This window comes from Acipenser ruthenus, chromosome 1, assembly GCF_902713425.1.
Source record: "Acipenser ruthenus chromosome 1, fAciRut3.2 maternal haplotype, whole genome shotgun sequence".
NCBI classification, from domain to species: domain Eukaryota; kingdom Metazoa; phylum Chordata; class Actinopteri; order Acipenseriformes; family Acipenseridae; genus Acipenser; species Acipenser ruthenus.
The window spans coordinates 45,813,898-45,885,986 of NC_081189.1; the positions used below are offsets into that span (position 1 = coordinate 45,813,898).

At 42.1% G+C, this 72,089-nt stretch overlaps 1 protein-coding gene across 2 annotated transcripts; it reads right to left on the reverse strand.

Annotated features, from left to right (window-relative positions):
• Positions 1 to 368: 368 nt before the first annotated feature.
• On the reverse strand, positions 369 to 47,348 carry LOC117421069 (MAM domain-containing protein 2-like). Of its 2 annotated transcripts, XM_034034967.3 has the most exons (14): positions 47,120 to 47,348; positions 46,701 to 46,814; positions 33,698 to 33,948; positions 32,806 to 32,890; positions 31,918 to 32,055; positions 30,722 to 30,978; positions 30,059 to 30,152; positions 29,596 to 29,742; positions 29,025 to 29,290; positions 20,573 to 20,669; positions 19,384 to 19,536; positions 17,368 to 17,627; positions 16,341 to 16,425; positions 369 to 7,012 (listed from the first exon to the last, which is right to left on the reverse strand). In XM_034034967.3, exons 1-14 carry the CDS (start codon positions 47,148 to 47,150, stop codon positions 6,954 to 6,956), a joined length of 2,037 nt encoding a protein of 678 aa, XP_033890858.1. In that variant the 5' UTR covers positions 47,151 to 47,348; the 3' UTR covers positions 369 to 6,953. The 2 variants fall into 2 exon arrangements, with proteins under 2 accessions (XP_033890858.1, XP_058881719.1); XM_059025736.1 differs by lacking the exons at positions 369 to 7,012; positions 16,341 to 16,425 and having other exon boundaries at positions 17,468 to 17,627; positions 19,388 to 19,536.
• Positions 47,349 to 72,089: the final 24,741 nt, after the last annotated feature.

The window sequence follows — 72,089 nt, forward strand, 5'->3', positions numbered from 1 at the left end:
TAAGTTTTATAACTTTTATAACATTAACTTAGCGGGTTTCACAGACCCTGATTGGCAGTATTCCAGGATTAGTGGTAATGCAACTGTAAAACTAGCTGTACGCATCCACAAAATAATACTGCATACCACTAAGACCAGATCATTCAGGGTGAAAATGATGCATACAAATTGGTCCCTGTCTTCTTTCTTGATGCTCCTTCATCACCAGGTATGTTAGGAAAGAAAATGTTAGAAGGGAGAGAAAAACTAAGAGGGAAGGAACAATTATAAACTCAGGAGCAATAACTGTTTATACTTGGCCGCTTTGCCGCAAAGTAACCCAAAATGAAACAAGGGTATAGTATTTACAAATCCACAAAAAAAGTGTAAACAATAAAAAGGTTTTATTTTCCCCTAGAAATACATACATAAAAAAAAAAAACATTGCATACATTTCCAATTAAAAACTGTTTAAACTGCTGATTTACTACATTTAGTTTGTCGTACATTTTTTTTTTTTTTAACAAGATCCTAAACTGTTTCAACATGCTAAAGTGTTCGCTCAGGTAATGAATATGAAACATTTTGTAATAATCTACACAGAAGGCATTGGATATTACATTCAAGTGCATCTACTGTCAATTTTGTATTTGTAATTTTTGGGACAACAGATAATTGAGATTCTTTTATTGAGAACTTTCATCTAAAATTAATTGTGTTTGTGCTATTCTTAGCTGGTACTGCCAAGACTATGACCCAGTTTTTACAGATTTGGTTAATGGTGCATCATCTATATTCTTGATGCATAAATGTCTTAATTCTAGAAAATGCCATTATTGGTCTTCTTTAAATGGATACAGAACATACGCTCCATTTTGTCAAAGCTTGAGGATTCTTACATCTATGTATGTTGTTTCTTATTTTGCCACATTATTGGTGAATTTGCCTTTCACACAAATTGATAACAAGCTTTGTTAAAGGGGAGGGGTCATTGTGGTGCCAGTTTTATAATAAACTCACATTCCACTAAAGACATGACACACAAAGCAATTTGGAGGCAGCTTTTATTCTAGCAGCTCTTAAAGCAACACAATACATTGTATACAATTGCCCCTTGCTTAAAGTTCAAGCAACAAAATCAACACAGCTTTGATTTTACAAAAAAAAAAAAAAAAAGCCTTGAAAATGTCCTATAAAGCTAGTTGCATCAAGAGATTTGCCTTTTTGTATTATGGTCTTTTTACTTATTACCTGTTTATCTTTGACATATAGCTTGAAAATGTAACTATGCAGAACTGTAACTTAGAAATACCCAACAAACATGTTTATTTTAAGAAGAAACTACAATTATAAAAGAGACCACACAAGTGAATAGTGTGTGAATAAAAATTATCTGTTCTCTACCAGACACTTATAAATATCAAATATTTCAAATATTGAGCAAACTTTTCAAATAATTTTCAATTGTATACAAATAACATATACTGAGACAAGTAATGTATCTTTGATAAATAACCTGGTTTAACAGAGCAATTTCAAAGACTAATTGAATGGTTTAACTCCTCACTTTATAGCTCTTGTCTCTTCACCTGTGTAATTGGTTTACTTTGAAGTTGTATGAACTAATAGTCTCCTCATTTGAAAACCTTCTCAAACATCTCAATTACGAGTCAATCAAGGGGATTGGTATATATATGCTGCCTGTGTTCAGTTCAGTGTCACTCTCATAGTATTTGCTTATGTTACCAACATAATGCTAATGCTGCTTTGCATTTCATTATACCAAACCATGTAAATATTGTTAACAGTAAGTTGGCACCTCAGTGAACTCTACCTCAAACCTCCCTCGTAGAATTTCTACGTGTGATGTACTAAACAAGCTCTTTCATGAACTATCGTAATTTCACTGCAAGTTTACAAACAGCATAAATTACTGCTTATCATGCAGGAGAGATTGGAGTTTGCATCTCATTATAAATAGATTTGCAACGTTGAAAGTCACGATTTAGAACTTCCAGAAGTAAAGTAAACATTACAATGTAATAGTGAAGCGCAAACATACCCTGGCCACAGTGAAAACAAACCAAAACGGAATCTAAAAGAAAGGGTCCCCAAAAACGCAAAGCATGCATAAAACTAAGCCTGTTTCTATATATGGAAGTTTAACACGGTACATATGCACGGTAATTCTGCAACCTAACCATGCTTCCCTACATGCCCTTACGAAAATAGCCTATAGGTTTCTATAGACCTATCGGCCAAATGTCCCAATTCTCTATGGGCACCTGTAGGTTTCTATAGCCAATTCTCTATAAAAAACCTATAGGTTCAATACAATAGCCTATAGGTCTTCTATAGAATTCTATAGGTAACCTATAGGTTATTTTCATAAGAGTGCTTTCTGTGCTTTAATATCGCAGAAAACTTTTGTTTGAGTATATGTACGTTTTAGTTGTGTAAAGGAAATAAGTACAGTACATACAGCAGGCTTCAGAGGTGTTCATTTGTCTATGCACTACGTGAGTAACTTTAATTTCTAACCCGTACTATACAGTATTATTGTTCAGCCAACACCACCTGCCCCTCATCGTGCTGTAGGAGATACTGTGCTCAGACTGTAGGCAATTTTAGAAAATACTGAATATTTATGCAGTGGCGGAGCAACAGCAGGTGCAACTGCACACGGGCCCACGCACTCAGAGTAAGCGTAAAACTTCGATATTATAATGAGATTTGTATATTTGCATATGAAAGTACTGTAGTTAACCCGGGACCTCTCGCACTAAAGCATCGCGCCAATACCGCTGTACAATACGGCTCCTTTGCTGCAAGTAACGTATATCGGGATTATGTCCCTGTGTGTGATTACGTCACCTAACAGCCCTGCTGCTGCCTTCCCCCGTGCATGCTACACTCTCCCCTGCCAGCCTCAAATCCGCCATGGACTTGCTCACCAGGCTACAGTCCGACGAGTGCGTGCTGGGGTACCTGCGTGCACTTCTGACACCAATGTAGCGATCTCGGTTAACACAGGCAGGCGCATCACACAGGGCGAGGCAATCCACACACAGGCAGAGGGCGGACGTGAACCCGGGACCTCTAGCACTAAAGTATAGCACCGATACCGCGGTACAAATGAGCCGGCTCCTTTGCAAGGAGCGCTTATCGGGCTCATGTCTTTGTGTGTGATTACGTCACCTACCAGCCCTGCTGCTGCCTAAGTTACGGGAGTGAAAATGACTTTAATACATTGCGGGTAAGTCTACGAAGTCACAAAAAACTACTAAAAGTCAAGATACTGTAGCGATCTGTGTATTTATGTTTGTGTACAGTATTCCCTCTTGTTTCCACTGTCTGTGTGCTGTTAATACCGCTGTATTGTGTTCCTCTCCCCCCCCCGTCTGCATTAGCTGTAGTTGCGGGTTTGCTCTGTCCCTGTGGCTGTGCAAGCTATCCTGCACGCATGGTGCGCCCTGGTCCCTGTCATTGGCTGTAGGTTGTGTGTGCCCATTGGTCCTAATGCGCGGCTGGGGACCAATGGCATAGCTGTTCGCTCTGGCACCCGATTAGCATAAAGGGGCGGAGCTAATTTATAAAAGGGCGCGTTGCACGCTCATTGTGGTCGTTCCAGGGCAAGCAGTAAAGCGGCTAGAGTAGTGTACTCTACAAGGTGCCTAGAGATGGCGCCCTGAATAAAGCTTTGAACCTGAAAGCAGCATTTTGTCTCCTTCTCTTTTGCCTACTGCGTGAAACGCTACACTGGTGTCAGCAGGATGAAGAACAGAAGTAATCCAGCATTGAGCAGGAGCAGATAGAAGACGGAGATGGACCAGTGGCTGTGGTACGACCCCGAGACGTCACGGAACTGGTGGGATGGCGGACTGGAGGATCTCCTCGGTGGCCTGGAGAATCAAGGCTGGTGCCTTGCCTACGGGGAGTTCGGGCACAAAGTGGCGTGCTGCCCTTTCCAGGAGGAAGGGAACCTACTGCCTGCCAGAGGTTAACGAGGGAGCCTGGACCATCTCCAGTGTTTGAGATGGAATACCTGCCACTGCCGCCTGAGAGAGCGCTGCCGCCGTCTGCCCTTTTAAGAGAGCTGCCGCTTGAAGCGCCAGTCCTTTTAAGGACTCCTGCAAGGGGTGCGACCAAGGAGCAGGAGCCGAGAGAACCGCTGTCGAAGAGCCCAGATCTGCCACCGCCTGAGGGACAGCCCCTGTTGCCTGAGATGGAGCCCCTGATACTGGGGTGCCGAGAGTCACTCAGGCCAGAGGAGGAAAGCAGACTGCCTTCCGCACAGCACATAGGGGGAAAACCGGACATGCGGGGAGGAGCTGTGTTTCAGGGGTGGAGGTTGCCGATCACGGTCGTATGCTGCATTGTGCCCTGAGAACTTTGCTCCGGCACCCTATTAGCATAAAGGGGCGGAGCTAAGTTATAAAAGGGGGGGGAGTTGCATGCTCATTGTGGTCGTTCCAGGGCAAGCAGTGAAGCGGCTAGAGCAGTGTACTCTATAGGGTGCGTAGAGATGGCGTCTGAATAAAGCTTTGAACCTGAAAGCAGCGTGTTATCTCCTTCTCTTCTGCCTACTGAGTGAAACGCTACAATACGAAAGAAAAATCAATGATACATAGAGCCCATTGTGAAGTGCTACAAAATCTAACTATACTAAGAAGTCCTGAGTCAGTATCCCACTGACAAATAAAATAATGAAAAGGAAGCTGTGGATTTGCTTTAATATTATACCTAGGGCTTCTGTTTTTCTGGGTTTTATTAATTGTATTTTTAGGTGCTTATTTTTTAGCTATTTTCGAGTTTTATGTAAATCGTTTTTTTCGGGGCTTTCGCATTTTATATACTGTATGAAATTAGTGTTTTCGGTTGCTTTCCAAAATGCTTGAGTGTTTCTTTTTCTGTCAAAATATGTATAGTTAGTAGCAACTCGACAGTACTTGCATGCTTAAGTTGTACCTTCTTTCCTTTGCTGTCTTCCACAACGGAATCGCTATGGTCACGGACACATTCTTCTGGGGTTTTTTTGTGTGTAGGCATTTTTGTACATTTCACCACAACTTTGTTTTAAATCCTCCGTATCTTAACTGTAATACATCTTTAAATCCAGCTAACAAGCCTTCATCCTGATTGTAATCTTGTTTTAAATCTCGCAAGCGGAGTCTCCAATAGAAATGTAGGAATGTGCTGTCACTCTGTAGTTGGGGCGGGTTTAAAGTCTTCAGAACGAATCAATGATAGATGCAAGTCAGGAAGGCGGGACATTGCCCAGCAGCACTGGGAAAGGTATTTATCATTATTTTTGTAGTAGGTTTTATTTTTTTAATGGGAAAAGGGTAAAGTCAACATGGATTGATTTAACCATTTCCACAGTTTTTCTGGTGTTTTCCGGTGTTTGTTGGCTATCCACTGAGTTTCATTTTTTTTGTATCGGGATCAGATACAAAATCAGAAGCCCTAATTATACCTAATTATAATTATACTAGTGGAACATTTAATGGAGATCATTACCATAAAAATAAGTGATAAATGTTGAATGTACATTATGAATGTATTCTTTTCTATATTTTGCTTCCCTGGCATTTTCCAAAAAATACTTTGTTCGGAATTCAGTATGACTAAAAGTAATCTTGTATGATTTTTAATATATACAACTTACAAGAATAGGTGTTTTTTTCACATTTGTTTGCCAACCCTGATTTAAAAAAAATAAAAATAAAGCAGGTAGTGAAACGGTATGTGAAAATGTAAAAGAAGGTCAAATAAAATACATTTAGGGACTGCCTTTTCCCTACACCCCCTACTCTGTCATCTTAATGTGTTCTTCTCACTATTGGACAAAGAGAACACAAAGCTCAGGTTACAACAACACCTGTGCCACTAATAAGCTACTTTCCCTAGTTACCACAGTGATGTTTCTGATATTGATTATCTATAAGGTTTGAAGAACATGAGCAATCACAATAAAAGTTTAAATTGCCATTTGTCAGTGCATGTGTTCATCCTATTAGAGTTCCACATTTGTTTTTCTTCCCTTTTGTATGGGATATGTGTGCATAGGTGCATAGGGTGACCACCTTTTCAAAATGCAAAAACGGGACACCTGCCAATTTTTAGGGGGGGAGGGGGGTGGTATTGTATATTTACATATTTTTTACTGTATATTTAATAACATTATTTCAAAATTAAATATCAAATTTGCATGTTTCTTAACAACATTTTCACCTCAGTATCCAATTCTAAAATATTTTCTACATAATGTATAAAAAAAACTCCTGTTGAATGATTTGCACTTTTCCTTATCCACGTGTATGACCGTTACTACCCATTCCTCTCTGAATTTGCACAGGTGCTTACTTTTTTTCTTTGAAGTAGGCCTTATAGGGTACTCCTTCCTTTACCAACATATCACTATCAGTGTCACTTCAACTTTTAGTCTGCCATTTCGCATAAACAAAGAAAACACTGAAATTTAAAATATTCTGCAAATTGTATTTTGTTTGCTGTCGCCAATGCAGATCAGTGTCAGACTGTTAGGGAACGTGATGCGAGTGTAAAAAGTCACATGATTGGCTATCAAATGTGTCAATCATTCTGGGGCTGTGTAAGGCATTGCAAAATGATGCGGCAGAGGCGGGGCTTTGCTCTAAACAGATATGCTATGGTTTGACTGTGGCGCAAAACTGTACGATTGCACTGTGTCCAATTAGGGACGGGTGGTCACCCTATATGTGCGTTGCCAGTAAAGAGTTACAAACTAGTACACGACACATCCATATTTCCTACTGCTAACATATTGCATTATTTGGAGCCAAGCTAATACTGTATTTAAGTTCTATATGCATGTTCTTTGGAAACATAGTAGAAAGAAGTTTTCAGCATTAGTCAACGAAAGTATGTGTTCAGATTAATACAGACGGCAACAAATCATTCCTTTTTTGTTTCAACAAATCACTCCATTGTTTTCAGTAATCAATATAGTTTTCAGAGAATCCAGAGTAAGGAATTGATGTTTCTCCCAATTCTGTGAAAAAAAAAAACACAATAAAATGACTGATACTTATGCTGTAGGTGTCCCTATACAGTACATACAAAAATACACAATATGCAGCAACAAAACATAGAAGTGGAATTGTTAAGGCTTTCAGATTCTCTTGATTATATTTAGCATGTTACAGGACCTGCTCACAATTATGGGCACATCTTAGATTTAGTCATTTCTCTGGTTTTTGCTGTTCATAATTCGTCAACAGTAGGTCTTAGTGTTTCTGATCATTTTTGTATTCTTTTTGAAGCGTACTAGTAAAACTTGCAGAATAAATTCAACCGCAACAAGGTTTTCTGAAACAGGGAGACTATCATCAGTAACCGCTAGCCACTCTCTGTCTACTGATGAGTTTTATACCTCATTTCCAAGGACAGCCAACTGGAGTCGACTTGATTGTGCTCAAATTGGTCTGACTTCTCCCAGAACTTGAGTTGATGGAGAACTCGAGTTCTGTCACAATTCAGGCCAATTCGAGCAACTAGGAGGCATTTCTATGGCTTTCCTAGTTACTCAAGTTATTACGGGAGTTGGGCAGGCAATACTACCGATTTCCCCCAGAAATACTTGCGAGTTAAATGTCAAGATGTGAATTCGCTGCAGCCTGTATTAAATTGTCAATGATTTAAAAGATAAATCCATCTCGATATTCTTTCACATTTGTTTCATGCAGTACATATACTGTACATACATAGCTGTATATCACTACATAATCATCTATATATAAAGAAAAGGCATTTGATAAAGAAAAGCCTTATACTTGTATTAATGTTTTCAAATCTTCCATCAATCAGATGGTTCCATACAGCAGGGTTTCCCAGTCCTGGTCCTGGTTTTCTGCTGGTTTTCATTCCAACTGAGTTCTCAATTACTTAATTGAACTATTAATTAGCTTAATTAGACCTTTGTAATTGTTTTCAGGGTTTGATTAAGTAATTGAGAAATTGGAATAAAAAACCAGCAAACACAGGAGTCCCCCAGGACCAGGATTGGGAAATGCTGGCATACAGTACTTGTAGCGACCCCGCCCTCTGGCAGACTAGTATGCAGAACAGGTTAAAGAAGACAAAGGAAATAATGTATCAGATGTCAAAGTGCATATGAGAATGGCAGTGATGAAGCTAATTTGCTTGAACATTAAAAGTATTTAAAAAATCAAAGGATTTAAAAAATCTGGAATTGATCTGATGCGATCAAAAACCCAGAGACACAGTAAACTGTGCCTGCTACTGTAGTAGGACTGTTCTTTTTTATGTTAAGCATTTGTGTGTGTGTGTGTGTGTGTTTTTTTAATTAACAGCCAACAAATGTTATGCCAGACTTGTTATAAAGTCTGTAACAAAACGTTGTAGATACTACTATTACTGAAGACACCCATAGTGCAGGGCGCTGTGTAAAGGGAACGGTGTGCCCCGGACTGGATGGTCTGACAATTCATTCCAGGCAAAGGTGGAAGTTAGCCATCTAGAAAGGGGGTGGAGCCACAGTACACTGAGGCAGATTGGAGGAAAAGCGATTGCACTCGCTAACCAAGGGAGCGTGGCTAAAGGTACAAAAGGGGATCTGGCCGAGCGAACTTTTTATGGTTATGAGAGAACCGCTGAAGGAGTGTAATAAAAGAACCGTGTTTAGTGTTTATTTGTTTTGTCATTTCTAATTGTACTCATTTGTTCTTGTCGTATAAAGGCCAGCACCAACCCGGACAGCGCTGCACTACTGTTCACTAATAAATTGTATTTCACCACTTGCACATTAGCACTCACTATGGACTTATGATCGTGTTTGTGTTGTGTGTGTTTATACTGTGTTTATTATTTCGGGACTATAACCTATGGTTTGAACTGTGCAATACACATTGCTGTGTATTGCCTGGGATTATTATTTGCGGTTGCAAATAATTAAATAATTCAAACAAATAAAGAATTGTTTGGACCGTGAACTTTGTTTGCCATCTGTTTACGATTTGCACCTCTACACCTGCGCACTGCAAACTACTTTGCCACGTCCATAAACAAAACGTTAAAATGAGTTCTATACTGTATAAAACTGAGTTGATTTTACCAGTGCTTGCTAGTCTATTAACCAGTTTGAATTTATTTCAAAGCAAATTGAAGCATTTTCGCTTTGGCTTTATATTGTTAAATTTTTCACATGTGGCAATACCGTCCTATAATTACATGATACTGTGATCATTCCACTGTGTTATGTTGTGAAACACAGCAGAGTTTTAAAACTGAGAGATAGCAAATGCTTATCGTAAAAGTTTACAGGTACCTTAGAATTAAGGGCCATATAAGAACAATAAATACTGTAACTAATTATAAGGCCTTATTGCTGTTGTCCAAGTTGCTGCAGTTACATTGTAGATGCTATAACGAGTTACTGTAAATTAGATACTGTTTCAGCAGACAGACTTAATTTAGTAAACATTTATTTAAATGTTTTTGGAATTAAATATAAATGCAAAACTGCATTGCATTTTTCTTTCTGAACGTGCCAAGTCAAAAACGGCAATTAAAAAACTGTCAAAATCCCCCCAAGGTAGCAAATCCGCCAAATTTAATACCAGCCAGAATGTCCCGTTATACGGTATGTTCCCGTCCCCCTAGTACAACATTTTTGATTGACATTTAGTGATGTAATTTCCTCCCAGCCTGAATTCAGAATTTAGAAATCAAGCCAGCTTGAGGAGTGAAATCGGGGAGCCAACTCGAGTAATTTAAAAACATGGAAACGGAGGTGTGGGGGGCAACTTGAGTACGTTCCCGACTTCTGTGGTTCATGGAAACTTGGTATTAGTTGACAGATGTAACCACTTTTTAACTTTTTTTTTTTTACTTTTGATATTGTGGCCCCAGTTAAAACTCGAACGGTCTCTTCTAAGCAAACTGCACCATGGGTTAACAGGACCCAACAGATTTTTGGACAGTGGCAATATCCTTGAAAAGTTTCAGTCTGGGTTTAGATCTGCTCATAGAACAGAAACTGCCCTTATCAGAGAATATTTACTGATGAGTGCAGGCTCTCTCTATATCCATTTTTGTTATTTTAGACCTTAGTGCTGCATTTGATACTGTGGGTCATGCCATTTTAATTGAATCATCTTAAAATTTGGGTTGGCCTGACTGGAACTGTTTTAAACTGGTTTAAGTCATATCTAACTAACAGACAGGATTTTGTTTCTTTAGTGGCGTCTGTATCAGGATTATCTATTATTACTTGTGGTGTCCTCCGGGGCTCTATTCTTGGTCCAATTTTATTTTCCTTATATATGCTACCACTGGGTGAGATCATTTGAGATGAAACTAGTGCAAATTGTCACTGGTATGCTGCCAATAAACAATGTTATATTTATGTGAAATCTATTAACACCACTGCTATTTCAGCCTTACTAGAGTGTGTAATATCAAAAGTTTGAACATTTCTTGCAATTGAACTCAGGTAAGTTTTGCAACTAGATCTTGCAAATTTCTTAAAAATAGATGTGGGCACCCTGACCTCTAATATAAAATCTGATGTGAGAAATGTGGGGGTTATATTTGATTCTGATTTGAGTTTTGAGGCTCATATTCAAAAAATTATGAAAGTGTCTTTTTATCATCTACGAAACATTGCTAAAATTAGGTATTTTCTTTCTTAGTCTGATTCTGGGAAGTTAATTCATGCTTTTGTTTTGTCTAGACTTAACTACTGCAATGCTTTATTTGCTTGCTTTCGCGTCATGTCTTAACACGTTTGCAACTTGTTCAGAATGCAGATGCTAGGGTTCTCACTAGAAACGGGCTCATATAACTCCTGTGTTGGCCTCATTGCACTGGCTTTCAGTGCATTTTAGAATTGATTTTAAAATCTTACTATTAACATATAAAGCATTAAATGGCTTGGAACTGGATTACTGACCTAAGAGAGATTCTATCCCCAAATAAACCTCTACATACTTTAAGGTCAGCTTACGCTGGCATTTTTTGCTTCCCAAAGGTAAAATTGAAAAGGAGAGGAGAGTGCATTTAGCTATAATACAACTACTGTATCAATGTCCTGTAGAACAGAACCACTGCAATAAATTGCCCTTTTCTATTAGAGATGCTGCTTCTGTCAATATTTTTAAATCAAGTTTAAATACTTTTATAGTTTAGCCTTTTTGACCTTACTTAGAAATATAATTGTCCTTATCGGTAACACTTACATACACCTACAAGGTACTGCTTATTAATGTTTTGTAACTATTATAGATGCTTAATAACTGTTATAGAGTGTTAATAAAACATTGTAGATTGTTTATAACCATACGATAGCCATAGAGAGAATTACAGTTTTGAACAGTTACTAGCCACCTGTTCTACATTGGGTAATTCCGTCTATGGCTATTGCATGGTTATAATCCATTTATAATGCTTTATTAACACTCTAATATTTATCATTCTTATTCATTTCCTGTTTTCGTCAACTGTTTTATTTGGATTTTTTGATTATTATTATTTATTATTATTAATATTATTTTGTCATTTTTAGTTTTTGATACTGCATACTTTCTGTTTTAACCGACATGTAAAGTACCTTGAGATACTGTGGTATGAAATAAAATAAATTGAAATTTGAAATCTTGTTTTTTTAAGTGTAATACATTGAGCTCCTTATTGTCATCACTTAATGCAATACAATCCAGCAAAAAGAGGTGTTCTAGACAGCTGAGAGTGCAATTTAGTGCCAGATGATTTTACCCATGTTTTTTATCCACAATTTAGAATATCCAGTTGTGTTCCCGCACCACTGCACCTCCCTACCACAGCTCAGCAGAACTCAGCAGAAGGTCAGTGTGTGTGTTCTCCAATCCCACCACCAAGTTATTCACCTCTTTACGCTCAAGAGCGTGACATCAGATAAAGGATAAAGGCCAGGCCTGCAGGTGTCTGCTTGAGCTCAGTGGGTCCAGAAGGTGATGCTGAGCCTTGGTGAATTGACTCAGTCCCTGCCAATTTTGCCTCTCTTGAACCCAAATAATGCAAATACCATAGCTTCTTTCTACCTAAATTTATTGTGCTCTGAATAGTAATAGGACACTACCAAACAAAGAGCAATGTCTCCCACAACACATTGGCTGCAAAGATGTAAAAACTTGTCTTCCAAACAGTCAGGGTTCTCAATTTCTCTCTGAGTGAGACGGCAGCTGGCATTGATATTGGAAGCATGACTCATAAACAGCTGCATACTGAACTATGTGACCTATTGAACGCGGTGACCATGGCTAGGTGGCGCCTGAACTGGATTAGGCTGAAAGGACAGTTGAATTATGTACAGATAATTCACACGTGCAACAGCAATCGTTTTGACGCAAGGAAGACATAAACTAGTGATGTCCCAGTGGAAAAGGACATTAAAACATCAAAGGACTGAGTTTAAAGAGGCAATATACACAAATCATCTCATGAAAGTGGCTATTTAGCAGAGTGAAAAGATTATAAATATTCAAGCAAAACTAAACATTTGGCGCTCCACATTGAATGCTAAACAAGTTGCTGTCACTCTGCTAAGCGAAGCTGCAACTCCGGGACTCTGCCTAAAAACAGACCCAAGAAGAGGAAGCAAGCTGCAAGCGAGTCAACGACCACAAGCAACGAGACTGAGGCCCAGCTAGAGGACTGCCATAAAACTTAGAGACTCATCAGACAAACCAGTCTGGGTCTGTTGTACACCTAAAACCACAGTATCTAAAATAAACTGTGCCCTGCTACCTGCGTAGCTAAAGATTCAGCAAAGAGGACAGAGTAGACGGGTGCTGTTGTGGATCCTATACCGAGGACTGAAGAATTTGTTGCAGCTGTTTGGTGATCTCTGCCGAGAACTGAAAGCTTTGTTGCTGAGTTTGATCCAATGTGGGATTGAAGACTGTTGCTGAGAGGAGAGCCTTTTGAACTGGACACTTCAACAGAAAGAGTTTCCAAACCAGCGGACGAAAGGTCTAAGCTTCAAGGAACCATTGAGTATTATTCCAGTTGCATTTTCCTTTTCATGTAACTAAATTATTTAATTGTAACACATTCATATAGAATTGAACTGTTAATTATTTAGTTTGCATACTTTGTGTGTGAAATAACGTTAAGTGAAACTTGATGAAGTAACTATAAGTAATCTGCCTCATTGTTGTATGAAGAATTTCTTTAAAAGTAAACGTGTTATATCCTTAATCTATATACCATTTAATAAGATTAATATGGTATATTCTAAGATTGTCTGCATCACCTATTTTGAGGCTGTGCTTGTATGTGGCCGTGTGTGTGTGAACAAGCAACTAGCTTTGTCACATCTTGCTTGAGCTGCTGCTTGTGTGTGAGGAGACAGGCGATGTCATATTTCAATTGCCTGCTAGCCAGCATGAGTGCAGTGAGATTTTTGAATTGTGTTTTGTGCTCGGAGACTAAGATTTACTTTCTGACTTTTCTGATTTCTGTTTATTATTTGTGTACTTAATAAAATACTACTGTTGATTAAACATTCCTTGTGTCTGTGCGTGTATGTGTGTTCATAGTAAATCCTTGATCTTTGTAACACGTCAATTAAATATTATTAATTAGAGAACTAATAGACCCAAATAAACATTAAATTATCAGTTACTGAATTGTTCCTACAGGTTAAATCAAAATTCTAAAATGAGTTAGAAGTCTTGCAACAATGGTCATTACTTTTTTTTTTTTTTAAGGTACATGTAAAAGCATGTTAAAGTTTATGAGAATTGTGCTAACAGACCAGCTATTGTTTGTGATTTCTGACCCCAACTGAAAACTATATAGCCTGAGGAATTTGAACAGGTCAGAAGAATTTTATTGTGACAGCACAATGCAAAGAAGGAAGTTGACGAAAAAAGGTTGCAGACAAAAATATTGACACTCTATACTTAATATAAGAATATTCAAGAAAGCACATTAAATACAAGCATTTAGTGAACATTAGCCACTAAATTAGTATGACAAAAACCAAAATACACAATTTCTAGTAGTTTAACAAACAATCTTTATATATAAAAAAATAAATTAAGTAATTTCAAACATTTGTTCGTGACAAAAGTATTGGCACCTTTACATTAAAAGTCTGTAAACATGTCATAAAACTAATTTTAAAATATATGAACTGATTGAAAAACCATTACACAGTAATTAATCTGCATTATAAAGTCACTAGCTAGAAAAGTGGTAACTATTTCCAATATGTATTGAAGAAAAGTGTTTTGGTTACACAGCAAATGATGGTCAAGACAAAGGAGTTGGATTCATGTTTGAGAAAAGCACTTGTAGCAAATTACGACAAAGGAAATGGCTACAGAACAGTATCAAAGAAATATGAAATACCAAAATCCACAAACGGAGCAATAATCAAGAAGTACCACAGAAAAAACTGACATGCTTAAAAGAAGTGGACGTTCAAAGCAATTTTGGTACAGCAGGTAGGAGAATCGTCAGGGCAGTTAAAAACAAATCCAAGATTAACAGCCAAGGACTTAAAAAAAAGATTTCGTAGCATTGTGCGTAATGGTACATGAAAGAACTGTACAAAGGCACATGAACACAGAAGAGCTGTGTGCACGTAGTCCTCGCTGCAAACGAGCAACAGTGTGGAGTAGTGGTTAGGGCTCTGGACTCTTGACCAGAGGGTCGTGGGTTCAATCCCCTGTGGGGGACACTGCTGCTGTACCCTTGAGCAAGGTACTTTACCTAGATTGCTCCAGTAAAAACCCAACTGTATAAATGGGTAATTGTATGTAAAAATAATGTGTAAAAAAAATAATGTAATTGTATGTAAAGATAATGTGATATCTTGCAACAATTGTAAGTCGCCCTGGATAAGAGAGTCTGCTAATAAATGAATAATAATAAAACCACTTTTAAAGTAAATTCAGAAAACTTAAATATGCCAAGAAATATGAACAGGAATCTGAAGCATTTATGTGGTCTAATGGGTCATAACTTTCCCCTCAAAAAGAGACCATAGTATGTTTGGAGAAAAAAGGGCAAAGTCTTCAATGAAGAAAATGTACCTATAGTTAAATATGGAGGTGGTTTAATCATGATATGGAGGTTTTAACAGTTTAGGGACTGGAGACCTTCATGTGATTGAAGATTGAATGAATGCAACCATGTATTAAAACATTCTACAAAGTACAATGATACCATCTCCTAATAGGCTGATTGGCAACTTCTAATACGACATTGACCCAAAGCATACAGCTACGTCTCTTGAGTTCTTGAAGAAAGTGAAGAAAGTTCTGAAGTGACCTTCGTAATCACCAGATCTCAATCCAATAGAAATGCTTTGGACTGATCTGAAAAAACCTGTAGCCAAGCACTGTGTATCCAATCTGGCTGAGCTGAAGGAAATATGCAAGACAGAATGGGCCCAGATGGTTAAGAATTATCATAAATGTCTGAAAGTTGCAATAAAAGCAAAAGGAGGATTGTGGCGGAGTGTCCCGCCCCTATGTATAATTATTTGTATTTTTGTTTGCGGCGCGGGTGAAAGCGCCGCGTCTTTTATTACTTGTATTTAAAACCCCGTGAGGATGCATGACTGATCAGCTACTGATTAACTAGCTGACAGTCATGCATCCTTACCAAACGCGTGCAGACTCTGGCCGAGGGGTAATAAGATAATTAACAACTAGTTAACCCCTCGGCCAGAGTATAAGAACCGGCAGCTGCCCGTGCTGTGGGGTGGAGTGTAGAGAGGAGAGTACGGGGAGCGGAGAGAAAGAACGACATTTAAAAACAATTGCTAAAACGTGCTGGATTATCCAGCACGACACTTACTTGTTTGTTTGTTTATTCGTTTCGCCCTCGTGCACTTTGGTTTCTGTTTTGTTGTTTTTGTTTAAATCTTTTGTTTTGTTTGTTTGTTAATAAATCCACGCTGAATGCAGTTGCATTCAGCTTCACCCGCCCATCCACTGTTTTGGTTTCAGTTACTTCCTGGTCCGTGACGTCACCACACCTCACCACTGCGAGCCAGACTGTCACAAGGATGTATTAAATACTAAAGGGAAGGGCAATACTTTTGTCATGAACAAATACTTAAATGAAATGTTTGTTTGTTTTTTTGATTATTTGTTAAATTACTAGAAATTGTGCAATAAAGCTGTGGTTAAAGCTTACTAAATGCTGGTCCTTAATCTGTTACCTTGAATTGTGGTATGGTTATCAATCAGCTGCTAGGAACTAGCATTGAAGGGCCAAATACCCTCCTCTCGTTTGGGTGCCAATACTTTTGTCTGCAACATTAGTAGAATCTCTTCATAAAATAAGTGGTCAAAAATGATTACCTTTACATGGTCCTTTTTGAAATAAAATGTCATCTATCGCAATATCACTTCTTACTGAGTTTCCACGGACACCTTCAAAGACAATCTGCAGCACAAGTGACAAAAAGGATAACCATGTGATGCTCTATCATTTATTTTTCTTTCTTTAAAAAACATCAAAGACATGAAACTCACTAACCCATGACCACTAACCCATCAACTTTAGATAATGTGCATCTTAAGTATTTAAAGATCCCTGGCAGAATAATTTGAACACTGTACTTTGAAAACATATATTTTATTATGGCTGCTGCAACAATACAGGAATAGAAAAGGACCATATGCACTGCTTAGTATTAGTTGCTGCTCTGCCACTGTCCTTCTGAGCCCACCACTGTATATCTTTTGTCAGATGTCTAAGAACATCCATCAACTCGCGGTCTACTGTGATGGGATTGTCTGTTAAGATTATTCTACACATGTAGTATTCCAGCTTGGCAGTGAGACGCTTTTGTCTGCAGGAGATACTGACCGCATTTATCCTTCTGTTGATGAACACAATCCCAGTCTGCCATCACGCAAAAGAGCTGATGCATTAAAGTCACAGAATAGCTAAACCAACTTGTATAGTCTCCATCAAACAAATATATAAATAGTATTTGAGAGATCATCTTAACAGGCAGAAAGTTCAAGTATCTTCAGGTACAAAAGAACAGTGATAAAGATTCATGTTCAACCCAATATTAACCACTGCATAAGTTGCTATTTTCTAGGTCTGTACTGCCTACAGCTGGCTAAATAAATATGTGTTCAAACAAAAGAATAAATCCCACATGTAGCATATTTAAGTTATTTTAAAACAATACAAGCTGAAAAAAACAAATACATAAAAAACACCCTTTCACATTTATTTTTCCTACTCACCATTTTGTTTTAACAACCTTATGATCCCTGCGTATGCAACACTCCTTTCCTTTAGATAAAGATTTTTTAAAAACAATTATAACAACATATCTCAACGTGCTGAAACCTATTCTAGGGTACTGACCTGATGGTTCTTATCACACTCGTACTCCACCAAGCCTTTAAGCCAAGAGATACTCTGCTCTCCTCTCCGCCTCCAGAGCAGCACCTCATCTCTCTGTCCTTCTTTCTTTAAATAGATGCTCAGCAGGCCGGTCCCAGAACCATACATGTTATAGTAAAACACCAGGCACTGCTGATGCAAGAAGCCTCGTAGCTCATTCGACAGTAAGCGAGCACTATGTCCAGAGATCATAGGGGAAGCCTCAATGTACATGTAGTACCCTAAAATTGGTCAAACAAAAATCTGCATTAGGTGACAGGTTAACAGGTGAGAGTGACTTGAAGACGGGATTCCCGGGGTATAGGAAAAAAATTGTGTTAAATTTTGCGGGACGGGATGGTACAGGAGTGAAGCTCACGGGAACAGGCGGGACAGGGAAATAAAAAAAGAAACCTCTCAGGACGGACAAGAACGGGATTTAAGCTTTCGGGAATGGGAAGGAACGGGACTACTCTGCCACCAACAGACAGGAATAGTGTTTTTTTTGCTGTTTAAAGTCGTAAAAGAGCCTATGACATGGAACTTGACTGTTACCATAAACATACAAAATAATATTAACAGGTCTCACTTGAACATATTATCACATTAATTTTACCAAATTATGTTTAATCGCGCTACAATTAATTAAATAATACCCAGAAATACACAGAGGGTGATCTCCATTTCCTGGTGTGGGGCCAGGAGACTGTGACTTAAGACTCCTTGCATCTGCCAGTATGGATGACAGTGACAGTGAAAGTGAGAGTAGCCTAATTTTATCAGTTTCAGACACATCTTATGAATGTGAATTATGTAGTGATGGATCTGATGTAGAGAGAGAAAACAGGGATTGTCTCCCGTATCAATTCGAGCTGTATGCCTCCGAATCAGAAGGTTCAAACTCAGAGAGAGCGCAGAGAATCAGCGTCTCTTGGCGACACGGAATGGTTAATAAAAACCCTTACATTTAACATAGATTGATACTTAAAATATTTCATATTACCCATACTTGTATAGTTATGTCAGTCCTTTAGTTAACAATATTGATACATGAATTATTGATACTAGCAGAATAATCAAACGCTGTGGATTGCTACTGGCATGTATTTAAGATCTCTCTCTCTATATACATATGTGCAGTATTATTAAGGATGTGCACATTGTTGGTTTTTATGATTATTACCCCTAATCATAATGCAGAGATGTCAAAGGCTACGATTTGGCCGTAGCAGGTACTATTTTTTGGAGGTACTGCTTCGGCGCTACGTTGAAGGGATATGTATAATACTACGATTTTAATAAATAAATACATGATGGATACTCCCTGAATGTTTATGAAATATTATTTCAATACCATGTTTTTTTGTTATTTATTTTGTTTAATGAATTAATTATTCGTAATACTGTATTTCACTGATAGTTTATTGTGGCATTGACATACTAAAATCTCTGAGCTTAGTAACTGGTTGCTTAGTAACTGATTTAGAAACTGAAATTGCCACACAAAACTCTAAACAGTTGTTTTATATTACCAAATTTATATATCACATCATTATATTGCACATTGTGCTTATAAAGATTACTCTTTCATGGGATGGGATGGGACAGATATATTTTTGACAGGACAGGATGGCACTTAAGGACTTAATTTTCATTCCCGTGTCACTCTCTAGTTAACAGCTCACAGGTTCTCTAACAAATGGCACTGCAATAGTAATACAACGGTTTTGTACCCAAGGACATTGGTACAGTAGTTTTATATTTTGACATATCAATGGTATTACAGTGGTTCAACATATACACATACCATGAGACTATAACAGTACCAGTTTGCAACCATATTAGACCACTGCACAAAATATGTTCCAAATCCATTGTGTTGTGATTTCTGGTAATGCTGTGGTTTGGTAATGGTTCTGGTTGGGTTTATTCAGGTATTATAATGGTATTATAATGGTATGCCAACAATAGTAAGGTCATCTGTAAAGATTGACTCACCTACCCCGGTTGTATGATCCCCTTTGGGTCCAGTATACGATGTTGGGGTTTGACCTCTTTTTCGTATCCAGTTACTATCGTCTTTCTCATCCTGTGTGTAGCCACAGTTATCCACTTCAAAGCTGCATTCACCGGGAGGGCAGGGAAACCCATCTGCAAATGGATAGGATAACCTGTGATACAAATGTGTGTCATTTTCTGCTTCAATGCATCTCAAATTGAAAGGATATTTGATTCTCGAACACTTAGTACAAAGTAATGTTACTAAATATATATTTTACATTTGATGAAAGTGTATGTCGTCTATTCATTACATCTACAGAGACAAGGTTTGTAATTAACTGTTCTCTGAATGCATGAAGAAAAGTACATTATACATTAGAAAACTCTTTGGTATGTGTTTTTGCAGACATTGTTGTCACATGAAGTTCTGCTACCATATGACTTGGGCTGGTTTGAATAGATGTGGTATAAATGAATATGGGAGTTGCTGCCAGTGGAGTCTAAGTAATAGATTCTCAAAAACCTCAAAGATGAATAACCACCCACCTAGCAGACAAGTACAGTATGCTTCATCCTGGAAAGAAATTGCTTACGGAAAATACTATTCAATGTGGTAATATAAACTTGGACAACTCTTCACACAACTCTACTAAGCCCCCTTTTCCACTGGGAAGTGAAAAACATACTGGAAGAAATACAGAGCAAATATTTGTACTATTATGACATTCACTGGACAGCTGGATGATGTGCTTCATCAATTGTGTTACATTCAAATACCGGTCAAGAGGAAAACAGAACATAATTACCAATGTAGCAGCAATCTAGTATAATGTATTCTCCTCACTTTGAATGACTATGTTGTAGGTGCAATGGTGTTCGTTAAAAACAGCAATGTCCATCTGTGTGTCCGTCTATGTCAGTAAGACATGTCACTTTACCCACTATCCAAACAACACATTTGTATTACAAAATGAAATAAACAAGCTAACATTAATTACACAAGAAAGTAACAGTTACAAATGGGATATTAAAATATATAACTTTATATACATAGCTTCAAGTAGCCCTTCAACATCCAAATTACTATCCACACAATACCCATATTGTATTATATTTTGGCATGTATTAAAATTCAGAATTAGAAGCTGAATTAGAAGTTAAAGCTCAAACTAGGATTCTTTCATACCAGCAGAGATCCGGCAGTCCCCAAGACTCACTGTGATATCATCCAGTGTTACCAATCCACAGTCCCAGAAATTCTTACAGATGCTGACAAAAACAACCTAAGATAAAAGAGCCAAAACTTAAAGTTATTGTACAGCAAATAACATTATTGGGAAAAATGTCTCTTTCCTGGCAATTTTTTAAGTCTGTTTTTTATTTCATATTTAAAGTAAAATATTACAGAGAATGTGAGAAGTTAAAATGTTAGTTATCCATATGGTTTGCCATGACTTAACATTTTTTTCATTATTTATATCTGAATAATATCTGCACGTTCCAAGTTCATCATTATTTATAGTTTTGTAAAAAAAAAAAAAAGTGAGCCACATGGTTTATGATTTCAAAGGCCACTTCTGGAATTCAGCTTTGATCAATCTATTGCACCTGTACATGAAATGTGAGCGTGTGGCGGAGTTTCCGGCCCCTTTGTTTATTATTTATTTATATTATGCTTTATGTTTATATTATGGCGAAGTGCCGCTTATTTGTTATTGTTTTGTATTTTAAAAACCTTGTGAGGATGCGTGACGGATCAGCTACTGATTATTTAACTAGCTGACAGTCACATATCCTTATTAAACTCGTGCAGACTGTGACCGCGGGGTAATAAGATAATTAACAGCTAGTTAACCCCTCGGCCAGAATATAAAAGCCTCCAGCTGTCTGCACTAAAGCGGAGAGTGTCAGAGGTGAGACGGGTTTTGCAGAGAGCGAGCATGAGCAAAAGAAAGAAACAATTGCTATATATATATATATATATATATATATATATATATATATATATATATATATATATATATATATATTATAGTTGTTTCCATTATTGTTTGTTTATTTGTTCGGCCAACGTGCCCTTTTGTTTAGTGTTTGGTGTTTTGTTTGTTGTGTTTATTTAATAAAATAGCTGAGCGCCGTAGTGCTCAGTTTCACATCCACCATTCATTGTTTGGTTTCTGTTACTTCCTGGTCCGCGACGTCACCACCCACACAACCACTCAACAACATCTGAATTATAACTAAACTTGGTTACAATGTATAAAATAATACATATTTTGGAGATTTTATTGTAGAATTGGAAAGTTTTGAATGTGTCAGTCATGGCAATGACACAGGGAGGTGGGGAAGAGGGTGTGTTGGCTTTCCCTCTCTCTGAGTGGCCCATAAGAACTGCGCTTGGTTATGCATTCGGGTGGCCGTGATTGGGAATACACAGAGACGCTGGCTGAGAAGGCCAGTGTAAACATAGACCAGGCAAGAACGCCAGTGGTTGGAGCGAGCGACCAAAACAGGCAAGCACGGCTGAGGAAGACAGCCAGCAATAAATAAACAATTTATTAAAATATATTGTTACGTACCCGAGGGGACGTGTGTAGTGACCACCCCAGTGTAAAGTGCATAACAGTGTAGGACGGAGATCCCAAGCTGACCGGCTTAGCAGCAGTGGGGGCACTGCGTAAGCAGCACCTTTATTTTGTAGTTTTATTACTGTATTTTATTTTCCCTTTTCATTTCACCTTTTGTTTTCATTATTATTTTGAACACCTGTGAGTGCACCAGCTTTTAACTGTTTACCAGTATTGGTATTTCTGTGGTCCTGTGTACCGTTGCCAGTACTCAGGCCACGGACAACAGCGCCCTAAAATAATAAAACTGTTTATAATAATAAACATCTAAAATAATAATAATAATAAACATCTAAAATAATAAAACTGGGCACCAGTGCGGCGTTTTCAAATAAAACTTCTTTCTCCCGTGTGTGTCAGTGAATTGCCTACCACCCTTCCACACGTGGTGTCAGCAGTGGGATTCACCGGCACCGCCCAACCAAATCAGTGCAATAGCAGAGGGAGGCAGAATGGACCTGCAGCAATTCACCGCTATGATGGAGGTAGTGCAGGGGGGTGGCCGACCTGCGGGACCGGACCCACGATTACTACTGCCAACGAAAATGACGGCAGAGGATCGACCTGAAGCCTATCTTGAGATCTTCGAGGCTATGGCAATCTCTGCCTGGTGGGCCCAGGCACAGTGGGCTAGCTACCTCTTGCCCCAGCTGACGGGGGAGGCGCAGGCGGCGGCGAGGACCCTGGATGCGGCAATGATGGCGTACCCCACACTGAAAGCTGCCATCCTCAACCGCGTGGTTGCGACTCCGGAGGGCTACCGCCGCAAATTCCGGGAGGAGAGCTTCTCTGCGGAGGAACACCCCAGGGCCATCGTGCATCGCTTACAGGATTACACCCAGGGATGGTTGAACCCGGGAGCCACCACCACTGCCAGACTGGTGGAGGCAGTCGTAGTCGAGCGGTTTCTGCAGTGCTTGGCTCCAGGGCTGCGCTTGTGGGTGCAATGGCAGGCACACGCCACCCTGGATCGGGCGATCCAACTGGCAGAGCAACAGCAGAGCAACAGCGCTACTCAAGCATCACCCCCTTTACTGGCTCCAGGGAGGGCGAAGGGACTGGGGGAGGGGTAGCCAGGTCTTTGGACGGAGTGTGGCGATGGGAGCTTCCGGTCTAAGAACTGGGGCGGAGTGGGGTCACCCACGGGCTGCTGTGGTGTTGGACCAGGGTCTCACGCGGCCACCCTACCGTCGAGCCCCTTTGATGGCTCCTGTGTTTCCACCTCCTGCTGAAGCTTCTTGGCGAGAAACTAGTTCACTGATGTGTGAAACAAGCTGGGACATGACCTCATTCGACCAGGTAAAACAGATGGGTTTTGTGATTCCTGTGTCAGTGGATGATACACAAACCCAGGCTCTCTTAGATTCAGGGTGCAGTCAGTCCCTGATACAAGAGAGCTTAATTTCACCGGGTCATAAGCAAATAACGGGACAGGTGCATATAAAATGTATTCATGGGGATGTGCGCACTTATCCTGAAATGTATGTGAATTTGAAAATTGGCCAGCAGGTGACGCGAGTGCAATTGGGTTTGTGTCCTCGATTGCCAGTGTCTGTAGTTCTGGGACGGGACTGCGCGCAGTTTAACCCTTTGCGGTCCATTTATTCAACGCGTGTTAGGCGCGTCAGGTCCAATTTATTTTCACACGCGCAGTTTATTTTAGACACATTGTTTAAGCGTATTTTTTTCACAGTAAAACAGGTTTAAAAGGCACTGCATATCAACAGGACACTCAGTACTGCATCTCCAGCACCGCCCCTCCCCTCGTTCGCTATATTTTTCAAATAACTCTTAATAATAGTACATACCGATAAATCATCTCTTGATCACTCGTTTTATCACCTCACCTCCTCAATAATGCGATCCAAGTCGTTATTTTATTACTATAACATCTAAAAAAAGCTCTGCAAATGTCTGTGATATTCTTTGAGCGCTGGATGCGGAAGCAGCTATCTTGTTTGTTTATGTGTTTATGTCCGTGTTATCGATGTGGTGTCGGGTCTATCAGTATTCATGAGATACGCCCTATTTTTTTTTTTTCCCGGCTTCTCTCGGCTCCTATCGGTCTCACTCTGCCATTGCCATTCTCGGCTTTTTCCAGAGAAAAAACGACTAGAGACCTGTTTTTTGGGTCCGACATTGGACCGGAAAGGGCAAATTGCGATGTCGGACCAGGTCCGACATAGGACAGCAAAGGGTCAAAGATTGGTTGGCTGCTGCGACGGCCCCGTCCTCCCTATTGGCTAAGAAAGAGGAAGTAATTGGAGAGATCTTCCCCTTTCGTGACCCGGACTGCTATTGCCATAGATTTAGACCCCGCAAAACTAAACGGGAATGCCGGACCGCTAAGAATGAGGACTGGCAATGGAGGGAGTCCAAGAAGTTTCAGGTGGGGGTGATTCGTGAAGAGTCTGGGAGGGAAGTTCTGGCTCGGCTGCCTCCGCTCAGGACCGACCTGATCCTGAGCTGGAAGCCATGGGAGCTGATTTTTTAGCTCGTTCCCGTGACTTCCAACTCGAGCCAGGGCGTGACGACGTGCTGGGAAGGCTCTTTGACCAAGCAGCTGTGGTTAACGGTCGGGTGGTCGAGCCCTGACGCGCCGCCACGTACCCTCACTTTGAAATTAATCGAGACCTTCTGTACCGTGTTGAAAAATTACCCCAGAAGGGGGAAATGCGTCACCAGTTGCTCATTCCTCAGCCCTTTAAGGAGGATTTGTTGCAGCTTGCTCACACTATTCCTGTCTGGTCATTTGGGAAGGGACAAGACCAAAGTGAGGCTCGTGACACGGTTCTATTGGCTGGGGCTGGATGGTGATGTAACGCGTTTTTGCGAACGCTATGGGGAATGTCAGAAAGCTAGCCCTAGAGCCGTCCCATGAGTTCCACTAGTGCCTTTGCCCCTAGTGGAAGCTCCGTTTGAGCGTATTGGAGTAGATATAGTGAGACCGCTAGAAAGGAGTGCGGCAGGATACACACACCTATTAGTCATTTTGGATTATGCTACGCGTTATCCAGAGGCCATTCCCCTCCGATCTGCGTCTGCTAAGTCTGTTGCTAATGAGCTTGTGAAGGTTTTCTCCCGGGTGGGGATCCCCAAGAAAATACTGACTGACCAAGGCACCAACTTTATGTCCCGGCTAGTCCGTGGAACATGTAAACTTTTGGGGATTAAGACCATTAGGACCTCCGTCTTTCACCACCAGACCGATGGTCTTGTGGAGCGTTTTAATGAGACCTTCAAAAACATGTTGAGCAGATTCATTGACAGTGACCTGCGCTACTGGGACCAGCTGATTCCTCCCCTTCTCATTGCTATCAGAGAGGTACCTCAGGCTTCTACAGGGTTTTCACCATTCGAGCTGCTGTATGGGCGGAGACCCCGGGGTGTGCTCGATCTGGTCAGAGAGATGTGGGAGGAGCAGCAGGACAATTCGACCAATACTGTCCGGTATGTGTTGGACCTGCGCAAACGTCTTGAGTCTGTGGGAAAATGGGTGCATGACAATTTGCAGCAGGCTCAGCACAGACAGGAGACCCAATATAACAGTGGGGCCCAGTTACGCACGTTTCAGCTGGGGGGATAAAGTGCTTCTATTGTTACCCAGTTCAGAGTCCAAACTTCTGGCGAAGTGGCAAGGACCTTATGAGGTTGCACGCTGGATTGGGACGGTGGATAATGAGATCAGACAGCCGGAGCGACGGAGAGAAATGCACATTTATCATGTAAACCTCTTGAAACCCTGGTTGCAACAGGAGGCTTTGTTAGTGGCGCAAGCAGATGATGTCACAGACCTGGAACCTGATCTTTCTGTGTTGTGCGAAAAAGGGGTTGGTACAGAGTGTAGATAATCTGACACCAACACAGAAATGACAGGCTCGGGTGCTGGTGGCGGAGTTTCCTGATGTGTTTTCTCCCGTCCCATGGTTGACTCGAGTAGCCCACCATCACATTGAAGTTGAGCTGGGGGCGCCAGTACGCCAGAGGCCGTACCGCATACCTGAGTGCAAAAGGCAGGTAATAAAGGCGGAGATTGACGAGATGCTCAGACTGGGTGTAATAGAGGAGTCCCAAAGTGACTGGAACAGTCTGATTGTTTTAGTGGATAAGCCGGATGGGTCAACTCGATTTTGCATTGACTTCAGGCGAGTTAATGAAAAATTTAAGTTTGAAGCTTATCCCATGCCCCAGGTAGATGAGTTGCTGGAGCATCTATGCATGGCTCATTTTATGATGACACTGGATTTAACGAAGTGTACTGGCACATACCCCTGACCCCAGAATCCAGACAGAGGACAGTGTTTTCAACTCCCTTCAGGTTATACCAATTTAGGACCATGCCCTTTGGGTTGCACGGAGCACCAGCCACTTTCCAGCAGATGATGGATCGCATTTTGATTGGTTTCCACACAGTTTAGTTGGTTCTTTTGCCACGCAGTTGTTATATATATATTTATTAGGCAGCCTATTTCCATGCCAGCAAGAAGCGCCAGCAAACAGAAGAGCCTCAACAAAAGAGCCGGGAGTCTAGCTGTGGGAGTCCAGCGAGGGGAGGTCTGCGTCGAGAGACTGTTCGAATAGATCCGAACCTAACAGCGCTCTGGAAGATGCCATCTACTAGTCAGGTCTGTGCCCTCCACTCCACCGCTCCCACTGTGCCTATTTGTCTTGCCTGTCCTGCTATGACTGTCTCTCACATTCCTGTTCTGTCCTCTCGCCCTCGTCCTCTGCCCTCTCTCCGCCGCTGCTCCTCCAACCCCTCTAACCTCATCCCTCTGCCTCTCCCCCCTCCCGCACACTCTCTGGTGCACTCTGGCACTCTTCTGCTAACAAAGCTGATTTCATCTCTGCCTTTGCCTCCCACCTCTCTCTCGATTTCCTTGCTCTCACTGAAACCTGGCTGTCCCCTGATAACACTGTTACTCCTGCTGCCCTGTCCTCTCTCTACGTCCTGTCCCATACTCTGCGTCTCACTGGACGGGGAGGTGGGACTGGTCTTCTCCTCTCTCCCTCCTTACTCTTTTCTGTCCACTCCGACCTCTCCTCACTCTCTGTTAATACCTTTGAATTTCATGCAGTCCAACTAACCTCTCCCTGTCAACTCCTGCTAATTGTACTGTACCGTCCCCCTGGGCCTATCTCTCACTTTCTAGATGAACTCGACTATCTACTCTCCTCCCTCCCCGCTCTGTCTACCCCAACTGTCCTGTTAGGTGACTTCAATATCCATCTCTCCAACCCCAGCCACTCTGCTGTATTCCTCCCTCTCCTTCACTCCTTCGACTTCTGTCTCTCTCCATCCCCTCCTACCCACAAAGCTGGCTGTCAACTGGACCTCACCTTCTCCAGGGCCTGCTGCCCCTCCGCCCTCTCTGTCACCCCCCTGGACCTCTCTGATCACTATTTCATCTCCTTTTCTCTGTCTCATCCCTCTCTCCCTGCTCCTCCTACCCCCACTGTCACCTCTCGCCGTAACCTCCGCTCTCTCTCCGCTGATTGCTAAGGTGAAAGCCTTGGCTGACTGGCCGGTCCCTACGACCAAAACTCAGGAGCGCTCCTTCTTGGGACTAGCGGGCTATTATTGGAAGTTCCCTTGACAGACCTCACCCAGAAGGCTGCCACAAATAGAGTTCAGTGGACAGAGACGTGCCAGAGAGCCTTTCTCGCTTTGAAGCGAAGGCTGTGTAGCAAGCCAGTGCTATGCAGTCCTGATTTCAGTAGAAGGTTCACCCTGCAGACGGAGGCATCAGAGACAGATCTTGGGGCAGTGTTGTCTCAGGTGGAACGGGGAAGCAAGCACCCAGTCCTGTATATCAGCAGGAAGCTCCTTAACTGCGAGAAAAACTATAGTACCATCGAGAACGAGTGTCTCGCAGTAAAATGGGCAGTCGAGTCACTCCGGTTCTACCTCCTGGGGCCACACTTCACCCTTGTTACAGATCATGTTTCCTTAGCATGGCTTCACTGGATGAAGGATAACAACACCAGAATCACGTGATGGTACTTGGCCCTGCAGCCCTATGCCTTTAGGGTAGTCCACCAAGCAGGGAAACTGCATCAAAACGCAGATTTTTTCATGGGGGTGTAGGATTTTTGAATGGACCGGTGGTGCCATTCTGACGGGGAGGATATGTAATGGGAGGGGGAGGGGGAGATCTGTGCTGACTATCTGGCGCATGCGTGGTACTGCAGGAAGGGGGCAGAAATCTCGTAGATCCACCTGTCAGTCATGGCAGTGACACAGAGAGGTGGGCAATAGGGTGTGTTGGCTTTCCCTCTCTCTGTGGCTGAGAGGCGGGCCTTGGGGGATTGCTTGGCCCATAAGTACTGCGCTTGGTTATGCATTCGGGTGGCCGTGATTGGGAATACACAGAGACGCTGGCTGAGAAGGCCAGTGTAAACATAGACCAGGCAGGAACGCCAGTGGTTGGAGTGAGCGACCAAAACAGGCAAGCACGGCTGAGGAAGACAGACAGCAATAAATAATCCATTTATTAAAATATATTGTTACATACCCGAGGGGACGTGTGTAGTGATAGGGGAACCTTGGCCACCCCAGTGTATAGTGCATAACAGCGGAGATCCCGAACTGACCGGCTTAGCGGCAGTGGGGGCACTGCGTAAGCAGCACTTTTATTTTGTAGTTTTATTACTGTGTTTTATTTTCCCTTTTCATTTCGCCTTTTGTTTTCATTATTATTTGAGCACCTGTGAGTGTGCCAGCTTTTACCTGTTACCAGTATTGGTATTCCTGTGGTCCTGTGTACCGTTGCCGGTACTCAGGCCATGGACAACAGCGCCCTCTGCGGGCTAAAAGAAAAAAACATCTAAAATAATAAAACTGGGCACCAGTGCAGTGTTTTCAAATAAAACATCTGTCTCCCGTGTGTGTCAGCGAATTGCCCACCACCCTTCCACAGTCCACTAAAACTTTCCTCACTTTGAAACCTCAATCCAATTCTTGACAGACTTTAGCTCAAACAGTGTTACACTATTACTTTAGGGTGTTACCTTTGTGGGCATGAGTTTTTGGTAATTGACTTCAACCTGAATCCAGGAGCCCATTGGACTTTCAGAGACTGTCCAGACCTTCTCTTGGGCCACATTGTTCTCATCATAGCTATAAACAGCCAGCGTGTTGTCTGTTTTAATGAACCCATGTAGGGCATAGTAAAATCTCAGACAGTACTTCAATGTCCCTGGCAGGTAAGGACCATACAGGCGCCCAACGTAGCCTGGCTTGGATATAAGCCTGGTGTTAGCCAACAAGAATGAACCTGCAAAACATCAGAACAATTCACATTATTCATACAGCATGTACAAAAACAAGCGTTTTTGTTGATTATGGATCTCCATATGCAAGTAAAAGAAATGTCATGCTGTGCCATTATGGAATGGCTAATTTTGTTTATATTTGAACCTGTGAAATTATGCATTACAAAAAGAAGTTTCATAAAGTCTTTAATTGGAGTCATTTTAAAAATTTGCTGAAAAAAATGTTTTATGGATCAATGAATAAAACTGAAATTGCGTGTAAATTAAAGTGCAGGTACATATTGGGATGCCTATACTCTTTGCTCACCTGACCCTGTAGTATGATCTCCTACTCTGTAAACATTAGGCTTCACTGAAACCCTGTTCCACACAGACCCTTCTGTTTGCTCCTGATAGTATTGACAAAAATCTTCTTCAAAATCACAGTTTGCCACAGACGGATCAAAGAAAGGTTCTGTGGAAAACAATAAAACCGGTGGTATACTTTGAAGCACATGTCAAATCTATATAATACATATTTTGAATTTCAAAATAAAACAGTATGACAGTCTGCTACTGCTGAAAAACTGGAGAATCTTTCAATATTACAACAGTTTTCTATGCTGGTGGATATAAAACGTCTGCTTTTTAATGTTGTCATACACCTTTCTAACATTTAACACTTTTTACAGCCAAACAAAACATCTTGTGTACTCAAAATCTAAACTAAAAGCAAAATGAAACAAACTTTTTGATGTACACTCATCATTATGGCACAAGATTACCCCCACCTGTCTCAGCGCTGCAGAATTCTGGGGAGAATGAAATATCATCAATCGCAACATAGCCTCCCTTAGCACTGTTGAAAGCAACTTCAAAGACAACCTTGAAAGGCAAATAAAGAAGTGACACTGCAGGTACCTGTCTTTACATCTAGGATACAGTACAGAATATGGAACTATGAAGCAGTTGTCTAGGATTAATGTGCCTTGGGAAAACCAAATTATATTTCTAATGTTGCCATTTTTAGCTCTGGGACTATTACTGTACATGGCCTAAAGAGACAGCTACAGTACCAATGAATTTATCAAACAAATAAGCTTTGTAAGTAAACACAACTCAAACCAGTTATGTTCAGAGCTCTCCATTTATAACACTGTAGTCGGGAGCTATATGCAATTTGTCTTATAACGAGAACACAAGTGCTAGTATAATGGAATTATGGGGCAAATGGGAGGTATGACCATAACACATTAAACCTGTGCTAAATTATTTAAATCCAACAAGCATTTCATTATGATATCTTGGTTTGGATTGGTCAATTTAGATTTGTAAAAGTGTACTGTATTAACAATATTGCCATACAGTATGGTTAACCATGACCAACTGATTTTTGTTTTCTTTTAAAGAAATGATAACTGTTGTCTTCAATTCCCACAAGTTCCTAAACCTACCGCCAAAGGATGAGGGGCTTTTATATCCACTTTTACTAACTTCCAGATAAACTTTGCATATATGTCAGGTTTCCAGATTTCCTCGTAAAGGCCCATTCTGTCTCTGGTAAACACTGAGAAAACGTTGCCTTTTGCTTGGTCACGCTGGTAGTAGAATGACAGACATCCTGATATCGCAGTTGTTGTCATTGGAGATGTGAGCTGAGCTACCTCCTGAAAGTGTTTGGCATAGACAGAATCCACATACATGTAGTGACCTTGGAAAAGAAAAACAATAATAGCTCATGGAATGTAGCCAGACATAGCAAAACAAAATGTACTTTATATTTATAAGTTCCAGTTTGGGGAAGCAGATGCCACTTTAACCATTGTGACACGATGGCTTGTGTGGGGACATCAGGCCAGGAAGAAACACACAGTACTGTGAGTAACTGAAGCGCTGTTGCACGAGTTTATTGTAAATAACGTTGGCCAAAACAAATAGACAAGCAAACACTAACTAAAACAAGTATGGTGCTGGTGTTGAACCAGCACTCGTAGCAATTGTTTCTTTAGTTTTCTTCTTTTACCTCCTCTCTCATTCCTGTTCTCCACTCCTGAACACTCCAAACTCGCTCAGCCACAGCTGCAGGTTTTTATATTGTGGCCAAGGGATCAACTGGCTATCAATTACCTAACTTACCCCTCAACCACATTCAGCACAGGTTTTATCATCTGCGTGGTCAACAGCCAGTTTATCAAAAAGGACTTGCTGTTGACCACACATTCTCACAAATTTATCTGGATGGGGAATTCTAACCTCATCCATGCTGTAAACAACAATAAAACAGCGTGTTTTTACAAAATTAAACAATACATTTAAATAATACAAAAAATAACCCAAAACATAATACGCACAGGGACAGGGAGTACCCCATCACACCATACAAGAAACTTGACGTATTTGTGACCTAGGGTGGGGCAACCTTTTATTTCATGGTAACGGTTGAGCTCCTGATCATAATTACTTATCATAATATACTGTCACAGGATGAAAACCCTTCACATGCACAATGTAAATATGGGTGTGTGTAAAGTTGGCAGTACGATAAGCAGTTTCATAATTGATTTAGAATAAAGTCTTTGCTGGAAAATGAATACTTCTCACTCATTACTTAAAATGAATACCATGTTCGTGTAATACCCAAAACCCATACCTCGCTCATTGTTCATTGTGTGATCAAAGGGGAGATTTGACTGGCCATCTCGGATAGTACTTCCACCTACATACCAGTTTACATTGGGATTCCAGTAGTTCATATATCCACATAGATGATGCTCTTCAAAGTTACACTCTGCAATGGGCAAAGAGTTTATGAATAATAAGTGTTATTACTTTGAGGTCAGAAGAAAAAAGTACACACTTTACCAATAACATCATATAGCGAGTAGATAAGTGAGAGAGCCATTGATTGGACAGATTAACAACAACTGACTATCATTTTACAAATAGTTACAAATCAATAGTTACAAAACTTCAACATCAGTCTTTAGATGTAGAAGTTTGTGTCTGTTCCTTATCCTGAAAGAAAGAAATAGAGATATGTGGTACAGTAGACCCATTTGGGACCAAACCATGATCAGATTAGAATGTTAGTTTGTTTGGAGTACTGTACCATTCTAAAAATGCCTTTTCTAGTCTTTGTTTTAGGTTTTTACTTATATTTCGTAAAATATTTGCAATAACCCTTTGAGGGAAATTCAAAGAGAACTGTGAATGTTTTTGGTAACTTTATTCATAGATCATAACACCAAAATGCAACTTGGTACTATTTTTTTGTGAAAGGAAAATAAACCTGATAATGTTACAAAACTATGAACCTAGTTTGTTGCATGTTTTGTAACATTATTTAAATTTTACAAAAAATGGTGCAAATTGCACATGGGCGTAAACACACAGAGTAAACAAAGTATTTTCCCTGTGTTATTATAATATTTGTAACAGATTACTAAAGTGTATTACTGTATCCCGGAAAGTTAATTAATACAGTGCAGACAGAAGAAACCTTCAAATCTCGTTTTTATCAATATGAATGCCAGCTTACCAACACAGTATCCTGGGACAACGAGTATTTCAAAGATTGCAACGCTTTGCTCTGGTTTTTGCCCAGGTGAAGCCACAAAAATAATCTAAATAAAATAAAAGCAATAAATCACTGACCAACAGTTATCAAGGTATTGAAGCACGGTTCAAATTAAACTTAAAGTCCCCAAAAACCTTTAGTTGATTTATCAAAGCTGACCTCTATATATATATATATATATATATATATATATATATATATATATATATATATATATATATATATATATATATTAAAGTAGCAGTTCATATATATTTTAATATAATATATTATTTATGTCCATATATTTTTCAAATAAAAGTACCATACACTATATAACATGTATATGTAGTATTTAATACAAAATATATGGACATCAATGCATTTTATCCATTTTAAATGATAATTGATGCATTCTTTTGATATTGTTTTTATATGCAAGATACTAAATAATGAAATATAAATCTATATATTGTATAATATCTGTTTAAAAAAGTTGCAGTAGTCAAGCTTATATTTATATTTAGTTGTGCTGTATTTAATTAAAAGTACTTTGGTTTTTAAACGTATTAACAGGATTTAGTTGGAGGAAAATATGCAATTAGCATATACTCAAATACACTATTATCACTGTGCTTGCTTTATGCACAGTATTTTATAGTTTTTTTTTGTTTTTTGTTTTTTTTGTTTTTTTTAAGTCACAGGCTTCTTTGTATATTGTACCCTCTATACAACAAGTAAACTAGAGAGTACTTTAACTAATAACTGGTCAGCTAGAGCTTGCAATACAGCTTACAAACACTTTGACTTCTCACAAACAAGACCCTGTGTGGTTGTGTTTGTAGCGACCTTCTGTTCCTTTTCACATCAGTACCTTGTATCTGTTAGTTGTGTTTCTCAGGTCTATACTTGCAATGAGCCAGCTGTCTGAGGGATCCAGGGCCGACCACAAAAGGTAGTCGAAGCTCTCTCCCTCTGGCCTCACATACATTTTTAAAGAACCCGAGCCAGTGATCTGATACACCAGCCTGATGCAGCCCCACTCCAGCAGCTCCAGGTCAGGACCAATCAGCACAGCTTTCTGACCTGCTCCTCCAAAGGCTGAATCAGCAGTAATGTAATGTCCTGCAAAGAAGAGACAAAACTAAACAAGACTACCTTTTATACACAAAAAGATTTGAAGCACTTACTGGTATCTTCATCAGTTAAAAGTGGAAATAAAAAGAAACATATTGTTCAACAACTGATTCTATTGCTATGTTTTTTCACAACATAATGTTTTGCTGAAAGTTCTTTATTATTGTTTTGATACAAGTAACTGCTGTTTTCACTCCCCTGTCAACAAGCTGATGTATCTCAGATGGCTAACTTTGTTCAAACATTCGGCCTTACTCACTTTAACTTGAGTTCAACCTACAGTACACGTTCCTCTGAGCATCCAATCCTGATGACTTCAGAACATATCTTGATTGATTATTGGATTTGCAGGGCCTTGTTTTTCTAGTCTTGCCCCTGGCATTCCATTCCCAGATGAACATTTAAATCTTCCACATGAAAACAATATACTTTTTTCTACATGGGTAAAATATATCAGGTTGCAGAACAGAGATCTGTAAAACACTGTGCACAAAAACATCTTTTTTTCATAATATTCTAATACTTTCAGCATTACTTTTAAAGTTTTCAATCTATTTGTATGAAGCACCTTCTAACAGCTGCACAGTGTGACCAGACTGCTGTGGGACCAAAGTAAGATATGTAAAAAGACAGATGAATGAATCCTGTTTTAAATACCATTATACACAGCTTTAACAATTACTATAGTCACACAATTATTGTTTTGAGATTCAGCTTTTATTTGTGAGCACCTCAAAATCTTTTGTTTAGAAAGATACAGGGTGTTATGCTTGTGACACGGTAGCCGTCTGCCCGTGCATTTAATGCTGAGTGACAGGGAGGAGGTTGAAGTTGATACGCCCCGCAGGAAAACATATCAACACACTGAACAGCTCACGTGACACTACTAGCAATGGTAGAGCACAGAGTACATACAACACAGGGAACAAAAACTTTGCTGTTTTGAAAATAACTATTTGTTTATTGCGAGCAGATGAAATACAATGCGTACTTCAAGCAAAGTACCATTCCCTTTCAAGTCGAAGACAACCACCAACATTATGTATGGGATATTCCCTGCCCTTGAGGTAGGTAATACTGAGCTCTCTATATCAGAGCTGCCGAAGGCCCCTTCCTGTGATGACGCACTCGGTCCTGCCTACTGAGGGTATAAAGCCGTCACTCACCAGAAGATCTCCCTCTTTTTCCTTCTCAAGACGGTAAGGTAGGACCTCTGTGTCTAGACTGAGTGTGTTGATAGGAAGAGCCCTCGAGTCGATTCGGGTCAGTTGTATTTCCCTAGCATTCGTGCTGAAAGCTGGCTTGCTGCTTTCCTGGAATCAACGACTCTTGAAAAGGACCAAGTCTTTTATCTTTCTGTCTTTCAGCCGCTTGGTGGGCCGCTCTCTTTTTTACTGTCTGTCGTATGTGAGCGGCTGTCTGTGCAGTCACCCGCGAGTGAGTTGTCTTTTCCTGAGGGTTACACAAGTATCCTCCTCAAGGTCAGGCCTGGTTGTATCCCCGCTGTCGAGTGACCCAGCCGCTCTCCCTTCTTCGGGGCTAGGTATTGCCGTATCCCCATCCGAGCTGAGCATTCGGTGTACTCTCTCTCTCTCTTTCCTTCCTTCTTAGAAAAGTGTTATTTTTTACTGAACAAAAAACTTCACCCACCGCGGCTTCGGTCTCTGTCCCCCCCTGGTATACGCTCCGCGCTGACCAGGTGTGTGTGTTGACCACGCGGTTTGGGTACGCACTTTGCGTAGCGTCCTCTCCGGTGCTGCGGTACCGTGGCGCACGCATAGCCCGTGATTCTATCTCAGTGCGCAAGTGCGCAATGCAGGCTGCGTAATTTCCAACACCCCAGCGTAGGGCACGATAGCGTAACATGGTACATGGTGTACGTAGTGCCCAGTACGCAGTGTACGGTATTCACAGCGCACGTAGTGCGCACGGTACGCAGTTCACACAGTGTACGGTACCCATTGTGCAAGGCGTTTGGAACGCTCGAGGCAAGCAGTGCGGTGCACGTTGCGCTCATTGCGTAAGTACTGCTCTACTAGCGCATAGCTCGTGGTGCTGCACGGTAATACCAGTGCGCACTGAGATCAGCTCAAGCGCTGCACGCGGTGTACATATTACACGGTGCAGGTGTAGTTGGTTGTGCACTAGTATCCATACGCTGCGTAGTACACGGTGCACTTGTGCCCACGGTACCCGGCGCAGGGTAAGCGGTGTTAATAGCCTTAGCTGTAGCACTGGCGAATTTTACACTGTGTTAGTACCTGTGGGTCAAATGCAGTGAAAGCAGTGCTTAGTGGTATGCACAAGCCAGACATCCTGTCTCAGGACTCTCTGCCTAGCATCTCGAATGCAGTACACAGTGCGCTTGGGACGCACAGGTTATTGCGTAAGCACTGCTCAACCTGGCACATAGCTCACGGTGCTGCACAGTATCTGTGAAAACAGGATACTGAGTGCCCACTGGGCTCAGCAATGCTAGTGAGTGGACACACTACGTTAACACTTACCAGTGTTCAACATAGTGCGAGCAGTGCCTCAGTGTTAATGCACAAAGTCAGCACCAAATCGGGGTCCCTCCCCTGTACGGCCTGCAACGCATCATACCCACAGGACATATGGTGCTCAGTAGACAGGTGCTTAGTACATCAGGGCGCATAGCGCCCTCGGGTGCTCGATGCACGAGGTGCCTCGTTGCCTTCTGCCTGTAGAAGGTGCTTCACTCCGCGGTAAACTATGCGCTGCCCCGGTTGTGTGACTGCACGTAGTCCAGGCTAGACACCCTTGTCCAGTTACTACGCTGTGTTTACTCTTTTTTTCTACGTAACAGCCTAGATCGCGTTGCGATTGCAGTCTGCTGAAAACCTTACAGCGATCGCTGTTTTCTGTTTTCCTCTGCTATTAAATCGTCCTGGATAAGGGCGTCTGCTAAGAAATAAAATAATAATAATGTTGCAGTTTAACAGAAAAAGAGACACGTGTTCCTCCACCGGACCCTGACTCTGCCGTGCCCCGCTGTGGAATTGACTCTGCTGGACTACCTCAGCCCACCCTCTCGGTGCGCTTAAAATATTCACTTCACCTGCGTTGCCGTGATGTCTGCTTTATTACCCTCACAGCTTGCTGTTGTGTGCGTGTATGTGTGGTTTTATTTCACTGCCTTGCGTTTTTAAAAATAATAAAAAACGATACAAGCGCGATTCCTCCATCGGGACCCAGCTATGCTGAGCCCTGCTGTTGAGATGCTTACGCCGGCTTGTTTCAGCCCGCCTACTCGGTGGACTGGTAAAAACAAAACAAAAACAGTTACCCGCATTGCCGTGGTAACTATTATTTTTACCCGCTCAGCTTGCGTGGAGTGTGAGTATTTTTGTTTCTTTACTGCCTTGCAGTTTAGAAATAAAAAATAATACAGCGTTATTTCCACCGGGACCCAGCGCTGCTGGCCCCGCTGTTGAGCGGCTTCTGCTGGCTTGTCTCAGCCCGCCTACTCGGTGCGCTGTTTAAAAGCTGTCACACGAGCTGCCGTGGTGGCTGCTATTTTACCCTCACAACCTTGCTGTTCTGTGTGTGTATATGTGTTTTTTTCTTTACTGCCCTGCAGTTTTAAAAATAAAATGTAGTGTGATATCCCCCGGCAGCTCTGCTGCAACCCGCTGTTGAGTTACATACGCAGGCTTGCTTTAGCCCGCATACTCGGTGGGCTGGAAAAACAAAACAAAATCAGTTAACCGCGTTACCGTGGTGACTGATATTTTTACCCACACAGCTTGCTGTGGTGTGTGTGCGCATTCGTTTCTTTACTGCCCTGCAGTTAGAAATAAATAATAAGCTGATTCTTCCACGGGAACCCAGCTCTGCTGTGTCCCGCGGTTGAGTTGAATCGCCGGCTTGTTTCAGCCCGCCTACTCGGTGCGTTTAGTCACCCGCCTGGCATGGTGAATGTGTTTCTCCCATCACCTACCCGACTAGGGTTACTCCACAAGCTCCCGATCCAAGTGTGGCTCAGTGCCTTAGGCTGCACCCTAAGCGTGACAGACACCGTCAGCTGACCATGTCTTGTCTAGGCTGGGAAGCCCTACGCTGGTGGAAGCAAGCCTGTCTTCTGAGCGAAGGCACAAGCATAGGAGTGATACACAACTGTCAATTGGTGATGACAGACACACCCAACTCTGGTTGGGGGGCCGGTCTGGGCAGGTGGAGAGCGTTTTTTGTACGCTTTCCCGCCTATACCGCTGCTCCCGGCTTTTCTAGGAAAAGTCGGGTTAGAGAAAGCGTCAGTTCTCCAGGTGGCCAGGATAATGTGGTTTTCGACCCTGTGCCAGCTGTTGGATCAGTCAGGCGGAAGACTCTCTTTGGCATCCGGAGCCAGGCAGGTTCCAGCTATGGGTCTGGCCCCTGTAAGGGACCGCTGGCTAGCCCTAGGGCTATCGGACGCAGTTGTGGGTACCATGCAGAGCGCTAGGGCGGACTCCATTAGGTTTTTTGTATACCTATAAGTGGAAGTATATACAAGCTTGGTGTCTGGCTAGAAACCATGACCCCATCACTTGCCCTAGGCCAGTCATATTGCAGTTCCTGCAAGAACTGCTTGGTGCTGGAAGGTCACCTTCCACCTTGAAGGTGTATTCAGCGGCTATCTCTGCTTGCCATGCCCCCGTAGATTCTATGTCTCCCCGGGTGCGCATTTTTGGCTACCCATTTCCTTAACCCTTTGCGGTCCATTGTCGGACCTGGTCCGACATTGCAATTATTCCTATCTGGTCCATTGTCGGACCCTGTCCGACATCATCAAAAAAAGGCAAAAAACGGGTTTCTATTTGTTTTTTCTCCGGAAAAAGCCGAGAAAACCATTCAATGGCCAAGTGGGAGAGACAGGAACCGAGACAAGCTGATTAAAAAAATAAATAAATAAAAAAGGCGTATCTCATGATTAGTCTTACTTGCCATTGGCATCCCATATGGGCGGTCATTAGGAAACAAGCTGGATGTTACTGTATCAGCGCACAGAGACTATCACGGACATTTGCAGAGCTTTTTTGAGATGTTATGGTAATAAAATAATGACTTGGATTGCATTATTGAGGAGTCTGGTGATAAAACGAGTGATCAGGAGATGATTAATCGGTATGTATGACTATTATTATTATTTATTTCTTAGCATATGTGAAAGCGATAGCGAAAGAAAGGGTGGGGCGGGGCTGGAGATGCCTAGTGAGTACTTTGTTGATATGCAGGGCCTTTTAAACCCGTTTGGCTGTGAAAGAAAAATACTTTTAAACAGTGCGTCTAAAATTAACTGTGCGTGTGAAAATAAATTGGACCTGACGCGCACTTAATAAATGGACTGCAAAGGGTTAAGGCGCACAGCTCCTGCAGGTGCGTGTGGGAGGATAGAAGCGGAATGTCGCTGTGCACCAGCCCCGCTTTCCTCCCCAAGGTGATTACAGCTTTCCACATTAACCAGTCTGTGAAACTGGAGTCTTTTCATCCACCTCCGTTGCTTCAACAGAGGATGAGAGATTTAATTTTCTCTGCCCAGTGCGGGCATTGAGATGTTACGTGCTTAGGACAAGAGCGCTGCGTCAATCTGACCAGCTCTTTGTCTGTCACGGAACACGGACCCTAGGACAGCCCCTCTAAGCAGCGTCTGTCACACTGGATTGTGCACACAGTCTCGACTGTGTGTAATGGAGCTGGCTTGCCCCACCTGGTAGGGTAGCTGCACACACAGCTAGAGGGTTGGCTACATCTTGGGCCCTTTCTAAGGAGCCTCGACTTCTGATATTTGTACTGTGGCTAGCCGGGCTACGGTGCATACTTTCACCAGATTCTACCGCATTAATGTGGTAGATCCTGCTGTGCCGTCTGTGGGCACTAGGGTCCTTGAGGGTGTAAGTTCACACTGCTAATCTCTTGGTTAGACAGTGTTGTGCATACCTGATAGGCTGCCGTTCCTTCTCCCTCGTGACCGCTCTGGTATACATTATCCCATACATAATGTTTGGTGGTAGTCTTCGATTTGAAAGGGAACGTTAGGTACTTACCGTAACCCTCGTTCCCTGAAAGAGAAGACGACTACCAACCATGAGGTCGCTTCGGTCGCCCTCACGGGTTCAGCGGAAAAAGAGGGAGATCTTCCGGTGAGTGACGGTTTTATACCCTCGGTAGGCGGGACCGAGTGCGTCATCACAGGAAGGGGCCTTCAGCAGCTCTGATATAGAGAGCTCAGTATTACCTACCTCAAAGGCAGGGAATATCCTATACATAATGTTGGTGGTCGTCTTCTCTTTCAGGGAACCAGGGTTACGGTAGGTAACCTAACGTTTTCTTTCATTGGAACTTCAGACCCATAGAGGGAAGCTGCAGTATGCATCAACAAAGAATATTGACTTCTTTGTTGAAAATCGATAAGTATTCAGCATATTAGATACTTTATGACTCAATAAATTAACTGTAGCAACTGCTATCAAGTTAGTGGATAAACTGTTCTCGGAATAGAATGTAACTTCCTGTTTTAGAGTGTGTAAGAAATGTATTTTGTTTGTTGAAATGTGCAACTCGAAGGTATGGATGCCCATTTCGCCACCAAAAAAAAAAAAAGGAAATACATTTTAAATTTCCATTATAAGGTTGACATACTATCTCATTATTTTGACTTAGTATCTCGTTATTTCGACGTATATAATACTATAAGTCAAAATAACGAGATACTAAGTCAAAATAAGAAGATAATAAGTCAAAATAATGAGATAGTATGTCAAGCTTATAATGGAAATTTAAAATGTATTTCGTTTTTTTGGGTAGTGGAAATGGGCTTCCATATACAAAGGAGTTACCTCTTAAATGCAGACCTGTTAGTCTCTACGCATTTTGCGTATCCGCTACGCATTTTGAGTTGGTAATATGCGCGTACGCTTTTATCAGAGATGATACGCAATAATACGTAATCCATATTTCGCTCATCGTCTATGATGTTGCCTGTAGTTAGAGAAAGTGTTGCATCTAACGTCAGGGCCAGCCTTAAGACAAGGCAAGATTGATTAAACAATCAGGGTTTGAGTTTAGTTACGTGATAGAATAACCAATCAGCTTTTGAGTTTAGTTACGTGATAGAATAACCAATCAGCTTTTGAGTTTAGTTGACGATCCAACCGCCGTTTAAAAAAAAAAAAGTTATCGTGGGTTGACTGACAGAAATTCCTACCACCCAGTTTCTTTGTATCGGACACACTGGAGGGAGAGTGAAGTACTGCAGGGTTAATTTTCATAACACAACCTAAATATAATCTTATAATGACGTCTAAATCAGACGTTGCTCCAACGTCTTAAAAAAGACGTTGTTTGTTGATTATATTTTGGTTGTATATTTTGGTTGCCCGACGTCGCGACTCAAATACAACCAATAAACAACGTCAGTATAACATCGTGTGCCCACTGGGTGTGATTTGTGAGGAAATTATTTATTTCAAACTGGCTACGGTACCTTTGTTTTTTTTTTATTAATGCATTAGTTAGTTATGCACTCATTTTTATCTGGGGGAAAAAACCCACTTGCATTTTACAAAGAAACGTGCTCAGTTTAGATAACTGCATCGCATGAAAAGAAAATACACCTGAATGAGGATTTTACGAGAATAGCGGGGGAGTAAGTACAAACATTTATTATAATAATATAGTACAATATTTGAGTTTAAAATTCTGTTTTTGGCTCGTTGTCCCGTTTTTCACAAACGCCTGGGATGTCAGTAAAATTCGATTTTATAAAAATGAGCACAGCATTAACATTGTTAATGTGGTTAAGGTACGTAAGGCTTCTGTTTATTTTGCAAGTAGCGTACATTTACATTGTAGATAAATGCTGTTTCATTGTGCTTTAAACAAGTCATAAACAGCTGGTTTGTGATTTTATGCTGAAGTTCAGTAAGATCATATTTTTATGTAAGGACTGGGAATCACCGACCGCATAAGTGTAATCCTGTTTAACTGTATAGCTAAATATTTATGAAAAAAAGGCAACACAAGTAAGCGTGTTAAAGTGGGACTTAATACTACTACTACTAGCAGGATCTCGCAGTTCTCCTCGACCCCCCTCCGATCTGCGTCGAGGAGGACCCTGTACGCGATGACGCTCCACACCCTCCACTTCCTCGCCCTCGTCTCCCACCGAGACACCGCTTGGCGGGAGACCCTCCGACCACCGGAGGGCGTCGGTCCCCAGTGGGAGGCCCTGTACTCCCCGCTGGTCTCCAGGGGAGCTGGGGACTTGGGCTGGAGGGTCCTGCACGGAGCGCTCGCGTCAGGAGAGATCCTGCGTCACTTTACCGACTCGGACGCCGCATGCCCTTTCTGCGGATTGTCCGAGTCGGTAGCTCATATTTATTTTTTGTGCGCCAGGCTGCAGCCGTTTTTTCTTTTATTGAAGAACCTTTTGCTGCAGTTCTGGCTGCATTTCTCCCCAACCCTCCTCATATTCGGGCACCCTGTTCATGGCTCCACCAAGAAGAGGGACCTCCTCGTGAATCTGCTCCTGGCTCTTGCTAGACTCGCCATCTACAAGACCAGGAAGCGTAAGATGATCGGGGAGGGTCTCTTTGATTGTGGGGCCATGTTCAGGGCCCTTGTCCGTTCCAGGGTTAAGTTGGAGCACGCCCACGCGGAGTCTGCTGGCGACATGCCATCGTTTGTCGACCAGTGGGCTCTGGGGGGCGTGCTCTGTTCCACCTCCCCTTTTCTATTAAAAATTTAATTTACAGTCCTTTTTACCGGTTCTTTCTTTCATTAGTTAAGGCCTAGTCTTTGTTGGCACCCCTATTTTAGGGGTGCTAAATTGAATTTTTTCTCCCGCCGCCTTTGTGCGGCCGGTGCACCGACTGCCACTGGGCGGTCGGTGTAGTCCGGCCTACTAGGCTTTAAATAGGACTAGCAGGATCTCGCAGTTCTCCTCGACCCCCCTCCGATCTGCGTCGAGGAGGACCCTGTACGCGATGACGCTCCACACCCTCCACTTCCTCGCCCTCGTCTGCCACCGAGACACCGCTTGGCGAGAGACCCTCCGACCACCGGAGGGCGAGAGTCCCCAGTGGGAGGCCCTGTACTCCCCGCTGGTCTCCAGGGGAGCTGGGGACTTGGGGTGGAGGGTCCTGCACGGAGCGCTCGCGTCAGGAGAGATCCTGCATCACTTTACCGACTCGGATGCCACATGCCCTTTCTGCGGATTGTCCAAGTCGGTAGCTCATATTTATTTTTTGTGCGCCAGGCTGCAGCCGTTTTTTCTTTTACTGAAAAACCTCTTGCTGCAGTTCTGGCTGCATTTCTCACCCACCCTCCTCATTTTCGGGCACCCTGTTCGTGGCTACACCAAGAAGAGGGACCTCCTCGTAAATCTGCTCCTGGCTCTTGCTAGACTCGCCATCTACAAGATCAGGAAGTGTAAGATGATCGGGGAGGGTCTCTTTGATTGTGGGGCCATGTTCAGGGCCCTCGCCCGATCTCGGGTTAAGTTAGAGCACGCCCACGCGGAGTCCGCAGGCGACATGGCCACTTTTGTCGACCAGTGGGCTCTAGGGGGCGTGCTCTGTACCACCTCCCCTTTGGTATTAAATATTTAATTTACAGTCCTTTTTACCGGGTTTTCTGTTTATTAGTTAAGACCTAGTTCTTGTTGGCACCCCTATTTTAGGGGTGTTAAATTGAATTCTTTCTCCGGCCGCCTTTGTGCGGCCGGTGCACCGGCTGCCATTGGGCAGTCGGTGTAGTCCGGCCTACTAGGCCTTTAAATAGGACTACTACTACTACTACTACTAATAATAATAATAATAATAATAATAATAATAACGTAATATCAGAACTACCAATACATGCTTACTGATATTAACTTTTTTATGAAGCGCTCATTACAAACGAATGGGTCAAGTCTTTTTCGGTTTTTTTTTTGTTTGTATGTTTTTTCTCTCTTAATCTCTGAAATCCATTTTACCCTCCTGTCTGGATCAGCAGGAATCCTGTAGAAGGAAACTTTATATTTCTGTCCAGAACAAAAGAATCAGGCATTACTGTAATGTTACTGCACTAGGCATTTGGGTCATCTTCCACATTAATGCTGACTGTGAAAGAGTGTTCAGCTTGGTGACCAAAAACAAAACCCAGCACAGAGCCAGCCTGAGCACCGACATGCTAAGTTCACTGGTAACGCACAAAGTCATGATGTCAGCGAAGCAGCACTTGTGTCACACACAAACCTTTAGTGACACCTTGCTCAGGAAAGCCAAGTCAGCCACCTATGAAGCTAAACATTCAAGATCTGAAAGTGCAGTTTGAGCTGTTGGATTCCTTTCTGTTCCAAACAACTCACTTTGTGGATAGCTATTACATTTGGTGGTGACTCAGTGACTATTTACAATTTTTTTTTTCCTTTTTTGAAAGTGCTTTGTTTCTCTGTTTTAGAAGCTTATACATTTCAATTTGTTATGTTTTGACAGTAAATAAAATACAAACATACTACAAAAATGGCTATTTTCTGTACTTGAAATAATTTTCAAGAATATCACATTTACAGAATTGGAAATTGAAGTTCTGTAACAGTTGGAGACTTCAAGTTAGATATAACATTTTAAAAATAACTTGAACTCTGCAATGTTTTATGAGCTGAAAACTTTGAAAAAGGTCTAAATAAGCAAATTATTAGTTTAATTAAGGGTCTAGTTAAGTAAGTAAGAACTCAGTTGGAATGAAAACCAGAAGACGACACACGGTGTCCCTAGGAACAGGGTTGGAAAGCCCTGCCTTGCACAGTTCAACAGATTTTAAAATGCAAGCCAACTATGGTGTTACTATGGCAACCAAACAGAAAACAGTACCTCAACCCTAGGCATGTTTGTTTTTTTAGCACAGTTGGATAGGATATAAAAAGCAGACTGTATTAAATAAACAAGGTCATCATAAGAGGTAAGATACAGTTTTAAAACAGTTGTCAGTGTACCATTGACACATAAAAGCAGATATTTACTCTGAAGTGTGGTATACAAATGGTTTGTTTATTCTGTTCTTCATTTATGTTAACAGCAGGTTTCAATGTGACTCTTCGGTTTAACTGAAAATCTAAAAGTAGCCTCAGATGTTTAATTTTTTTGTAAGGTTATCTGAAACATTACTGTTTTTGAACGGATGCCTTCTAGTTCACTCAAGATTACAAATAACCTAGTCCGAATACAGATGTAATAAAAACTACACTTGAGCCTATTTCATTTTAATTGGATTACAAACACTTCACCGTAATTGCCATGGGTAGCAAAAAAATCTGGAACACTGCGACTCTTGGACTGGGGCTCAAATCACTTAACAATCATCTCTATTGAAGGCATCAGTGCTAGGATATGTTATCTCAAGTTATCTTGTGTTAAGTACAGTGGAATGCCAGCCCTGGGTTACAGACAACACATGTACTGTATCATGTCTGAAACATGAACCCATCCACAATGAAAATGAGGAAAATGTGTTTTGGTGCTGCACTAAATAGCTATCATTTCTAAAGGAAAGCTTTGTTGTTGTTTAGGAGAAAATATAGGATACTTAATGCCTACCCTAAGAGTTGAATTCCAAAGTGGTGATTCAAAGGGCTGTACTCATAAAGCATTCTTATTCGTAGCGTGCATTATATTCCCATGCATTTACCAGAAATGTTTCATCAATATTGCCCAAAATGTATTTGGTATTTGTTACACCTGTTAACATTATATTATCACTTTATACTAAATGACAATTAACATATACTTTGGCTTTCTTTAAGCGTGACAAGAAGACAAACAACTTATCTGTAAATAAAAAAGTAAAAATTGCATGGTTTACATTTGCTGTATGAGTTTCTAAACAGCCATGAAAGGACAAGTACAATTATTTTGTATTTAATACAGTGCTCCCTCATTAAAAGGCAGCCCTACCCTGAATCAGTGTTTTGGTCATGGCTTTCTTTTGCCCCACAATGTCATTCTATTACCATTGGTGAAACTATGGCTCCTGACTACAGTTGTATACTTTGTATATTTAGAATACTTGTTATCTTATAAGACCAAATAGAAAATATCAGATCTACAGATGTTTCCTCCTTTGCTTCCTGAGCAACAATGTAATTGATAAATGCAAAACATGTACATGCACCAATGGTTCAATAGTACCGTATAAGTGGTCATCATTGTGTGGATATAATGCGCTGCAGCTGTAAGCCATATACAAAAAAAAAAAAAAAAAAGCAGATGCAAATTCCATCATTCACTAATGGCTGCGGCTGCTGCTGCTACTGCTGCTAAAAAAGAACTTCAAAGAGATCTATGACATGTGGAAAATACAAGCCAGGAAACTATAAGAAATGTAATATTTTATTGTAAAAGGCAGGAATTGTCTACAGGACAGGTAGTTTAACTCTTAAAAGGCTTCTTTTCATTGGCACAGTATGTGTGTGGAAATGGGAAGAGGCACTTTAAAATAAAACAGCAATTCATTACTGACATTGGTTCAAACCGTGTATGTGGCAGAGACTTCAATCAGTGTAGACTATAGTACATAATGCAGCAAAGACATGGCCACAGAGACTAAACAAACAAATAATAATGAAGAAAATGAACACGACATCTCAGTTTTTACACATTAAAATTCACATCTGGTAAGAGCTCAAACAAAACAGCCTTCAGTATTTAAAAATGGAAAACACTACAATTGTGCAATTTTGTTACTGAACACATTCCTACCTTCTTCATCAAGAACCCATTTCAAGTATTCAGGATCTGAGTTATACCCACAAGTGCCTTGTTCAAATCTGCATGATCCTTGAAGCAGCTGCTGTGCCCTGACTGACTGCAGAACTAGAGAAAAGACAAGAGGAACAAAGAAAAGTTTTAAAACACATAATGTATGAAGCACAGCAGGCCCAGCCTAGTGTATGTGTAATTTTATGTCCCCATTTGAATTAAAAAGCAAACATGTTTTCATTTTCCCTGTAGTTGCTATATGCATTACATTTTTTTTGCTAGAACAAATGAGAAAGGTTTCAGACAGTAATAAGGCAAACAACAAAGTTTCCATATATATACAAAGAGCCCTGCAGGGTCTTTTTTTCCAAGCTTCTTATGTAGCACATCAATATTATCAGACAGCAGTGGAAACTTACCATGCAAAACAAAGAAATATAAAATAAGCATTGCTGAACTGTCCAAAAATAGTGGAGGAAATGTTTAAATCCAGTGAAGTTGAATTGTTCTTTGCAGCATCAAAAGGGGAGAAAATATCACAAAGCATGCACACCGTCCTAGCAAGTTTGCTGCTGATTGATATTTCTGGACTGGAGCTGAGGAGCAAGTTATCACATTAACATGGTTTAATCTCAGCGTTAGGCTGCAGCTGGAGTCAGACTGCTTCAGAGTTGCTTCCAAGGGGGAGGGAGGATCATGTAATATATTCCATTCCCAAGGATACACCTCCGTAGACAGTATACACAGAGGGGAAAAGACATCCACTTAAAAACAACAACCACCATTAACATAACTTACACAGACTATGAGGTGTGATTGACCTAAATATTTAGTTGCTGTCCATTGTTTTTTCTAGAAAACATATCAGTACATTACAATGTCTGTGTAATTGCCAATATTTTTTATATAATCACCCAGGTCTGTTGTGGAACGGGACTAGGGATATACAGTATCCCCTTCCTGGCCAAGATAAGAGAGATCCTATAAACTACTGCAGAATGTTAAAAGGAGAATTGCAGTTCCCTTTTTTCATTACAAATTTAAAAAGATAAGTTAAACCAAGTGGGTCTTATTTACAAAACTTCAAGGACTGTTTTATGGAATGTTACATTAAGGATTATTTTTTTAAAGTTATAAGTTCATGAAACATTTCCTTCAGCTGTTTTAGATGGTTATTTGTTTAACCTCATTTTTCAAAGGACTAAGAATGTTTTTAAATACTGTTCAAAAAACAGTCATTAAAAAGGGCCAAGTGTTATAAAATATGTATATTTTTTTATTTATTATTTTTATCATTATTATTATTTTTAAACAAAACAGTAAAGCTTTCTTTGAATTGGACAATATGCAGTATTTACAACTGCTTTATAAAGGATACATAACACTGCATAACTAAGTGCGTAATCTGTAATAACTTTGAGAACGACATAAAATGCATGTAAGTATGCACAACATGTTGCCAAGCCATTTATTACAAACCAGTCTACTTTAACAAAACAGCCTTAGTAATTGGAAATTCAGCATTTCAAGAGCATTTCATGACTCACAGACAATAACCTTTCTACTTATAATATAATTTTGTTGCATTATAGTAAAAAAAAACTTTGAATACTGCATGTTATGTCAAGTGATTATAAAGGATTATGCATGTGTGTTATGTTGCTTTTATGAAGGTTTTAATTCTACTGTATGGTCTTAAATTCAATCGAAGCATTTCCAATAATGATGATACAATACACTGTGTAATGAACCCTTATGTGAAACTGTACTGTGCCTACAGTTATACTGTAGCTGAAACCGCTCACCTCTTGCAAGAGTATCTCCTTCCCAGTGTTGAACACAGAGAACTGTGTTATGGTGGAGCAGCTGATCGAGCAAGAGACAAGGTAGGGGCAGAAGTGTGAGGGTTTCTGGAGGCAACTGTAAGCCAGTAAAATAACTAGGAAAGGGTTACAAGCAAATGGTATGTGTGCCTGAAACTAACCTGTGTAGAGTTAAGTATGACCAAAGAATCCTGGAGATTTAACAATAAATCAGTGACTTGCTGCAGCTTCTGAGAAGCTGTCCTTTCCTTATGGGCTCATACGCAGTGGTTAAAGTGGGGCAGTATACCGATATACCGATAGGAAAAAACTGAACTGGTATGCAGGGTTAGAAACTAACAAAATTGTGGTATTAGTCCTAAGGACTAGTACCTTTTGAAACTTGCTAGTCCTGATGTAAACTTACTAGCCTCATGTGAAGTTCCTGAGTCAGAATCAACAACAGCTGTTAGGGTCCCTAAAATATAAGACTTAAATTATATTTTCCTAAAAAATTAACACTTACAATTTTTTTTTAATTGTATTAAAAACAGATACAATAAATATTAATGCTCATTCCCAGTAGGAGGATCCGCTCTCAAATCATACCTAATCAAACTGTTCCTATAAATAGCCTTTTGCCTATGCCTCCTTGTCGTTTCTTTGTTTGGTCTCTTATCCGATCATGTCTGCATGTCTCTCACTTTCGCATCATGAATTCAACTTTTTCCAATCTACTGCAGTCCTTTATCTACAGTTCCGTTAGACCTGCGATTATCAGTTCAGCCAGTCCGTTCTCGTTCCAATAAACTCCACGCTCAAATTACAAAGATAGGAACGTAAATGTCGTCATATTGTTACCTCTTACTCGAAATGTATTACATATCGCTCGTGCAAAAGTTGCTTTTCCGGAACCATCACTTTAGTTCACCATAGGTGGCGCGTGAGTCTTTCGTTTTGGGGAGGCTATTCCACACTTTTCCCCCTGCATTTATTGAACCCAACAATGTACAGTAAGATAAACACACACACACACACACACACACATATATATATAATTAAGACTGACATTTTTTTGTATTACTGTTACTAGTGAGTCTGAATGCTAAGTGTCATTCATTGTGTTGAGTTTGAAAAATAGTCGGACTGACGGACACAAATAAAAGATGTAAACTGGATTAATTCTCCTGCGTCTTTGAGAACTTGTACTGTATAATAATTTACAGCATAAAACAGACCACTCAGGGATGCTACATGTATATTTTACTCCCCCCCCCCCCCCCCCAACATAAGGCGGCATTCAACGTATTTCATAAGGTATATTTCCAAAAAAATAACTGCACTCTTACCATAAACTTTCGTCTATATGGGGCTCAGATCAGCGGGAAGAATGGACGTTAAACCAGCCAAGCATTGTCTCCTTGAATGACAATGAGATGCAAATACATCCTGTATTTTGGACCTTGGTGATGCTGCAACAGGACCGTCATAGCCTTGTTTACCCATGTATGCGAAAACTGTCATGAATATTAAAATACGTTTTCATATTTAGAGTACAGTAAAGCAGGCAGATGCGATTTTCTGCTTTCCTTGCAGACACTTTTTTAGAAGTTAAAAAGACCCTGCTTTCACTGAAAATGGAGTGAAGGACTGGAAAAATCTAAAGAAAAAACTTCAGAAACATTCCTAATCTGTCACCACAAACAGTGTTCTGAAAGGTGGCATTTGTTCAAACAGTTGAAGGAAGTATGTTCTGACTGTAGCGTCACAGTTATCAAATTCTCATAAAACGGTGGTGCGTGAAAACAGACAGTATGCTACGAAAATATTTTGCCACATGTTCTGTAAAATCAGATTTGTTTCAAGCTGTTTGTGTAAATAACAGCAATTCAAATAAATGTAAAAATTGTGAAGAGGATGTTCCAGGCAAGGGAATGAGCGAAAAGGATTCAGAGTTTTCGTCGGCTGCCTCCTGCAGCGATATGGGGGGCTCAGATCGGCGGGAAGAATTGCCATTAAACCAGCCAAGCATTGTCTCCTCCAATGAGATTGAAATACAACTAAATCCTGTATCTGTACTACAGTGTTGATTTTGATATCCCAGCTGCCCTAGTGGTCTGGCGGTTGCGCAGTAGGAAAATGAGAAGCGTGCTTGCGGGGAAAAAAAAAATCGATCTTCTCTCACAAATATTTTTTGTGTTTAGTTCAACAATTTCTTGTGAGGGTTTGGGCAATTTAATTTGGGGAGGCTTAGCCTCCCCAAGCCTCCAATACGGGCCACCTATGTAGTTCACAAATTTAGCTCTGTGACGCCTATGTAACGCAGCGTCAGGTATACATCCATGTGTTACGTAAAGCCGGATGCGAGAGCGACCACAAGCACAACAAGATTACACGCATCATTCATACTCTACAATGAGCAATGAACAATATTACACGTATCATTCATACTCTACAACGAGCAATGAACAATATTACATGTATCATTGTGATAGAGAGAGAAAGGATCGATGCTGTAAATCTCCCTCCCGATTAGAAAGGGCGCTGTGTAAGGGGGGAAGGTAAGCTGCCTCCTAGATCTGCCACCTCGGTGGTAGGTGGAAACCGGAAGGTGACCATATTAGGAGGGGCGCGTAGCTGCAAGTACTCAGGACGATTCCATTGCAGTCAGCTGCGGGGCAGCCCTCTATTGGAGAAACCATGGCTAAGCGTTGACTGCAGGGAGGAGTTTGCTGGGTACAAAGGGGAAGCAGCTACGTCAGTACCTCCTCTTGCGCTGAGAAACTGAGCCACCAGCCGGAGCGTTGTGTTTTTTAGATTACGTGTTGTTTGTTGTGTGTTTTCAGAGGCAGAGTAGGAGTGCGGGACTGCAGTCACGGAGCCAGTTCCAGATCACAGAGCACTACCTTCCCTTCACCAACATCAGCACACCCCGTGTGGATTACAGAGCACTCTCATGCACAGGACACTTGGGACAGTACTTTATTTGTAACGCCGCTCAGCCACACTGATTTATTTACTGATTGTATTTTAAGGCAGGCTGTTTTCCCCTGCCAGGCTTGCCTCGTTCTTGTTTTAAAACTGACGTCTTCTGTCAGCGTCACTGTGTGTTCCCAAACACGGCCACCCGAATGCACAACCAAGCGCAGTTCTTATGGGCCGAGCAATCCCCCAAGGCCCGCCTCTCAGCCACTCAGAGAGAGGGAAAACCCACACACCCTCTTCCCCACCTCTCCGTGTCATCGCCATGACTGACAGGCGGATCCTACAAGACTGCTGCCTTCTACCTGCAGTAACATGCATGTGCCAGATAGTCAGTCCAGATCTCCCCGGTTACACATCCTCCCCCTCAGAATGGCACCACTGGTCCATTCGAAAATCTTACAACCCCATGCCTTCCCGAGAGAAAAAATCTGCGTTTTGATGCAGTTTCCCTGCTTGGTGGACTACCCTGAAGGCATAGGGCTGCAGGGCCAAGTACCACCACGTGATACTGGCATTGTTATCCTTCATCCGGTGAAGCCATGCTAAGGGGGCATGATCTGTAATCAGGGTGAAGTGTCGCCCCAGGAGGTAGTACCGGAGTGACTCGACTGCCCATTTTACTGCGAGACACTCCTTCTCGATGGTACTATAGTTTTTCTCGCGGGGAAAGAGCTTCCTGCTGATATACAGGACCGGGTGCTCGCTTCCCCGCACCTCCTGAAACAACACTGCCCCGAGACCTGTCTCTGACACATCCGTCTGCAGGGTGAACCTCCTACTGAAATCAGGGCTGCATAGCACTGGCTTGCTACACAGCTTTTGCTTCAAAGCAAGAAAGGCTCGTTGGCATGGCTCCGTCCACTGAACTGTATTTGGGGCAGCCTTCTGGGTGAGGTCTGTCAAGGAAGCAGCGAGCGTGGCGAAACTTGGGATGAACTTCCTATAATAGCCCGCTAGTCCCAAGAAAGAGCGCACCTGGGATTTGGTCGTCGCAATCAGCGGTCTGATCTGGCCGCTCCGTACTCGATACCCCAAATACTCCGACTCACTCTTCCCAATTGAATATTTATTTGGATTAGCAGTGAGCCCAGCTGACTACTATCAGAGACTGACTACAACCTGAATCTAAGAGAGACTGGGTTTGTGTATCATCCACTGACACAGGAATCACAAAACCCGTCTGCTGGAGTGACTGAGGGAATGGAACAGTCTTACCTGGTTGGATGAGGTCACATCCCATAGCGGGGCAAACCCGGTCGATGTGGTTCACCTCCCAGTTTGTTCCACACATCAGTGAACTAGTATCTCACCAAGAAGCTTCAGCAGGAGGTGGAAACACAGGAGCCATCAAAGGGGCTCAATGGTACGGTGGTCGCACGAGACCCTGGTCCAAAACCACAGCATCCCGTGGGTGACCCCACTCCGCCCCAGTTCTCGGGCCGGGAGCTCCCACCGTCACACTCCATCCAAAGACCTGGCTACCCTTTCCCCCCAGTCCCTTCGCCCTCCCTGGGTCCCGTAGAGGGGGTGATGCTAGAGTAGCGCCGTGCCCAGGCAGCTTAGCGGGCGTTGGTTCTGCTGCCTGGTACTGCTCTGCCAGTTGGATCGCCAAAACCAGGGTGGCTAGTGCCTGCCGTTGCACCCACACACGGGGTCCTGAAGCCAAGCACTGCAGGAACCGCTCAATTATGACAAGTTCCACCAGCCTGGCAGTGGTGGTAGCTCCCGGGTTCAACCATCCCCGGGCATAATCCTGCAAGCGATGCGCGATGGCCCTGGGGTGTTCCTCTGCCGAGAAGCTCTCTTCCCTGAACTTGCGGCGGTAGCCCTGCTGAGTCGCACCCACATGGTTGAGGATGGCAGTTTTCAGCGTGGGGTACTCCATCATTGCCACAGGATCCAGGGTCCTCGCCGCCGCCTGCGCCTCCCCCGTCAGCTGTGGCAGGAGGTAGCTAGCCCATTGCTCTCGGGCCCATCCAGCAGAGATCGCCATCGCCTCAAATACCTCCAGGTATGCTTCTGGCCGATCCTCTGCCGTCATTTTCGTGGGCTGCTGGCCCTGCAGTTCTTGCACTCCCCTGCACCACTGCAGTAAGGGTTTTACGCAGGAGATCCATTAATGTGGTGAACTGCTGGGGATCCATTCTGCTCCCTGGTTTTGCACTGCTTTGTGTGGGCAGTGCCAGTGAATCCCACTCTGACACCACATGTGGAAGGGTGGTGGGCAATTCACTGACACAAGGAGACAGTACTTTATTTGTAATGCCGCTCAGGCGCACTGATTTATTTCTACCAGTAGAGGGTGCTGTTTTCCGTGGCCTGGATACTGACAACAGTAAACAGAACCACGGTGTTACCAATTACCAATACAGGTACATAGTCAAATGCACATACAACTGCTCGTAAATAATAATGAAAACCAAAGGCAAAAGTAAAATGGGAAAATAAAACACAGTAATCAAACTACAAACAAAAGTGCCGCTTACGCAGTGCCCCCACTGCCGCTAAGCCATTCAAAACAGGCCTCTGTCCTACGCTCAGTTACCCTATACACTGGGATGGCCAGAGTTCCCCGTACAACTAAACACGTCCCCTCGGGTACGTGATTATTTCTTTTATTTATTTTCTCTTTAAATTATTTTAAGGCAGGCTGTTTTCCCCAGCCAGGCTTGCCTTGTTCTTGTTTCAAAACTGATGTCTTCTGTCAGTGTCACTGTGTGTTCCCAAACACGGCCACCCGAATGCACAACCAAGCACAGTGCCGAGCAATCCTCCAAGGCCCACCTCTCAGCCACTCAGAGAGAGGGAAAGCACACACACCCTCTTCCACACCTCTCCGTGTCATCGCCATGGCAAAAAAGGAGGGTGCAAAATAGTTTTCTTTTTACAAGTTGGTTTGTAAAGAGAAACCACACATTACATAGTAATTTAAATAATCAAGAAACATGTAGTATTCCTATAAGATCCTATAGGAATTCTATTGTACCCGTATTCCTATAATATCCTATAGGATTTATATAGTATTGCCATTTGTACTGTAGTATTGTATAATATATACTATATAATTCTATAGTAGCTTATAATACCATTGTAGATTCCTATAACCTAGTACTTAGTCTACTTTAGCCTACTACTAGCCTACTACAAGGCCTATATTCAAAGTACTGAAATACAGTAACAATCATTTTTATATTTATATATGAATAATAATTTTTATAGTTACTCTGAAATGTTTTACAGCATTTATAGTTTTTAAATAATATTATATGTTATACAATAACAACTTCAGGCCTCTCTAATCACAATGTCTACTGTCTCAATACTAAGAAAAAAACAGTTCTGTTTGAATAACTTTTTCAGTATTTATTTTTACAGACAACAGGCGTTTAAAAATTTTAAAAGTTACATTAAATTGTCATCCATCAGTAGTAAAAAAGTGCAAGACAAAGCACAAACAATGCATGAGAAGCTACAATAGATAATTAATAAGTGCTTTGGTAACCTATACATTCTCTCACACTGTTTTTCTATACAATAGATTCTTACCAATGCTTTACGTTAAAAAAGCAATAATTTCAGCCCACATTTCTTTAATGAAACATTGTTACTTTTGCACAGTTACATTTATAAATGGGAGGCAGATGATTTAAACCATGAGGAGACTGATATATAAGGCTCAAATAGAAGTCACCCAATGAAAACATCCATCTATCCATCCATCATCATTAACCGCTTACTCCTTTACAGGGTCGCGGTGAGACGGAGCCTAACACGGCATACACAGGTCGCAAGGTGAGACTACACCCTGGATGGGACGCCAGTCCATAGCAGGGCACCACACACACAGAGGGCAATTTAGAGTGACCAATCAACCTAGACAGCATGTCTTTGGACTGTGGGAGGAAACCAGAGTACCCAGAGAAAACCCATGCAAGCACAGGGAGAACATGCAAATTCCACACAGACAGTACCCTAGGTCAGATTTGAACCTAGGACCCTGGTGCTGTGAGGCAGCAGCGCTAGCCACTATGCCACCGTGCCACCGTGCCGCCCACTCTAATGAGAGTTAAAGTAAATTAAGTAAAAAAAAATTGTTCACATGGGTGTAAGAATAACTATTCCTAATGTATCCTGGGTTTACATGATGTTTCTTTCACAGTGGAAAACAACATGCGCCCACCACAATAAAAAATATAGCCTACAAAAACAATCTGTTGTAAAGAACTAAAATGTGCAACTTCAGAGCGAGTGAATTTAAGAGGTAACATGGAGAAGTCTACCTCTAACAAATAATAAACAGGACCTAGAGCAGAAACTTGTAATGATTGATTAGATGCCTTAATAGGTTCAAGCACTGCATGATGTCCAAGGACATGCTACCAGATAATGGAGGTCCCTAACAAAGAAATTCAGAATAGGATTCAATTGGATTCTATGGGATTTTGTTAGAAGATCACCTATTTGGTTGGTTGGTGCAGCGATTGTGTTTCAGAATATACCCAGATATTTAGTGAGAAAACCATGCTAGGGCGGTAAATTGAGCAATAAAGACATGACCCCAGTGTGCATTTTATCCATTGTGAAAGTTGACTGAATAAGGGTTGTTCACAATTAGGGGTTCATTTTATTGTAACTTATGCACTGTGTAAGTTTATATATGCAGCTGAGTTTTTCTCTTATGACAAAAATTATATTTTTAAAAATGTGTATTTATAAAGGTGCAAAAAGGCCCGAACACCCAAAATTAATCCACTTCACATGTATTTGGAAGTGGCTGCAACCAAGCAACTGCCTGTACAAATTTAATTTTTATTTCAGAGAAGAAGTGTGCTGATGTTCTTCCTGTTTTTTTAACCTTGTTTAATATTTTTTTTGATGTCAAGCCTAGCCTTCTATCATAAGGTACATCAGAAAGTACTTTATAGGGGTTTTCAATGACAAAAGGCATGAGCTTGCATTCACAGTCACTATCACACACACAATTTGGTTTGCACAGCAAAAGCAAATGTATTTCACAAAATTCTCCACTAATTAATACCACATTAGAATTGCATCTTTTCTCTGCTCTTGTGTATTGTGTGGTGTTGTGTACAGCATTGTTGTAAATAAATCTGTCAAATGATACTGCATTCTTGTTAGCAACTGTTCGTTGCAGAAGTTCTTCTATGGCAGCTTGAACAGAAGTAGTCATATAGAGCGATGTTGCTTTGCCTAACGTTAAAAGGCCGTCTTGACTTTTTTCTCTCATCAGTCTCCTGTCGGTAAGTTTAGATAAGAAATTTCCAAATTCAGAATTTGGCTCATAACCAGCAGCACTGAGACTTGTTGCAGAACAAACTGTACTTTTGTACAATGACTTGAGTGTGCCATTGTTATTTTCGAAATTAAAGGAAGATGTTGCTCACAGAGGTCCCCAATTCTTAACACTCACTAATGTGCACCAGCTGATGTACATTAAAGGTGATATTTTCTTTGCCATACAACACATCCATTTTTTATACAAAGGTACACAGTGATATGTGTGCTGACTTGATCTCTTGCTGTGAAATTCATTCTTGAAGAAGAATACGCAGGCTATATACCAACATGAGGAAGTGCTCAAGAAAAAGTGGTGGAAGAATGCCAGGAAGAATAACTAATGCATAAAATAAAAGAAATGATCTCCATTCCGAAGCTGACACAAACTGACAAACTGCCTGGTGACACCTATTAGAACTGAATGCATATAATCTGGGACAAATCCAGATATTATATTAAACATTGGCATTAAAAGAAGTGTGCTTACTCCTTTCACACCTTTTACTGGGGAATCTGATTGGAGAGCCTCAACAGCGATTTTCTTGAACTGTTTTGCTGTTCTTGGAACTTGTAATTCCTCTTTATAAGGGTATATGCGTACATAACCCCTTCCCTTTTCTACTGCTTCACCTGGATGCAAGCACCAATCACACCCATATTCTCCATTAAATTGTTTTGTGTTACGCAGTAGTGGCCTGGCAACAACATCAGAGGAACACACAAGACAATAAACCTTGGATGATGAGAGTTACCAAAATTATCTTGCCACTGTATGGGAGTGCACTCCTCAACAAACGGCTTCAAAAACGTGTCCATACATGGCTTTTGTAAACCAAACCACAGAGCTGCAACCATTATATTTTCTTTTCTTTGTTTTGGTGTCAATTCGTTCACTGTGAACTGATGAGGCCATATGGAGTAATTAGAGGACTTAAAAATAGGCACAACATCACAGTTCCACATTACAACGTTAAATCTTCCTTACCCAAATTTTGTTCTTTCACTAATTTTTGATACATTTTACCATCTACAATATCGTGAACATAACCATTATCTAACAAGGTGACACCATGATTTTCTAATGTATCTAACAGTAGATCTTTGACCCCAATTACTAAAAAGAAATTTCCAAATTTAACACTTGCTTCTTTATTGAAAGGGTTTCCACAGTGTTCACAAGCAACATCTGTGGGTTCTTGTCCCTTGTAATGCAAACAGTCTGGACAGTGGTAATGTGCAACACATGACAAAGCTGGATTTCCAAAGAACTTTTGGAAGATGTGTTTAGATGCTGGAGCTAGATGAGGAACATGTAAATTTAGTAGCGACAATAAGTCTTCTAAACCAGCCCCTGTTAAACGATGACGTAGCACGTACAGCATTACTGCCAGCAGACTCTGGCCTTTTGTGATGGATGCCCCAGTGTAAATTGGTTCATCATTCTGTTGAAAACAAGGACACTTATCATTACACATTCAACTAAATCAAACTAAATAAGCAAAATAATGTAAAGGTGAACAACATATTAGAGTGCCTTCTCACTAAAAACAGAACTGCTTCATTATGATGGTAACTCCAAAATGGTCTTTGCACTGACATTAGACTGTTCTCTATAAGTCACTGTTAGGGACACAGGGTTCATACACTTTTTCAACATCAAAATTCTATACTTTTTCCAGACTTCCATTTGTTTTTCCCAGACTTGTGTTTTAGTTAGTTTCTACTAGTATTTTGATAGTTATCCTCATAGCTGCAGGGCATTATAGCTTTTTGATCGAGAGCAGAAGTTGCTCCTGGTTTTCTAAAAGTATTTGTCAGAATCTGGAGGTACATATCTAGCAAAAGATAATGCAGGTATGCAAAAGAGAAGTAAGATAAAATCTAATAATCTAAGAATTTAAGTACAGTACACCCTCGCTAAAACAGCCCTGTTGGGGTCCTAAGCCTTTTGTTCGTACAGTAAAAGGACAATCCAAAACGAACAATATAAACTACGCCACCTGCTCCATGTTTGGTCAGTGTGCGCTGTGTTTACATTACTGTCACGACTGCATTGGTTCTGTCAACATTAACTATGGCAGTACGTATTCACAACACCTTCTCGTTTTGGCTTCAAATAAATCCCTATTGTCTTTTAAAATTAGAAATGGTAGACAAGTCAGTTTCTGCCATCTGTCCTATGCTTCTTTACCTGGAGTCCATAGTGATACACGCATTAGGTCATGGGATAGCACGATTGAATCACGGGATTGTTCGTCCTATCCTGCTTGCTCTGCGCTTTTGTGCATACTTGTTTGGTCAATCCCGAGCCCCGCTGACCTGTTCAGAATTAGTAGCAATGAATTCATACTAAAACATTCATTACCGCCTCGCCACTTACACTCATGACCGTTTTCATTCATCTACATTAATTATGGATGGGCAATGCTTTGTTACTCTCACCTCTGAGTGGGCTCCAATAATAGCACCTGTAGGGATATGCGCATTGAATCACAGGATTGATCGTCCTATCTTGCTTTAGCTGCACTCGCCCGGCTCTGCAGCTGCCAATTTTTCATGCTCATCTCGTTCTATCTTGTAATGCTCCCTCTGCAATCTGCTACAGCTCGACCAGGCCATTCATTTAGCAATATTCTTCCTCTCTGTAAGCTACAAGCTCACTGTCACAAATCAAACTCACTGTCGCAAGTCGAGCAGTTCCTTTTCAGAGCAGTTGCTGGTTTCTGCCGCTAGTGGTCCTTGTCGAAAGTGAAATCCTCTAGTTTTCCAGCGATATCAGATTTTGGTGGGCAATACCATCAAGCAAACTAACAGTGCATTCATTATACGTGCAGCTATTGCAGTGGCACTCATTTTTCGTCCAGATGTCGATTTCTCTAAATATAAACCATTTTATTGCCTTCCCCGATCAGATCAGATGTTATATTCAGAACAGCAAAGTTAATGTCAAACAATACCATCAACAAACAAACAGTGCGTTCATCTGCTTCTCTAAATGTCTACCTTCTCATTGCTCGTATCTACTGTTATTACGTTACAATATTCCTCGGTAATTACAGTTCAGTCATGCTCTACCAGTACCATGCTCAATCTTCAGGATCTCATCCTTTTTATTCCAGGATCCTTCCCAGTTTTCCTTATTTCTGAATCTGCCCTCATTCTAATGGCTAACTCGGTCCTCAAAGTACCCGAGCAACCTATCTGAAGCAGCAGAGAGGAGCAGCAACTGGCTGTGGTTGAGACGGAAAGAGTCTGGCTGGGGATCTCAAGCACAATAGAAAGAAAGAAACGCTGATGTACAGGTAAGTAAGCTGGGCTGAGTTGAGTGGGGGACGGAGGGGGGTGAAGCTGGGACGCCAGAATCACCGTCGAGCCCTCTTGAGGTGTCGTGGGCTAGTCGACGAAACACTGAGGATGGAAGGTGCCCACTTGAAAACCCCAGAGATGTACCCTACTTAGCTCAATCCAGACGGTTGTCATGCTGATGCGCTGGGGAGGCCGCACTTTGGTTGATCCCCGGAGCCAGCATCGCAGCCGTTGTGTGTGCTGATGCGCCAGGGAGGCAAAATAAGATGATCCCTGGAGCCAGCATTACACTTCAGCCATTAACACCAGACAGAAGGATATCTACATCATCATATGGAAGGAAACGTAAATGGATGGAGACACATATGGATCACATTAGTTTACTGTAAAGCTACGTCTTAGTTGGTGCTTATCTTGGCGAGAGCCGAGTTCAAATCAGCATGAAGTTTTAACATCTACTCTCGTGTAATGGAAATCATAACGCAGCGGTAATTGGGTCTCAGATTCTGTTCTCTAAATCATCCACATTTTCCTCGCCCTCAAAATATGCTATTATCGAAATTATCACTTCCGTTCCACCAAACGAACTTGCTCCTCTCTACCATATGTCGCTACTTATCAAGATAACAAGATTACTTCATCTACTCTTTCTTTTTTTCCCCTCTAATCTCCGTCTGTCTGTGTCTCTACTCATCCATCCCCCAAACTGCCCATGACTAAAGAAGTCCTGGAATCCTTAGTCAACATTCGTAGCTTTGGTGGCTTCACCCCATACAAAGACGCCTCCTGAAAGTAATATTCATCTTTACATACTGCGGATTCCATCTTTTGACCTCTGCATCAGAGATCACCATCTTCATCCTCAGGTCACACATTTCTTATATTTAACAATATTACATATTCATTACATTTAACAAAATTACATTGTTTGTTCTTTCTCTGCTCTTCCAAGCTACCCGTCGATCCGCCCAACTGCAGCTTATCCAAACCTCTCTTCCTCACCCCAGAAGGATCAATAGCTTCCAGGAATTAATTATGCAACCACCTACATTCACCTCTCCTATGCACCGGATTTTCCCCTTAATTTCATTCCCCTTGAAGTTGTGCTAGATCCAGGATAATCTATCGACTGTGTCAATAATTAATGGCAATTGTTATCAGATTCCATACTCAGTCATACTTGTCGGGTGGCATACTGAAAATCTTATTGTAGAATACTACTTTTGCTTTACTCAATACAAATAGTGTTTTTTTCATACGATATACTTATCAGGTTACAATATCACTTTGTTAATCGCACAATTATTCTTGGTCATGTCGACTGTTCAAATTCTATTTAGAATCGATGGTTTCGCCAATTAATGCAATCACGTCTACCTGCGATGTGCGTAACTAATTGGACAACATATCACCTTGCTACTGGCAATTAATGTTTTCATTAACCACTACCTCGGATAAATTTCTCTGTGGGGACATTCAGGTTCTGTCCAACTTCATCTTCCAAACCACCTATGACAAAGAAACAATGTTCGTGTCCACTGCTGTGGGTTCTTCAGCACGTAATATATCTTACTAACTGTATTAAATGCCCTTTTTGCTTCTAGCTACCTATCGCGGTGTCCTGCTGTTGTTCATATAGACCTCAATCTTCAATCTCAGGTCACGTATTATGTGCATTTAAAGCACGTAAAATATTGTACCAACTATTTGCCCTTTTCTGCTCCCTCTAGCCACCTAACGAGGTCCTGTTGCAGTTCAAAGGGCGTTTTATATCTTAAACAAGCAAATTTGATAAATTAATGGAGAAACAGTTCTCGTTGCTGTTAACTGCGCAGAACCTGTAAGACTCCAAGATCTCCAAAGCCGGCTTTTCTTTATCAAACTATTCCTTCAGGATCGGAGCTGCAACCACAGCTGCTACTGAGACACAGACATCAACTAGTCCTCATCAGTTATAATTTGCCTCGGGCTAATGGGTGAGCGTAACGGCAAAAGGAAAAAAAAATCTAGGAGGAAAAAATTATATAAATGTTATACTTCTGCAAGACACCCTACACAGACCTCTTTAGTTTCGAACAAAAAAACTTTGACTTTAGTGTCTCTACATAGTGCGAGTATGTTTCACCTCAGGTCATGCCCTTATTCTGTAGGTCACTTTACCCGCAAATGCTATGCACTACTTGTGTGTTGGAAATCGTACCAGTCAAATCCTACTAATACGTTTCTTGTTGAATTTCATCTGTTTTATTTTTGTGTACTAGTTTTATGACGTCAAAATGCTAGGCCAGCCAAAGCAATCTAAGACTGAGCAATCACTGTGTGACGATTCAGACAGTTTGGACAGGATCTTCAATATCTGGACAACAATAAGAAACTCCCCCGCAAGTATTAATTCTGTTGATTAACCTGATTGTTGGAGTAAACAACAATATCTGGAATACAAAAATAAATATTAATAGCTGTTTTTTTCTAAAGGTTCTGTTGTAATTTAAATAAATAAAATATTGTCTATTCAAGGTGTTACATGAGCCCCCCAGTCAGTAGCATGTAATATAATCCCATTTGGAAACTTCCCAAAACTTCAACAGCAGTCAATAAAAAAAATAAAAATTAAATATTTAATTTATATAGATCTCCTATGATGCATAATCTAAAAACAATTGACAATAAAACAATGTTTATGTTTTTGTTGTATAACATATTAAAACAATAACAAGTAATTTTAAAAAAAGCTTACTAATAACATACTGTAGATTGGCATTTAAAAATGATACATAATCCATAGCTCTGGCTGAATGTTGTACAATCATCCAACCCGGACGGGCTGGCCTGACAGTTCTTTCCCCGGGTCGGGAAGTCGGTTAGTCTGGTTTTTTCTAGTCACATTGGTTTTTAGTGAGTAAAGAGCCAGAAGGACGGTACACCAATTTTAAGTGAAATCGTGAGTGTTGTGTTTTTGTTTGTTTGTAATTGTCTTGTCTTGTACGTTACCAGACAGTTAACACAGTTCCGGAGCTATCGCCAGGGGCCAGCACAAAACCGGACAACACTGCATCTTTGTCACAAATAAACCTGTATCACCCACCACGAGCACTACTGCACGCACCCAGGACTGGTGACCGTGTTAGTATATTGTGGGACGGATAATCCTGTATTTGGGACTGTAACCCTGTTGTTATTTACTCCATGCACTATACATTGCTGTGTATTGCCGGGGATTATTATTTTGTCACCAGACCTGGATACAATTAAAAACTGTTTAAACCTGGATTATAACTCTCTGTGTTTCATTACTGCACTGCATTACCCCTGCACCTGCATGTACCACTTACAACTTTGCCACAGTGCTTTAGAAGCTAAAGTTTCTGCATTAGTGATAGAAATATTGGATTTGTCTAGTTTGCAATTAAAAAAGTGTTCATATCAGCCATGATAATCAGCAAATACTCTGCTAATGGAGCTTATTAAAACGCCCAGCTTGGAGTTCCAACTGGCTGTCGGAGACAGAGTGCGCCGGTTTAATCGAACCACAACTGGAATGAAACTTGGAGTTCTGGACAGACGTTCGGGAGAGCTATTGGCCTGGCCGTGCCGGGCGAAAATCACTCTTCCACCAGCTGGCTGTGGTTAACGGGCCAGTTGGTTTGCATCATCTTTTCTTTCTTTTGGTTATTTCTTTGAATCCTGTTTGAACTGTTTATTTTTTTTTAATATGTCCCACCAACGAGATTGTTCTTTCTGTTTAAAAGTGAGCTTCAATAAATACTTGTTTTGATTGGAAACACCTGTCTGCCTCTTGTGTGACCACCCACTCACAATATATATATATATATATATATATATATATATATCAGCTATTTGTTGTTGTTTATATAAGAAGTAGGGGCTCAGAACTGTATGCTTGCCTAGGGTTTATCTGGCCCTGACAGTGCCTTATATGATTGTGAAAAAAGCAATACAATTTTTCTGATTCATTCATTCATTGGATGAACAATTTGTTCAATGTCTGTCTTTATTTTTCATAATTTGATAGAAATTACCTAATTTTTGGGGTGCATTATAATGACACAAAGAAAGTATTACGTTTTTTTTAATTACTTTGAATTTACTTAAATTATGTCTCTGTGTTTATTTATTTCCTTATTCTGTGTTTTTGACATTTTCAGACTTGTAGTAGGTGTGCAAAAATAAGTGTTTATCAGGGCTTTTATTTATTTATTTATTTATCTATTTATTTATTCATTCATTTATTTATTTATTCCGTCCAAAATATGAATTTAACTTTTTCTTCTGGTATTGCCCAAAACCTCTTCTGGAGTTTTATGTGTAGGCCCCTTACAGATTCTCAGCATTCTACCTAACAGACAGGCAGAAAGGAGAGAATAAAATAAGATTAGTTGCTGCAAGGAAATCTTTTCCCTGGCTGTGAGATGAAGTTTTGGTCACTGCCCCAGACACAAGAAGAAATCCAATTTAACCAGTATAAGCCAGGTCGTGGGTTCAGTAAGTGGCTTCTTTTTTCAATTACTAGACAGATTTCAAAGGGGTTGGTAATCTTATTGCAGACATTAGTTCTGGGAGTTGTGATCCCTTCAATGGCAATATCACACACTTTCTATAGACTACATATTTAATATTCTGTTAAGCGTATGTCTATCCTGATCTCTATGTAACCAGTTGTTCACAGCTGTGCTATCTACCATGTGCGCACATCTGTTTTAGTTTTAGGACACTGTGCTTGGCAGGACGTGTGGATTTCACAAGAATTCAAAGCCAACAGCAAAGTGAAAAAAGAGAATAAACCCCTGTAGGAACTTCATATTTAATTGCCAAAGGGCTTCAGTTTTAGATCATTCATTGGCTCTGAAAGAAAACATTTCCTGAAACCATTAAATACATACAGTACTTAATTGTTTACTGCAACACTATTTTTGTGGTGTTCAAAGTGATTTCCTAGAAATAATTCAGCATTAATAATTTAGTACTTGCTTCTAAGTCTGTTCTTTTTGTTGTCCTTGGAACATTTTCTGTCCCTGTCCACACTTTAAAAGTGTTAAATACAGTTAACGTCTACACTGTGCAACGTTTAATACCGTACTCAAGAACCGGACTCAAGACCACCTGAAGGGAAGTAGTGTTAAAACTTTACAATGCATTAGTAAGACCTCATCAAGAATATTGTGTTCAGTTCTGGTCACCTCGTTACAAAAAGGATATTGCTGCTCTAGAAAAAGTGCAAAGAAGAGCGACCAGAATTATCCTGGGTTTAAAAGGCATGTCGTATGCAGACAGGCTAAAAGAACTGAATCTATTCAGTCTTGAACAAAGAAGACTACGCGGTGATCTGATTCAAGCATTCAAAATTCTAAAAGGTATTGACAATGTCAACCCAGGGGACTTTTTCGACCTGAACGAAGAAACAAGGACCAGGGGTCACAAATGGAGATTAGATAAAGGGGCATTCAGAACAGAAAATAGGAGGCACTTTTTTACACAGAGAATTGTGAGGGTCTGGAATCAACTCCCCAGTAATGTTGTTGAAGCTGACACCCTGGGATCCTTTAAGAAGCTGCTTGATGAGATTCTGGGATCAATAAGCTACGAACAACCAAAACGATCAAGATGGGCCAAATGGCCCCTTATGTTCTTCTTCTTATTATTATTTGTTTATTTTAGCCGACGCCTTTATCCAAGGCGACTTACAGGATGTATGAACTATGCATCAGCTGCAGAGTCACTTACAATTACGTCTCACCCGAAAGACGGAGCACAAGGAGGTTAAGTGACTTGCTCAGGGTCACACAATGAGACAGTGGTTGAGGTGGGATTTGAACCGGGGACCTCCTGATTACAAGCCCTTTTCTTTAACCACTGGACCACACAGCCTCCTTGAGGCTCATGCAGTAAAAGTTCAACTATTCTTTATGTTAAATACTGATGTAAAATGATTACTATAAATTTGAAAAATACACTTTCCAGGGTAAGTGTGGCAAAGTGGTTGATTGTGAATAGGTGCAGAAGTGATGCAGTGCAGGAATAACACAGACAGAGATTGTAATCAGGTATGGAAAAGGGATATTTTATTTTTATACTCCAGATCTGGTGACCAAAACAATGATCCCCAGCAATACACAGCAATGTGTAATACACATGGTTAAATAATAACAGGTTGCAGTCCCAATCAATAAACACAGGTATCCCTCCCACAATATACATACATGGTCACCAGTCCTGGGTGCGTGCTGTAGTGCTCGTGGTGGGTGATACAGTTTAATGAGTGACAATAGTGCAGTGCTGTTCCTGGTTTTTATACTGGCCCTTAGAGACAGCTCCGGAATGTGTTATCTGTCTATAAAACACAAGTAACAATTATAGACAAGACAAACAAACACTCACAATATTTTATAAAATGCTGCACGGGTCCTTCCTTGTTATGTTTCGTAATCAAAGCGAAGGTGTAGGTTGCGATTCTCCGTCCCCTTTTTATGCTGTCACTTATGACCCCTTGGTAAACAAGTGCAGCTGTCTTTACTATATGCAGCTGCTACGTCGTTTCCCTTCTGGGTCAATACGTTCCTGCAATGGAGTCTCGCCTTCTTCCAGACTCACCGACTTCCCGGCCTGGGGAAAGAACTGTCAGGCTAGCCCATCCAAAGAACTTTCGCTGCTTAGTGCCCTCACAGGTCGGGAGGGAGATTTACAACCAAAACTCATTATATTTCTGTCACAGTAAGCCATTAATAATTGTAGTTCTTTGTTGTTTCAGTCTTTAATTGAAACTAGATAGCACTAAGAGTATATACAATCTATAGATATAATTTGAGCACAAGTAAGTGTGTCACAGTGGAGTTTTCAGGTATTGTGTTTGCATAACAATGCTTACTTTAAATTGATCTAAACTATGACGAATCTAAATACCACCATTATATAAATCATTACAATAGGACATGCACTGGCATTTGACATGGCAACAGCCATCATATGCAACACTTTTTAGAGTTTATTTTAATTGTTTTAGAAATTACATGTATAAACAGTGTACAGTATAATAATACTAAAATAGTGCTCAATATTTATGTTTGATTCCTAACATGTTTTACAGTGTAACTGAGACCCTTAATGTAAAGTGTTTATTTGATTTTCAGAACCTTGATAAACAAAGGGCCATTGTGACAGGCAGCTGACGTGTATTTGCTGTTGAGTGACAGGCAGGAGATCAAGACAGAGGTTGACGTTGACAAGCCCGCAGGCCCCAAGATTACTTAGCTGCAGAACGAAGGCTTGCACAGCATAGCTCATACAGCGTAGCTCTCACAGGGAGCTCACACAGTGTAGCTCTCGCAGGGAGCTCACACAGCGTAGCTCTCACAGGGGAGCTCACACAGCGTAGCTCTCACAGGTAGCTCACACAGGGTAGCTCACACAGGGGGCTCACACAGCGTAGCTCTCGCAGGGAGCTCACAACAGTGTAGCTCTCGCAGGGGACTCACACAGCGTAGCTCACACAGGGAGCGCACACAGCGTAGCTCACATAGGGAGCTCACACAGCATAGCTCACACAGGGAGCTCACACAGCATAGCTCTCACAGGGAGCTCACACAGCGTAGCTCTCACAGGGGGCTCACACAGCGTAGCTCTCACAGGGAACTCACACAGCGTAGCTCTCAAAGGGAGCTCACACAGCATAGCTCACACAGCGTAGCTCTCACAGGGAGCTCACACAGCGTAGCTCTCGCAGGGAGCTCACAACAGTGTAGCTCTCACAGGGGGCTCACACAGCGTAGCTCACACAGGGAGCTCACACAGCGTAGCTCTCAAAGGGAGCTCACACAGCATAGCTCACACAGCGTAGCTCTCACAGGGAGCTCACACAGCGTAGCTCTCACAGGGAGCTCACAACAGTGTAGCTCTCGCAGGGAGCTCTCGCAGGGAGCTCACACAGCATAGCTCACACAGGGTAGCTCACACAGCATAGCTCACACAGCGTAGCTCACAGAGAGGAGCTCACTCAGGGGAGCTCTCACAGGGGAGCTCACACAGATTAGCTCACACAGGGAACTCACACAGCGTAGCTCTCGCAGGGAGCTCACACAGCGTAGCTCACACAGCGTAGCTCTTGTGTGAGCTCCCTGTGAGAGCTACGCTGTATGAGCATAGCTCTCAAAGGGAGCTCACACAGCATAGCTCACACAGCGTAGCTCTTACAGGGAGCTCACACAGCGTAGCTCTCGCAGGGAGCTCACACAGCGTAGCTCACAGAGAGGAGCTCACTCAGGGGAGCTCTCACAGGGGAGCTCACACAGATTAGCTCACACAGGGAACTCACACAGCGTAGCTCTCGCAGGGAGCTCACACAGCGTAGCTCACACAGCATAGCTCTTGCGGGGAGCTCACACAGCGTAGCTATCGCAGCGAGCTCACACAGGGTAGTTAATTTACACAGTACTTCATTCACCCACAACACTCCTACCACGTGACCATCAACAGGGTGCGGGAGGGGGAGAACACTGAACACACTCACAACTATGGGAAATCAAACACCTGCTCAGCTTGCTCTACACAAAGCTCATAGGATAAGTAAAAACTGCTTTAAAAAAAAGAAGAAATAAGAAAACTAAATAAAAACAGATAGCAATGGAAAGAAGCTATAATTATACACCGTTGTTTTGTATTATCTGACATGACCTATTTCATTCAAAATAACATTTATTTAATAAAAAATAAATAAGTAAAATAAATGACAAAAGATCCTTAACTATAAGTGCCTGGAACATTCAGGGTCTGTGTTCCTCGGCGTTTGGGCTGAAGAGCACAAACTCGGAGTTCCTCAGTAACATCAGTGGTGTGGATGTGATCATACTGCAGGAGACATGGTGTTGTGCACACCGATCCACCCAATACTCCTCACACTACAGGGAGGTTATAGTGCCCTGTGATGGGGTACACCTCGTCCCTGTATTATTATTTGTATATTTTGTATTATTATTATTATATTTGTATTTGACGGTGGGAAAGCCGTGTTTTTTTATTGTTCGTTTTGTTTATTAATTTAAAAAACCTGTGTGAATGTGGCTGGAGCCTCAATAAGGTAATTGTTTTATTGATAATTAATTAAGGCTCCAGCCACAGCTTAAAAGAACCAGCTCCAGGCTAATTGGGAGAGATTTTCCTTTGAGTTAGAGACGGGAGGACGGTTTAGAGCGAGATCATACATCCGAAGCAACTGCTACCGCTGTACCACTCGGTATTTGTTTCTTTATGTATTTTTGGCCATCGAGCCCTTTTGTTTGTTATAAAGTGTTTTGTTTATTGTTTGATTTATTATTAAAACCTGAGCGCAAACGCGTCTCGTTTCCCCTACCTACCTTTGCCTTTGTTTTGTATTGCTTCTTCCTGGTCCGTGACGTCAGTACTGCAACCGCTCTGCCACATATGGTGTCAGAGTGGGATAAACGCCTCCAGGAGCCGGACCAGGAATACAAAGGGCGTTTTTTTTTTCTTTTTTTCGAAAAGTGTTTTTTGTGGAAAAATACATAAATAAATAAATAAAAATAAAATAAAAATGGAAGGCTGGAGAGACGGCTGCAGGGACCTGGAGGAGCTCCTCGGCAGGCTGAAGGACCAAGGCTGGTGCCTTGCCTGCGGGGTGTATGGGCACACGGTGGCTGTCTGCCCCTTCCAGGAAGAGGAGGAGGAACCAGCCCAAATGAGGAAGGTGAGGAGAAGGAGGCAGAGAGGGGGAAAAGTGAGGAGGGAGAGGGAGCCAAGGTGGTGCACCATGTGCATTGCCTATGGGCATGAGGACGAGACTTGCCCAGAGCAGGAGCCAGGGGATTAGGAGCCCGAACGTCCTGCGCCTGAGTGGGAGGAGCCCGAACGTCCTGCGCCTGAGTGGGAGGAGCCCGAACGTCCACAGCCCAAGAGGGAGGAGTCGGTGCGTCCACAGCCCAAGAGGGAGGAGTCGGTGCGTCCACAGCCCAAAAGGGAGGAGTCGGTGCGTCCACAGCCCAAAAGGGAGGAGTCGGTGCGTCCACAGCCCAAGAGGGAGGAGTCGGTGCGTCCACAGCCCAAAAGGGAGGAGTCGGTGCGTCCACAGCCCAAAAGGGAGGAGTCGGTGCGTCCACAGCCCAAAGAGGGGGGAGTCGGTGCGTCCATAGCCCAAGAGGGGGAAGTCTGTGCTTCCACAGCCCTAGGACCCAAGCTGCCAGCAGAGGGAGAATGCCTGCTGTCCCCATCTCCGCCAGCAGAGGGTGAGTTCCTGCTGGTTCTGCCTCCACCGCCGTGGGAGGACTACGTGCCGCTCCCACCTCCGCCAGCAGAGGGAGAATACCTGCTGGTGCCGCCTCCACCACCGTGGGAGGACGACTTGTCGCTCCCACCTCCGCCAGCAGAGGGTGAGTTCCTGCTGGTCACACCTCCATGGGAGGACGACTTGCCGCTCCTACCACTGCCAGTAGAGGGAGAGTGCCTGCTGGTTCCCCTGCTGCAGCCAAGGGAGGAGCCCCTGCCGCCTTCGCAGCCAGCAGGGGAGGAGCCCCTGCCACCTTCGCAGCAAGAAGGGGAGGAGCCCCTGCCGCCTTCACCAGGAGGAGAGCAGCAGGAGCTGCCTCTGCCTCCGCCACCTCCACCGGCAGGAGCAGAGCAGCAGGAGCTGCCTCTGCCTCCGCCACCTCCACCGGCAGGAGCAGAGCAGCAGGAGCTGCCTCTGCCTCCGCCATGTCCACCAGCAGAGGGTGAATGCCTGCTGGGTCCCCGTCCACCAGCAGAGGGTGAATGCCTGCTGGGTTCCCGTCCACCAGCATAGGGTGAATACCTGCTGGGTCCCTTTCCACCAGCAGAGGGTGAATACCTGCTGGGTCCCTTTCCACCAGCAGAGGATGAATACCTGCTGGTATCACTTCCCCCACCAGCAGAGGATGAATACCTGCTGGTATCACTTCCCCCACCAGCAGAGGATGAATGCCTGCTGGTATCACTTTCCCCACCATCACGAGGAGAGGAGCGGGAGCTGCCTCTGCCTCCATCACCATCAGGGGGAGAGGAGCAGGAGCTGCCTCTCCCTTCACCAGAAGGACCAGGACTAGATGCTGGCGGTCCTCAGCAGCCCTTGCATAGGCTGCTGAGGGAAGCACGGGGAAGAATCGCCCGGCCGCAGAGGTCGAGAAGAGGGCCAACACCCGCACCCCAGCTTGTCCTGACTCCCTGCCTCGCTTCGCCCAAGGATGCCTGCCTTGCTTCGCCCAAGGATGCCTGCCTCGCTTCGCCCAAGGATGCCTGCCTCGCTTCGCCCAAGGATGCCTGCCTCGCTTCGCCCAAGGATGCCTGCCACGCTTCGCCCAAGGATGCCTGCCACGCTTCGTCCGGGGTTGCCAGCCGCTCCGCTTCGCCCGGGGTTGCCAGCTGCTCCGCATCGCCTGGGGCTGCCTGTTGCTCCGCATCGCAGCAGGAAGTACTCCACCAAAGGGAGCTGCCGGCCACGAAGAAGGTGGGGGAGGTCAGGAGACCTGCTCCCACTGCAGCAGTTTCGCTGCCGGAGATCGTGGGGGAGGTCAGGAGACCTGCTCCCACTGCAGCAGTTTCGCTGCCGGAGATCGTGGGGGAGGTCAGGACTCCTGCTCCCACTGCAGCAGTTTCGCTGCCGGAGATCGTGGGGGAGGTCCGGAGACCTGCTCCCACTGCAGCAGTTTCGCTGCCGGAGATCGTGGGGGAGGTCCGGAGACCTGCTCCCACTGCAGCAGTTTCGCTGCCGGAGATCGTGGGGGGAGGTCCGGAGACCTGCTCCCACTGCAGCAGTTTCGCTGCCGGAGATCGTGGGGGAGGTCCGTAGACCTGCTCCCACTGCAGCTTCTTCGCTGCCGGAAGTACTGTGGTCGGAGCCCCACAAAGGGGAGCTACCAGCTACGAAGAAAGGGGGAGAGGTCAGGAGACCAGCATCCCCCGCAGCAATTTCGCTGCAGGAATGGACCAGCATGCTGTCAGTCGTGCCACTACCGGCAGG

Excerpts from the sequence above, each read along its gene's own strand:
- LOC117421069 (XM_034034967.3), bottom strand. The coding sequence starts at position 47,150 with ATGCTTATTTTATATTTCTTTGTTTTGCATG. Across the intron at positions 30,979-31,917 it reads CACAATGAACAATGAGCGAG|GTCACTACATGTATGTGGAT; the intron begins GTATGGGTTTTG and ends TTCTTTTCCAAG. Across the intron at positions 7,013-16,340 it reads TCAAAAAGGACCATGTAAAG|AATTGGGAGAAACATCAATT; the intron begins GTAATCATTTTT and ends TTTTTTTCACAG.